At 38.2% G+C, this 72,089-nt stretch overlaps 1 protein-coding gene across 2 annotated transcripts; it reads right to left on the bottom strand.

Annotated features, from left to right (window-relative positions):
* Positions 1 to 13,325: 13,325 nt before the first annotated feature.
* LOC126091929 (terminal nucleotidyltransferase 4B-like) lies at positions 13,326 to 60,646 on the bottom strand. Of its 2 annotated transcripts, none has more exons than XM_049907251.1 (9): positions 59,804 to 60,646; positions 59,545 to 59,715; positions 41,744 to 41,864; positions 36,748 to 36,984; positions 34,346 to 34,492; positions 31,900 to 32,093; positions 31,091 to 31,338; positions 16,363 to 16,555; positions 13,326 to 16,151 (listed from the first exon to the last, which is right to left on the bottom strand). In XM_049907251.1, the coding sequence occupies exons 1-9, from the start codon at positions 60,151 to 60,153 to the stop codon at positions 15,830 to 15,832; spliced, it is 1,983 nt and encodes a 660-aa protein (XP_049763208.1). In that variant the 5' UTR covers positions 60,154 to 60,646; the 3' UTR covers positions 13,326 to 15,829. The 2 variants fall into 2 exon arrangements, with proteins under 2 accessions (XP_049763208.1, XP_049763209.1); XM_049907252.1 differs by having other exon boundaries at positions 13,329 to 16,151; positions 31,116 to 31,338; positions 59,804 to 60,640.
* Between the last annotated feature and the right edge of the window lie 11,443 nt (positions 60,647 to 72,089).

Here is a 72,089-nt window from a genome sequence, read left to right as displayed (position 1 = left end):
TGGGTCCAGTGGAACTCATGCAAGGCACCAAATAGCCAAGGATTATCGTATTATCGTACACTGCTTGCAGACCACATACACCCTTCATGATGGAAAGATTTTCCAACAGCAGTGGCATTTTTTCAACAGGATAATGTGCCATGTCACAAGGCCAGGAGTGCAATGGAGTGGTTCAAGGAACACAGTGGCGAGCTCCAACTGATGGGCTGGCCCCTCAACTCACCCGATCAAACACATCTGGGATGTGATTCAATGTGTTGGCAGAGCTTATCAGCCCCCTCCCTGGAATTTATGGGAATCAGATGACGTGTGTGCATATGTGGTGCCAACACCCTCCAGCAAGCGCTCACGGCTTCATTGCTTCCATGCCATGATGCGTCGCTGCTGTTATCTGTGCCAAAGGTGGCCATACGGGCTATTAGATAGGTGGTAGTTATGTGCAACAGTTATGTGCTCTGACGTTAGCGTTGTAATGCATTACAAAGAATATTGCAAAATATTGAAGCAAGTAATCCAGACATCTAAGCAGCTTTATTATGAAAAACGATAATTACATCAGGCAGCAAAATAAAAACTATATGGGACATAGTGAAGACAGACACAGGTGGAACCAAAAATGAAGAGGAACAGATGGCTCTAAAAATAAATGAGACAAGTGCATGTATTGCTGCAAACCTCTTAAACAAGTACTTCGTTTATTTTACTGAAAGCTTGGGATTTTCAGGTTCAGTAAACAGAGCAATGAAGTAGCAGAGACCAGTTTTTATAAATAACTCCAGTAAAATGGAAATGACACATCTCCCAAAGAAGTAGCATCCATCATAAAATCCTTAAAATCTAAGATTCTAGTGACTACGAAAATGTATCAACAAAGTTAATAAAAGAGTGCTCATGATAGTTGAGTTCTATCTTAAGTTATTTGAGTAATCAATCCCTTACCAGCAGAAAATTTCCAGACTGGCTAAAGCATGCTGAAGTTAAGCCTCTTTACAAGAAGAGGGATGAAGAGATACAGTTGAACTATTGACCAATTTCACTTTTGCTAGCTTTTTCAAAAATCTTTGAAAAAGTTATGTTCAAAAATCTCCTCAAGCGTTTACAGCAAATAATATATTGTCCAAGTCACAATATGTGTTTTTTAAGGGTTTTGATGTAGAGAAAGCTATTTACACACAGTGAGAATGTGCTTAATTAAATAGATAACAAATTAAAGACTACCGGCATTTCCAGTGGCCTGTCAGAAGCCTTTGACTTTGTGAGTCATAGCATTCTCTTAAGTAAGTTAGAATAATATGGTGTCACCGGTAGTGCTGCAAAATGGTTTGAATCTTATCTAACTAACAGGAAACAAAGGGTGTCATTGTGAAATACTTTTAAGCAAGCAGTTAGTCTTCCTCTGATTGGGAATTAATTACATGTGGTGTTCCTCAGGGTTCAATTGCTTTTTCTTGTGTACATTAATCATCTCTTATCTGTTACATTGCCAGATGCTAAGTTTGTTTTGTTTCCAAATGATACAAACATTACAATAAGTAGCAAGTCAAGTACAGATTTAGAAATGGCTGCTAATCAAATTTTCACTTACTTAATAAATGGTTTAAAGCTAAATCACTGTCATTAAACTTTGAAAAGACTCACTATATGCAGTTCAGAACCTGTAACAGATTTCCTTCAAACATGTGCATAACACGCGGATCGAAGAGGTTGACAGTGTTGAATTTCTGGGATTACAGCTCAATGATAAATTCAGTTGGGAAGGGCTTACCACAGAACTGCTGAAGTGCATAAGCTAGTCTGTATTTGCAGTGAGAATAAAGTCAGATGTAGGAGATATAAATATATACGAAAAGGCTTGCACCTTTGCTTACTCTCATTCTATTATGTCATTGGGATTATATTCTGGGGTAACTCGTCAAACCAAACGAAAGTTTTTAGGGTGCAAAAGTGTGTAATAAGACTCATTTGCAGTGTAAATTCAAGAACATCATGTATAAACCTATTCAAGGAACTCTGTATTCTAACCACTGCTTTCAGTATATCTATTCCTAAATGAAATCTGTTGCAAGTAGTATATCTCTATTTCCAACCAATAGCTCAATACATAGTATCAATACTAGGAATAAGAACAATTTACATAAAGACCTAAAGTCACTTACCTTGGCCCAGAAACGGGTGCAATAATCAGGGGAAAACATTTTCAATAAATTGCGAGAAACCATAAAAAGCCTGTTTTCAGGTAAAACTCAGTTTGAAAGATTTTTTGATAGGCAATTCCTTCTACTCCATAGATGAATATCTTAACAGGGACTGTTAGACCAACTTAAATAAAAAGTTTGTTAGATTTCAGTTTTGACAGCAGTTGGTCACAACAGTCAAGATTAGGTATTTTGTGTGTGATAAATTTATTAAAAGTGCATAACTGTATTTTATTCTGAGAGAGTATTAATTCTATAAATATTAGCGAGTCCAGTTTACTGTAATATATTCACTTATTTTGACAATCTCCTTACAAATGATCAGGTTAGTGAGTATTATATTAAAATGTTTTTGTGCATTTTGAGGTCTGCATATAGATTCATGGCAAATTCAGATCAAAAGTGATGGTCAAGGTATTGAATTAGATTTAAAACAAAAAAACTGCCTATTTTTGAAGCTATATAGAGTAAAAGGAAACTGCTAAGGCCAGTGTCAGCAAGCGTCTACAGGGGTGCCTAATTGGTTTTGTGCAGATTTAAACAAAGGAACTATATTCACTTCGTAACTATTGCTCTAACAATTTGGACCTACGTGATGAATAAAACTGAAATTCGTCTCATTGATGATACAGCCGATGTTCTTCAGGGACATTTATATAGTGAAGAAGCTATTGAGAAAGCAGACATCTATGACCACTAACACAGCTTACTGAGTCGAGCTTCTGAGAATACTTAAGTGTGTAAAGGTTTCCTTCAGACTTTGTGAAAGAATTAATTCTACCATTTTGGTGCTCCATTAGAAAAAAAAAAATAATAACCTAGAGTGCATAGGTCAGCACCACGATAGGACCTGAGAACTCATGCCGCCTGCGCATCATGAAACAGGTTTCGAACCACTGAGATAATGAGAAGCTGGTGGCAGGCAGCTGGTCTCTCTCATTGCAGTAGTAGTCACTAAGCCTCATAATGCAACATTCAAGATAAGAAAGGTAATGCCAAGTGAATTTAGCAGAACACTTCAGAACCCCACGTGGAAATAAGTGCACCGTCACAGGGTTGCCCAATATTTGCAACCCAACTGCCATGTCTTGGCTGCACTTAAGGCAGCTATGTAGCAAAATGCTTGCTATGTCTTATATGGGCTCTCAGAGGGAAGGTGCGAGCACTTTTCATTTTTATGCACATTTATCTCCTGATCCTTTTTGCCTAGCTATCTACATTTAAGGCATTAAACTACACTTAATCCACAATTTCTCATTTTTGAGGCTTTCCAATGCATAAGTTGTCTGTTAATGCTAGTGTTATATAATTTTAGCAACAAGGATACCAAAGCTAGCGATAGTATTTCCAGTTCTGCAAAAAAAAAAATTGGTGCTGAGCACTATGGGACTTAACATCTATGGTCATCAGTCCCAGAACTTAGAACTACTTAAACCTAACTAACCTAAGGACATCACACAACACCCAGTCATCACAACCAGTTATGCAGCATACAGCTTGTGATATACTGAGGTATACTATTTTCCATCACAATTACAATATCCCAACAATAGAAGTGAATAAAACACTTTCTTTGGTAGTTTGCAACAAAAACTTATTTCCATGGAATAAAAAGGAATTGGCAATCAACCTTCCCCCACACACCACGAAACAGATCTCTCACGCTAGATTGCATTTCCAGTTCTGATCATTCATGATTCCAGCTGCAAAAATGCATTCTTCTTGCCATTAGCATACCCAAGATAGTGTAACATTGTATACATTGTTTGGCAACTCTACTGTCATGACAGTGATTTGCGGGAGCGGGCCTGATTGATCCTCCTAAATTCACTTGACTTTTTCTTGTTGGCTCAATCAAATAGTCTGGGTAATTCACACTCAAGATATGACATCAGGTTAGTGAAGTATAACTTTTGATTCCAAAGTAATAGGAAAAGCCTAATAAAAAAAGATGAGAGACCCGTGATGCAGGCAGAACTCTGCAAAAATATCTGCTTATTTATTTGGCACACCTGTGACGGCATCGGTGCAGGCGTGCAACTCTCCAGTGCGGCCCGGCAATGTGCGACTGCAGGCTGGTAACGCTCGAATGCAGGCCAGTGACACACTGAAATGGCAGGTACCGCTAGGAGCCGACGCTCCTAAGCACACCTGAACTACAGGCTAACGTCAAGACCTTGCAAGATCTGTAGGATCATGTTCTATACTGACCTGATGATGACACCTTAGGTGCATTACTTCAAAGAATCTTCGACTGTATTGTGGTCATGTTTTAGCCTGTTTGCTATCTGACACCTGTAGGGGTCACAGGCGTCATTCAGATGTTTGTGATTTGTTGATATGTAACAAAAAATACAATTTGGATTCCAAAACGCATATTCTTAAGAATTAAAAAAAAGGAAACTGGATTCATTTGAAATTATATTTACTTTAAATGTGCATTTTTAAGATTGACTCTGATAGAGGTTGTCAGTTTAGTAGCATGTTTGCTCCTGCTGTGAGAGAATTAGCCATCTACATTTATCATACACGCCCAGATGTGTAGAAATTAGTAAGCAAAACACTTTTCCTGCTCCTTTTCACACTGGAAGGTCCATTAACCGCCATTACGAACAATATAAGTTCGATAACTGACCACACAAAACAAAAATTTACACGCTTTGATGCTAGCTTACACGCTGCAACTAGACTGAGTAATCTGACAGTGAGCGCAGACGCTTATAAGCATCAGCCGCACTGGCTCATGGCTTCTTGTGATGCTTATAAGCGTCAGCCGCAGCGAAAGTGTTAAGCATGCAGCCAGAACTGTTCTGCTACATTCACCTGACATTTTCTTTCATATCTTGAATGTTGCATTATGAGACTCGGTGACAAGTACTGTGATGGGAGATACCAGCTGCCACCAGCGTCTCATTATCACAGTGGTTGCAAACCGATTTTATGATGCACAGGCAGCATGAGTTCTCAGTTCTAACCATGCAGCAGACCAGTACACTTCTAAGTTCTTATTTTCCATTTTATTTAATAGAGCTCCAAAATAGTAGAATTAAATCTTTAACGAAATCTGAAGGAAAGCTTCACACATTAAGTCTTCTCAGGGCTCAACTCAGAGCTGTGTTAATGGTTATAGATGTCTGCTTTGTCAATAGCAAGCTTCTTCACTGTACAGATGTCTCTGAAGAACTTTGACTCTACTGTCAACAACATGAACTTTGGTTTTGTTCATCACACAGATCCCATATGTCGGAGGAAAAGTGAACATAGTTCCTCTGTGCTAAATCTGCACGAAAGCAGTTAGGTACCCCTGAAGAAATTTGCTGACACCAGCATTAGAAGTTTCCTTCCACTCTAGGTAGCTTAAAAAAATGAGCAATTTTTGGTGTTTTAAATCTAATTCAATACTTTAACCATCTCATTTGATTTGTGTTAAGTTCTCCAAGAATCCATATCTGATCCTCAGAATTTGCAGTGTGCCTGCACTGTTATTGAACGTGCACTCTAAAGTATTTACACAATTTGTTGCATACACTTACTGTAATAAATGAAACAACAGTAATACTCATTATACCAGAGTACTTCATCTGTTTATGTTGCTGTCGAGGCTGAAATGCAAGTCATAGACATTTTTTATGCAGAAACACTCCATAACAGCAAAGCATTTTATACTCTCCAAAGCGATGACAGTTGCTGATGCTTTCGACACAGGGCAATGGAGCACAGTGTTGCCACGGCAGCCACTACAGTGCGCCAGCATGAGTCCAGGAGAAGACTGACACATGTAGCGTTTAGAGACAGACACAATCCGCCAAGAAATCGTTTGCAAAAATATTATTCAACACAGTTGTTATTAAAGATGTTTACACTCAGGACTTCAACACTAAAATATTTATGCAACGAGCTTACAGACTGCGAATTATTGCATTCTGACGATGCACTGTTTACCACTAGACCACAGGTGCAGACAAAGCATAGTAACTAACAGATGAGAAGACTTCCTCCAGGAACTGCTGCAGCTTACAGTGTTGCCACATTGTGCAGACTGCCAAACACACACATGTATTATCAGTGTGGACAGTATATTTGTCCCATGTCACAATTGGTGCAGACTGAAGGCTCTGTGGCCTCCTGGAGCTTGTCACAAGTCATCATGGATGTTAAACAGATGATCAAGTTTTATTTCTTTGAAGAGTAATAGGTAACAACAGACCCAAGGACATATTTTTGTGCAAAAGGAAATAAATAGTTCCCTGTTGTATTAAATAACAGCAGACTGCAAATAAATTATATTGTTTTGATACGAATAGTACTGGTTGCCTTACCTCAAACAACAAATTCAGTACATTGTTGTATAGGCTTCTGGTATGATACGAGGCAAAAACCATGGTGATACCGCTGAACTGAATTTCATTTCAGCATATGACTGTCCAGAGGACAAAAAACTGTATTTCTTTTACTTTTATGTCTACTCTAAAGACATATTTTGTTTGTGGCTTCAATCAGCCCAATTAACTTGCCGAACAATACTTCATACTTCCCAAGGAAATATTTTAAGCAAGCAACTTGTAGCTCTTTAAAACAGCTAAGGGAGTGAACTACTTCTCTTGTAGCCACAAAAGGGGATAGGTGTGGGACAGGACGCACTAAATCAGTTAGTAGATGGTTGAAAATAATGACATGCAATCCAAATGAAAGTTATAACTTCTGTATGGGCAAAGGACAGTACGTAACACAGAAGTACTTCAACCCAAAGAGATGTTTGAAAAAACCGAGTGGTGGACACTAGTGCCCATCTGAAAATAGACACAGAAAAGAGGAGCACAACAGATTGTAGGAAACTGAGTAACATAGCAACACGCAAGTTTCAGTTTTGCTCAGGATGTGTGCACTACATTTCCTTTAGTTTACACTGATTACTTTATTATTATTTAGTTTGAACTGGGACAGATTGTTTAAGCACTGCCACAACTGTGTGGTGTGGTCTTGGGTAGCACCGAGTCTTCTGCTTGTCTGAACTATACTGTGCATGGAAAGTAACTAATCACTCATGTAATGTGATTAAATGTACATTTTTTCCATCTATATGTATCTGCTATTCTTTTAGACTTCAAAATAATAATTATACTAATTTGTTATTGTTTTCCAATTCAAAATTCGATGATTTGATTCTTTTTAAGTCCACTTACTGCCTTCACGCAAATTTATTAAATTTGTGTGTTTCTCTTCTCTAATTCTATCAATGAATATTTTCCTTCATTGCCACATAAATATTTTCATATATGCAGTCTGGAATGTGTACGAAATCTTTGATCACTGACATTGTGTTATCCCTAAGTAAACAGAAAACTTCTATTTGAAGTAAATCTATGGGAAAATGAATTTTTTTCATGGGAATAAAGTGCAGAGCAAATATCATCACCTACTTTAAAATTCAATACTATCAACCATGTGTTCAAATAGACATTTTCTGTGTTATACTGGACATCTCACTGAAACTAATTTTGCTGTCACAATGCATGTCAACATTATAGGTACACGAAGTTACATAAGATTTTATATCTGAAGAACTGCCGACTCATTTCACTACTAAACTTTTCCAAAATTTTTGAGGTCATGCACTCCAGAATCATATGTCAGCTGGGCAACAATAGTATTGGTAAACCACAATTTGGATTGCAGAAGAGTTGCTGAACTGAGAATTTACACAGGCATTCACCAAATTAACATGGGCTAAATAACAAAACAGCACTAGCTGGTATTTTCTGTGAGCTAATACATTTGACTTTATGAATCATAACACTTTTCTGGATAAAATCAGGTTTTATGGAACTGATGGTATAGCCAACTAATGGAATGTCATACCTAAACAACAGACAGCACAAAGTTATACTTAACAATTCAACCACCATAAGCAGGGAAGAGACTTCTGACTGGGGAGAAATCACCAGTTGGATTTCACATGGCTCAATCTTAGGTGTACTATTGTTTCCAATGTATGTAAACAATCTTCCATCCATGTATAAGAAGCAGAATTTATTCCTTTTGCAGATGACACTACTATTGTAATCAATCTGAACATAAACACAGCGTCAAAAGACATAGTAAATAATGTTCTTAAATGTATTATTGAATGGTATTCTCTGACTGGTGTCAATCCCAGTTTCAAAAAAATAACCTATCTGCACATCTTGAGGTGCCAACCAGTAGCAAGTTTAAAAATGATGACAAAGTAAGAACTATGTTGGAAACTTCAAAAATTTTGAGGTGCCCATACTGATGCAAATTTAAACTTTAAAGAAACATTTTGGAAATCCTAAAACAACATAGTTCAACCTTATTTCCACCTAAAATCATTGCAAATCTTTGAGAGCAGCCAATCAGAAAGTTGATACATTTTGTATATTTTCATTCGATGTCACAAGGGGTTATGTTCTGGGGTAACTCTTCTCTTTTTAGTGTTCATTGTTCAAAATGTGCTGTAAGAATATTACACAGAGCTCTCCTACATGACTATCTGGTAGATAGTGGCCATTTAGCATTCAACGTGCTGAACAGGTACACATTTTGAATACACCCGACCCGATCTCCCCCCCCTCCAAAGTATATTTACTCCCTCATGAAAATATTTTATTTTTAAAAAATTATCTACTTGCAAAACGTAAACTTTCATGGCTGGAAATGCCACAATAAAAAATGCTGGGCTACTATGCCACGTTTGAATATATTTCACATTTAAACCCACTGTTTCGTCCCCATCTGCAGAGCACATTTTTAAGGGGTACTGAAGCTTCGAGTGTCCGTTTCACACTCTGGTTTGCTACTGGCTGCAGCAAAATTCCATTTAGGCGTGCTCCTGCGAAGTGGCGTGACATCACATTGTTTTGAATACTCAAGAGCAACTGGTCACTGTCGACTGTCATTGTCCACTGTTGCTGTCACACCATGTTGAAAGACTGGTACGCATCCTCTTGACATGCTAATTTACAAGAAGAAAGCTAGCAGCTTAGGTCACACAACTTACCAAAAAATCCACACACACAGACCATTACTTTCACGGGTATTTGAACCACCACTCACAACAAAAGCAAGGCATCATAAAAATGTTGGTGGATAGAGCAAGCAACATCTGTGAACCAAGTGGAATTAAAATCTCTCTCCAATAAATTGCTCAAGAATGACTGATAATTTGTTGAGGTAAAAAAAGATCATTAAGACCACAGCACAATAATTGGAGTAATGCACAAGTGCCTGTGAAATCTAAAGGTTCCTGTCTTATTACTGACTGCACTGGGAAAGCTGTGGTTAATAAAAACACATTACGGTAACCTACAGACACACCGGATGATACACTATCACCTAAAACTAGTGAAGGATGACTACAAACAAATGGGAAAGCCAGGAATTTGTAGGATAAGAGCACAAAGGTAATTGTAGAAGAGGGAGGGGGGGGGGGGGGAGGTGGGGGAAGAGGAGAGATGGAGATGAGCCACTGCAGAACATGCTTTGCAGCCAGGAAACTACCATATTCAGTTTGACAGTCCTCAAGCACTGCCACCCACAAGCAGATACCATGAAAGGCTATATAAAGAGGCCATAGAGATTGTGAAACAACTCGGAAACATACCTGGAAGGAGGCGGGCATGAAATTGATTGGAATTTGGATCCTGGCACTGGAGAAAATGTGTACTAGTCTTCCACTATGGGGTGACAGCTATAGCAGATGACGAATAGACAATGGCCAATTGCACTCGAGTATTCAGAACATGTGACGTCACACCACTCTGCAGGAACACAGGTAAATGGAATTTTTCTGCAACCAGTAGCAAGCCGAGGTGTGAATCACACTCTCTAAGAAGCCACAAAGCCTGTTGAAAATATTCGCAGATGGGATCAAAACGCTGGGTTTAAATGTGACATCCATTCAACCATGGCATAACAGCCTGGAACATTTTGGTAATTTTGAAATAATCCACTGCATTTTAAAAGGAAGAATGAAGCACATAATTACAATACCAGAATAAGATTGTCTTTAGCACAAAAAGGGGTACACAATGCGGTCACCAAAATTTTAATGTTTTACCCAATGATGTACAATGTGTTATATACAGCAAAGTTAGATTTGGAGACAAACTCAAGGTGGTTCTCATTGACAACTACTACTACTCCACAGAAGAATTTTCAATTTTTGGGTCATTCTGTGTGAAATCAGACAATAAAAAAATAAATTTGAATGTTGTTGGTTTAGAATGCTTTTATTTTTTTTGTCACTTAATTCTGCTTATCAAAGTAAGGTAGAATCCAAAATTAGATATTTTGGACATTTCATTTTTGAGTTATTAATTTTAAAGTTCCCAAAATTGCGCTATTTGTGACATGTTTTGACACCTTCAAGTGTCAGTATCTCAAAAGCTGTGACTTAAAGAGGTCAAATTTGTACCATTTCATTTAATTCCTTACAAGGTTTAAATTACTTGCTGCTTGACCATATTTATAAAAAATGCTAAATTTTCGCAAACCAAACTTTAACTCTTAAAATTTCAAAGTTGGAATTTTTTATGTCGAAAAAATGCATTATGTTAATGTGTGTGCAAAGTTTAATAATTGTATTCCAAAGTGAACATACTGAATTAAATTTTGTACAATTTGCACTGACAACTGTAAAGATTCGCAGGATGGCTCACAGAACTATACTAGGTGAACAATAATAAAAATCAACGAACTACAGGGACAGATTCCTTACTGGAAATTGAGGAAAAAAGGTCCTACGAACATGTGTAAGAAAATGCATCTAGCCATGGTAGACGGCGCTGATGAATGAAAGTTGCTCTGACCATGTGTTCTTTCTGTATTGCAGGCTGTGTGATTGGCGCAGCATACTGTAAGCAGCACTAATGGTCTGGTATTCATGTCGGGAACAAGCTGAGATGGTGTCTGTGTATGGCCAAGCTAATATGAAATGGTCGAGAAGCAGCACAGCTATATTAATACACGTACCCTCACAGACACCAACAACATCGCACAATATTTCAAGTCCTTTTTGGACGTTTGTGTGATCATGGGTTATTTCAGACACACAAACATGCAGGGAGCCTGTGGATTGCGTGTTCACTGTATCTGAAGGACAGTGTTCTACAGGATACCGAGACGAACTTTGGTACAAGCACCAAGCCAAGTGGCCCGCCAACATGGCGTAGGCCAAAGTATGATTACGTTTTCCTGCATGACAACTGCTACTATCCCTACCACATGCAACAATCAGCAGCAGCACATTTCCCTCCATGGAAAGGATTTTATTGATGGTTTTTGCACCATACCATCACAATTATGGGATTTCTATCATCAGTCCTCTTTACTGATGAACTGTTCTGTTGCTTACAGTATGCTGCATCAATCTCACAGCCTACAACACACAAGGAACACATGGCATGTGGCCAGACGAACTGTCATTTGTCAGTGCCATCTACTTGGCAACGATACATTTCTGGACTCATGTTCACAGGACCTTCTTTGCTCCATTTCCAGTCAGGAATCTGTCCCTGCAGTTTGTTGGTTTTATTATGTTCATCCTGTGGTTAAATGAAACTGCTGAATACTAACTGAGGATGTTCCGGTTCTTCATTCTCAAAATGTACAAAATGATGCCATATAACAATGAACATAAATAATGTAATGCATTTTAAGCTACGTATTACCATTTTATTGAACTTAATTTAGTTGTTGCTCATTTTTACAGAGCAACAAAAATATGTGTAACCAATATATTAAAAAAACACTCACTTCTATTGACAATAACTCACTTCAATAGAGATTAGAAAAGCACTACGGTGGGAAATGGGGACATAACCTTAGGTATTAAGAAAGAATGAAAATCTGCACATTATATAAACTAAATTAGCTAAAGAAAGAAAATCTGAATGGCTAATAATTGAACACAAAGAATCTTCTGGGAAAATGCAATTGAGTTGTAGGTGGTCTGATGACCCACAAGTTTGTGGATATCTAAGAAGGCTTGCATTTGTTGAATGCCTGTAACTGACAGGGGAATCCACAGTAATAAAAATGAAATGTATCAGCTAAAATGAGGACGCCAAGTCTTACTCCGGGATGTAGTGCCGGTGGAGGAAGAAAAGAAGAAGAAGAAGAAGAAGAAGAAGAAGAAGAAGAAGAAGAAGAAGAAGAATCAGGTAAAAGAAATATTGCAAAGAAAATACCAAAAATGTTACACGCAAACTTAAAATTATCTTCCATCGAGAAATTAGTAAAACTAAAACATGTCTTTGATGATCCACAAGCCCAAGTTATTGTACAGTTTCAAGGCAAATTTAAAGTTTCTACTGCAATGAGAAAAATTTTGGTTGGCTTCCTACCCACAGTTGAATGTGTACATGTATCGAAAAACAAGTTTGGAGTAAGCAACTTCATTGCAAGGAAAAAAAAGTGGAAAAAAGGCACACACACTCTTGATCATATGCCTGGACAGTCCTTGTTTGCAAAACCGAGTCTGTAAGTGAAAGTTTTATTGTAATGATGATGATAGCACACAAATGCTTGGGAAAAAATGATTACATATCTTTGTGCAAGCCAGAAACTTTAAAAAAAGATTAATTTTGAGTAAACCTAAGGTTAAGTGTACAAACAAAGTAATATATTCAGAGTCGTTATTACACATGTTATGATGTATGCTGAAATATTTTCAGAGTAATATGGCAAAGCCAAACCTGAATTTCAATTTAAATTAACAATTTCTAATAATGTAATAAAATGATTGCTACCAAAGAAAACATAATAACGAATGACAGCCTTATATGGTTTTTTGCCATTTGAGGTTTCCATTACAACTTGGCAGTAGTCAAGAGTCTTACACACTACACACTGAATGCAACAATTACCAGTAAAATCATGTTAATACGTTCCCAGTGGTATACCATCATGGAATTTGGCACACACATTAATAGCGTAAGTCTAAAAAAAATTATTCAAAAAGAAACTAAAGTCTGATTTTGAAATTTTATTAATTAAAATTTTTTGTTTGAAAGACTACAGCATTTTTATTAATTTGGTCAAGCAGTAAATATTTTCAAAGCTTACAGGAAGTTAAATAAAGTGGTGTAAATTGTAGGTCTGTAAATCAAATAGCTTTTGAGACGGCCAGTTTTATGTTTCAAAACTTGACAAAAATTTCACAACTCTTGAAACTTTTAAAATTAATAACTCAAAAACAAAAGGTCCAAAAAAGTTTAAGAATGTTGACGCAAATAATTAATACTATCATTGTACAGGGAATTAAAAAAAATCTGAGATGTCAAGAGCCACCGACTGCTTTCACATGGAATAACCCTTTTGTAATGTGTAAAAGGTAGTGGGTACGAAGTAGTAACTCACAACGGTATTTAAGGAAGTAAATGGTCAGTACGTAGCCGTATTTACACATTACTATGTAATATGAATGTAAAATACCTTATTCCACATTATAATGAATCATACAAATGGTTCAAATGGCTCTGAGCACTATGGGACTTAACATCCGAGGTCATCAGTCACCTAGAACTTAGAACTACTTAAACCTAACTAACCTAAGGACACCACACACATCCATGCCCGAGGCAGGATTCGAACCTGCGACCGTTGCGGATGCGCGGTTCCAGACTGAAGCGCCTAGAACCACTCTGCCACAGTGGCCGGCAATCATACAAATGATCCATGGAATATTAAACTAGCTGTACTTCGAGTTGGTAATGCTAATTTAAAATGTGATCCTCTTCTATCTCACCTCCTTTCTGCAATTCCAGACATTTGAAGATATAAAACAGATGAACTTTTAACCGATTTTCAGCAGTATGACATACTTAGGAAATAAAGCACCACTTGAAAATAATATAAATTTGTACTGGGAAAAGCTTACTTTTCTTTAAGTGGATTTTTTTATTAGGGACAGCATCTTTCTGTTTTTCCTTTTGTTCCCTGTATAATCTTCACCAAACTTTTCAGTTCAATCTGATAAATTAATTATGTTTATAATAATCTTTTTATAATGCTCTATAATGTTGTAATCAAGTTTCTGTATGCATCCCTGCAAGTAATATTATAGTTCTCTGTCTTTCCATGTTATTGCCTCATATAGTTAATATGGCTTTGTGAATGCACAGGTTCTGAAATAAATCCAGCTGTGTAGATACTAAGTGTGGCACACATGAAGAAACTGTGTCACCCAAACAAATCAAATCTGTAGTTATGTTTAAGACATACATGATGCAAGCAAAATTTCTATCAGATGACTCTCACAACATTAACTTTTTAAACACATTTCTGATGATACTACTAAATTTATCTTATGCTGACCATAACAGTAGAATTTGTGGAAACTGCATATGAACGGGGGCTTTCTTGAACAAATTTTGCAAGACAAAGGTGGTTTCATGCTCACACTTGTTATTTGTCTGACTGTTTCACCTGCGAAGCACTGTAATAACATGTCAAAACACATCATTAAAAAGGACAACAAACATTCTATTCAAACGACTTCTTCATTTTATACCATTAATTTTTATAATTTATGTAAATGTCCAAGTAAACATTCAGTCCCTGATTATATGAGAAAATATACACAAAAATGATTAACTGGCTTGAACACAGAGTGTTCGAGGAGGAAATCTAAAAGGATTTAAATAAAATAGCTATGACAGTGAATTTAAAATAAGTTAAACAACTTTTATTGTGTGGTAATAAGCTGTAACAGCTATTAGTAAAAAGATTATAAACTGCTCTTGTTTGCACACATTCACTGCGACACAGCCATAACTATAATGATTTCTTGAGTGCTAAAAAATTGAAGTGTCTTTCATGTGAAAGCTAGTGTAAAGAAATAATACACTGTCCTGGTAAATAAAATCAGGGATTTTTTTGTGCCTTTGCATATACCGGGATAATCTATAAAATTAATGTTACATAAAAATATCAAACATATGTAACTTACTGGAAGCACATTTACAGAACTGCTTGCTCCAAAATTCAGCTGTTCACATTTAACTATGGTTTCATGAGAAGATCAGTTTATAACTTTGGTAAACAATTGTTGTGGTACAGAAAAAGAGGCAATTGGTGACATCACAAAGATGCCAGAGACAAGACAACCACATGTGCTGCTACAATAAATGCACTGAAGCCCTTAGGTCATGAAATTTAAAGTCTGTTGGTTTCTAGTGCAGACGCCTTGGAATACATACTCACAAAAAAAGAAAAAAGAAAAAGAAGAAAAGGAACATGACAAATTACAAGCTCATAAATACACAGATATAAATGTGTTTTCACGATACTACACTGAATTGTCTTCTTCAGTTACTGTCCACACAGAATACTCACCCATTCACACATTTCAAGCATGCGCTCACACAGACACGTACACGATGGCTCACATTTTTTTTCTCGAGTCATTTATAAATAAGACTTATTGAAGATTATCATGTTCAAAACAGTCTAATCACACAAGGGTACATGTGGCCCCACACGTAAGTGCATCTCAAAGTGTTGCAAGTAGATTTGCAACTTCAAGAGCTCAGTCAATGCACCTGCCAACAGCAAGAACTTTTAACTAGTTCCGCCCAACACTTGGCACATGGCTGCAAAGTGAGGAAGAGAGGTCAAGCGACACACGACGCCCGACTGCGGGCAAAAATTCGGACACGTCGGCCAGGTGTAGACCCACGAGGACGGGCGCCATCACTGGGCCTCACCGGGCGTACCGCTCGGTTGAGGTCGGGGGCGGAGGGGGGACGGCTCCGTTCCGTAGAGGAAGTCCGCTCTTGCGCCGCTTGCTGGCACGGCCTCGATGAATGTTGTTGGTTGTGGGAGGTGCAGTCTGTTGTTGCTGCTGTTGTTGTAGAGATGGCACTACTGTCTGGTGAACACCGGTGGGATGGTAGGTCATCTGTTGTGTTACTCGATGTTGTTGCTGTGTTGTCACTGGAAACAAAGAAAGTGTGAAAATTTTAAGAACTCAAACGAATTTTAGTTCTGAAAAATGAGATTATAATGTCAGATGAATTCAGTGAATGATGAAAATTATGTACAGACACATTTTCATCGGAGATTATGATTACATTATAGTTACTTAAGACTAGTTGCATAATAGTCACAAAAAATTGTGTTTTACATGAAAGTGTTAGGAACTTACCTGCAGACGGGGAGTAGTGTCTTGTGTGTCGGGGCCAGCCCCGTGTTGTCGTCATGCCCCTTGACAGGTGACGATATCTCCGACCGACTCCAACTATCTGTTCGAAGTCTAACCCTGTTGCGTGGTTTGGAAGATTTTCGTACTGAACACTGGTCACTTCCCGCCTCGACGAACTTCTGCTGCTTTCTGAATCCTACATGCACACCCAAAAAGATTTTAGGATAAATGCAAAAAAAAAAATTGCTTCACAAACATTAATATACAAATTTCATTTAACAACTTTTTGCTGTTCCAGCACATAAAATGATGACTACAGCTTTGTGCCACACATGCACAAAACTGAAAATGTCCTCAAATTGTTTTTAATTTCCACTGTCATTATAATACACCAAGAGTACTATTTGATATTATTGTGTAAAAGTAGACATAATGTAACAGTCATATGTTATTAACAAGGTTTTGGATCAAAAAGAAATTTCACAAGAAAAAACATTAAAAATACAAAGAAACAATAGGGCCGGCTAGTACTTACTTTCAGGATTTGGAATTCCATACAGCTGATAGATATAAAAGTGGAAACACTAATCCTAACTTCCGTAACTACTGTATTTGCACAAATACAAGCTGCACTTTTTGAATAAAATTTTGGCTTGAAAAATGATGGTGCAGCCTATAATCAAGGTTTTCCTCTCTGATCATAAATTTTCAATAAAAAATGATGTGTACATTTACCTTGCAAGTTTGAAATTAATATATCACAAGTTATTGCACTTACTTTTGTAAACCATCAAAAACTTATGGAAAAAAAGTGGAAAAGCTTTTATCTTGTTCACAAATACAGCAGCTGTTCTTGAAAAAGGAAACCACTGCATCACTGCTTTTTCAGCACCCAACATCATTTACTATAACACTGTCTGGCACATCAAAATAGACGGATGTTGGGTCTACATTACCTTTTTGGCAATGTAAATAAAAATTTTTCCTTCGAAGCTGCACCAGTAATGCTTTTGTTTCTTTGTATTTTTATTGTTTTTTCTTGTGAAATCTTTTCGTAAGCTTGAGGCAGTTTTTGTGCAATTTTAGTTCTATGCTGCAAAGATAGGTTATTTCATTGCACAGAGCACCGAACCTACCCATACAAAACTTTAAATTCCATTTGATAAATGACCTTTACGTGCTAAGCAGCCTTCAACTTGAATAATTTCAGTTGTAGGAAGTACAGAATCAATTAAGCCTTTTTCCACATCTTGATATTTGCTTTTCTGCCCTCAAAATGAACACTGACTTTTCAAACTGTTTTAAGTTAAAACTTTACCTGCAGCATACCACTGACAAGCATCGTTTTTTGTTTATCTTCATGAAATCTGTCTGTGCATATCTGATAACTTGAGGTTGTTCAATTATAATGTAGGGTTGCCAACATAATTTAGTGTCTGCATCATGTACATACTAGGGGTATTTCGAAATCCGAGGGAAATTTAGTAGTGCTGCCTACATCAAGATTTACTTTCTTTTATAATTTTTTGACAAAAGTTTAGTAGTGGCCTATATTCACACAAATACAGCATTAGTTCATTCCTACAAAAATAGTTTTAGAAGGTTAAAAAGGAGTGGCTGGTCACTCAGATTCCACTAGGGGGATCCACCTGTTCTGAGGTTTAGGAGAAACAAAACCGTTCCTAGGGACTGAGAGCAAGAACAGAAGTGAGGAAGACATCGAATTAGCTATCCATGTTTGGTACAATCAAATGTTTTTTGTTTGGCATGTTACATTTGATGGATAAAGACTGTCCTTAGTGGCTAAGTGCAGCTGATGTGAGACTCGAAGTTGACTATGCCCTTCCATTATGGAGTCACTTTGACTGTACCACTGAGTTGAAAGTTGGTTGTACATCAGTTAACATAAATAACTGAAAATCTTCTTTCACTTATGTTTCTTGTTAGAAGCAACCTACACAAAGAAAAAGAAGAAGAAGAACTGGGTCACTGTAAATGTGGGAGAAAATTGGCAGTAACATAAAAAAACTGGACTAGGGCCTGATGTGACAAGGGGGAAGCACATGTGACTCAGGAAATGTGAGATACTCGATCATCACTGTATTTACCTGTGTCCTGTGTACTAAGGATTGCTTACTTTGGGACATAGACAATGGACCTAACAATGTTCGAATAACAGCAATAGTATCTGGACACTAACAAACATGAGTTATAGAGACCATAAAATTTTTAAGAATGCACTTATAAGGGATCGATGTCTGCCATTTATCCTTAACTACAGATGAAAGGCCTATTTTACTTCTAAGTTTCTGTTTCCCTGAAAAATCACTCATCTTTGTCTTTTCCAAGTTGAAATGATAACTGTGAATGTTTCCAAATGAAGATAAAAGAACCAAAATCACAGTAAATGAACATATGGACTCAATTGTTGATGGAGATTGCACTTATGTGCATTTCTCGTGGCATAATGGTCAGGAGAGTGGAGTGATAATATGACGGTGCAGTGTTGAAACCTACATGTTTCCATTTTTTTTTATCATATATCTAAAAACAAAGATGATGAGACCTACCAAACAAAAGCGCTGGCAGGTCGATGGACACACAAACAAACACAAAAATACACACAAAATTCAAGCTTTCGCAACAAACAGTTGCTTTGTCAGGAAAGAGGGAAGGAGAGGGAAAGACGAAAGGATGTGGAGAGGGTAAGGAGTCATTCCAATCCCGGGAGCGGAAAGGAGGGGAAAAAAGGACAGGTATACACTAGCGCGCGTGCGCGCGCACGCACGCACGCACGCACGCACGCACACACACACACACACACACACACACACAGAAATATCCATCCGCACATACACAGGCAGAAGCAGACATTTGTAAAGGCAAAGAGTTTGGGTAGAGATGTCAGTTGAGGCGGAAGTACAGAGGCAAAGATGTTGTTGAAAGACAGGTAAGGTATGAGCGGCGGCAAATTGAAATTAGAAATTAGCGGAGATTGATGCCTGGCGGATAGCGAGAAGAGAGGATATGCTGAAGGGCAAGTTCCCATCTCCGGAGCTCTGACAGGTTGGTGTTAGTGGGAAGTATCCAGATAACCTGGACGGTGTAACACTGTGCCAAGATGTGCTGGCCGTGCACCAAGGCATGTTTAGCCACAGGGTGATCCTCATTACCAACAAACACTGTCTGCCTGTGTCCATTCATGCGAATGGACAGTTTGTTGCTGGTCTTCCCACATAGAAGGCTTCACAGTGTAGGCAGGTCAGTTGGTAAATCACGTGGGTGCTTTCACATGTGGCTCTGCCTTTGATCGTGTACGCCTTCCGGGTTGCAGGACTGGAGTAGGTGGTGGTGGGAGGGTGCATGGGACAGGTTTTACACCGGGGGCTGTTACAAGGGTAGGAGCCAGAGGGTAGGGAAGGTGGTTTGGGGATTTCATAGGGATGAACTAAGAGGTTACGAAGGTTAGGTGGACGGCAGAAAGACACTCTTGGTAGAGTGGGGGGGATTTCATGAAGGATGGATCTCATTTCAGGGCAGGATTTGAGGTCGGGAGGGTAGTTGCGAGATGCGAAAGCTGTTTTCAGGTTGTTAGTGTAATAAACTACCCTCCCGACCTGGTACAGAAGCAAATAACCAGAGCCACTTCCTCATCTCCTCAAACCCGGAACCTCCCACAGAAGAACCCCAAAAGTGCCCCACATGTGACAGGATACTTTCCGGGACTGGATCAGACTCTGAATGTGGCTCTCCAGCAGGGATACGACTTCCTCAAATCCTGCCCTGAAATGAGATCCATCCTTCATGAAATCCTCCCCACTCCACCAAGAGTGTCTTTCTGCCGTCCACCTAACCTTCGTAACCTCTTAGTTCATCCCTATGAAATCCCCAAACCACCTTCCCTACCCTCTGGCTCCTACCCTTGTAACCGCCCCCGGTGTAAAACCTGTCCCATGCACCCTCCCACCACCACCTACTCCAGTCCTGCAACCCGGAAGGCGTACACGATCAAAGGCAGAGCCCGCTATCCGCCAGGCCTCAATCTCCGCTAATTTCTAATTTCAATTTGCCGCCGCTCATACCTCACCTGTCTTTCAACAACATCTTTGCCTCTGTACTTCCGCCTTGACTGACATCTCTGCCCAAACTCTTTGCCTTTACAAATGTCTGCTTGTGTCTGTGTATGTGTATGTGTACGTGCGGATGGATGTGTGTGTGTGTGTGTGTGTGTGTGTGTGTGTGTGTGTGCGCGCGCGCCAGTGTATACCTGTCCTTTTTCCCCCCTAAGGTAAGTCTTTCCGCTCCCGGGATTGGAATGACTCCTTAGCCTCTCCCTTAAAACCCACATCCTTTCGTCTTTCCCTCTCCTTCCCTCTTTCCTGACGAAGCAACTGTTTGTTGCGAAAGCTTGAATTTTGTGTGTATGTTTGTGTGTCTATCAACCTGCCAGCGCTTTTGTTTGGTAAGTCTCATCATCTTTGTTTTTAGATATATTTTTCCCACGTGAAATGTTTCCCTCTATTATATTCATTTTTTTAATCATTTATACTAATTCACTGGAATGAAAAAGATGGCAAAAATTTGGGACAATTTTTACCAAAATTAGAAACTGAGTAACTGTGTATCACCTTTGCTACACTTCAAATGATGTTCTTCAAGCAGCAAAAGTTGTGAAAGGTATCATGCCTTATGTCAGAAAATATCCAACCACAAAAACAATTTTTCAAGAGATATTCTTCGAATATAGAACCAAACATTAAATCAATACTAGTTCAGAGTAAGAAACATTACAAACTCGTGCAGCTTCACCTAACAGTTATTCCTCATAACCATTTAGAAGCAATGACAACATTTTCCCAATAAATTAACAATAAAATACTTCGATTGACAGTGAACAAATAAGGTTGTTACGAGAAGTTGAGTGCCTACAAACATGCATTAAGCGTCTCCAAAGGGGTAGTTTCATTACATTAGCAACATGTTACTGGATTACCTACCTCTCACAAAATATTAACTGTAACATATGAAATGGACTTCTAGAAATAAATTACTCATAATTCAAAGCTTTACATAGGAGTGAACTCAGATGTCTGCATCTAGAGTGATGGGGTGAGTGCAGTTTATAGGCTTTTAGTTTGGTACAGTTCGTCAAATACAAACAAAACATCATAGTGAAACAATGAAAACAGTAGAAACTAATTCATTGTATCTTCCTGTCGCTGGTATACGTGACTAAAACATTGCATTACAATGCAGCATAATATATCTACAAATTTCATCCATCACATGTGCTGAATTAACATTTCATTCCATTCCCACATCTAAAATGCCTGCACAGGATCCAATGCAATGTCGATGATGTAAAATATCATTCCACAAACCTTTCTATGTCATTTTTTCATGGGGTTTGCTATATTAATCAGGTTCTCGTGATGTGCAGTTGATGTCTTGGATGCAAATTGTGGGACACTGTACATCATATGGATGCCCCTTTGATTATTAACAAACAAATCAACACCAGACTAATTGCCCATAAAGCAAAAATTAGTTGGCGATGACTAAGAAGAAGATGGTGAGACAAGCACGAACCATGTGGTGAACTATCATGGCAACAACAGCATGGGACACAGAGCAGTGTAAGAAACTGGGAGACATCTTTGAACAAATGCAGCACACGACTTGCTACTAACAAACATAACAAATAAACTTCCACAATCGAATGAAGACATTTTAGATGTAGTTACTCAGTCGTAGTTTAAGCTCCAACACTACATCTCCAGGTAACTGTATTACGGTGTCTTCGCTCACATGGCTTCCACAAACCGGAGCCACACTATCTTAAGAACAGATCTAAAGCGGCCAGAATTTTTGACTATGACTTCCTCGGCCCGACAACTATTCCTCCTCAGATATCAGTATAAGAATGGCAGGTTTTCAGCTGGAGATACTGGCAGGAGGCATACTGTGCCACCTGCTAATGCTAAGAGATGTCAGAGGGATTATGTTCAAAGAAGCACTATGAACAGAGTTCCTGTCTCATGCAGGAAGTGACCGAGAATGCACATGGAGGAAAGAGAGCTAGAACGTAAGAGCAAAGCAGCTGCAACAAGAGACCAACTCCTTCAGCTACAATGACAGTTTGCCGAAGGCCGAGAGAAACTGCACAGCACACTCAAAGATCTACTGTGAAACAGTAACTCTGAAAGGAAAATGTTTTATACCATCTGATGTTCATGGAGCTCCATCTGAATGCAGCGTAGGAAAACTTAATTTTCACCAACATAAGGTGTTTTCCATGAGCAACGATGGTCCATGAGTTATTTAAAGGCCGCGAGGGACAAGACATTGTGAAGAATATGCAGTGACTATAATGAGAAGTTGGTGGCTATTGGTTTCCTGCACGAGTTGGATTTCCGTGACAGAAGCAGGAGTACTTCACAGAACTGAAGGAACTACTGATTGCAGGCAGTACACCAATATAGTAAAGAATACTATGCTTCCACAGATAATGCCGTTGTTATATGCTGTTTCTGTCCACTATGGCATACGTGAAGGATCACTGAATTTTTAGCGTGATTCTGTAAATTCACTGTAGTTACACTGATTACTGTAGTATAAAACTCAACTGTCATACAGAAAGACTAAAGAAGTTTTGTACTGCTACAGCCACATTTCAGATTTCTGCTATATGAGTGCAGCAGAACTCAATTTGGTGATTGTATGTGCAATTTAAAGCTTCAGGATACATCTTCAATGGGAAAGCAACAGTTGGCCTGCAGTGACTGAAGAAACAGCTGATCGCCTATGGCTGAGTTTCGCACATAGCCCACAGAAGTCTAAGAAACTCAGCAAGCAAAGTCCTGAATATACGATAACTAACTGTTTGGAAGATCTTAAGGTAACAATTGAAGCTGAAGCCTTACTGCTTGCAACTGCTGCAAGCAAAGTAATCTGCTTTGAATTTTAAGCACAGTTGCAACAACTTATGGAAGAGGATGGGTTACGGGAGAAGTTCATTTTCAGTGAAAGCAACAATTTTTGTGAACAACATACTTAACAGGCACAGTGTGTGAATCCTGGTGACAGCAAACCCTCACACTATCGTGCAGGACATTCGAGACTCACCAAAAAGTTAATGCATTCTGTGCAGCCTTGCTGTTAGAAGTTTGTGGTCCCTTTTTCCTTCTGTGGAAAGGCCAAGGACATGTGTATTTAGATGAGATAGAAAACTGGCTTACGTCACAACTGGAGACTGACAGTGTGGACTTCACCTACCAACAGGATAGTGTTCCACCCCACTTCCATCATGATGTTTGTGATTCTCAAACACAAAGTTGGGAAACTGATTAATCGGTCATAGTGGGGGGTTGGTGATCAGCAATCCATGAAATGGCCTCCACACTCTTCTGACCTAACCACAATAACCACATGCATTTTTTTTGGTATGGGGTTAGATGGAAGGCAGGCACATGGTGTGCCAAATGTGGGAACAGTAACTTTATCATCATTTTCATATCTGTGCCCACATATGAGGCACTTGCAACATAAAACTGAGTCGTCTCTCTCTCTCTCTCTCTCTCTCTCTCTCTCTCTCTCTCTCTCTCTCTCTCTCTGTGTGTGTGTGTGTGTGTGTGTGTGTGTGTGTGTGTGTGTGTGTGTGTGTGTGTGTGTGTGTCAAATACTATAGCTACATCAAATCTGTGAAAATCACCTCAATCATTTATAATAACCTTGTACTGGCAAAGGAAATTCAAGTTACTGGAGCCATTATTTTTTAAATGTAGCATCAATTAGCATCTCAAACTGGCGTGTCAGCAGCATCTGCTCACAGGACTGTACTGACCTTATGAAAACAGTGATAGTGGACCGACAGATAAATTCAGACACTGTTGCTTGATGCCACAACTAACTTTGTTAGCTTTTCAGAGAACTAACAATGAATGAATAATGTCACGTTTATTCTAATCATGACAATGCAATATCCCAACCATTCTCAAGCGTGTACGAGAATATTATAATGCTTTTTCGATAACTAACCACCTCATTCTACAATGTGGTCTACATCAATACGTTTTTAGCTTTGGTAGGTATATACGATTAAGTCACACAAAAAACTTCCAATTCGCTTTACATTTAGCTTGTCACTATTTGGCTCGAGATTCGAAGAACTTAGGTAGCTGGAATTTGTTAAATGTTTGACATCACATTCAGAATGTTTCAGACTGGTCTTACCCAAGAGCGACATTATTTTGGATATCTGCTGTGATAAAGGTAATCTCAGTTTGTCACACTGTGTCTTAGTACACAACTGAACATGTGCACTTCCATCACTCGTGGAACACATTTTTTATCAACAATATATTTACAGTATAAACAAGAAATTAAGAGAGAGAGAACAGTATTTTGAGAAGGCGGTACAACAAAAGGACAAAGTTTTCATTTCCCTGTTCAATTTTACAAATTGAATGTTGTGATTTACAGTAATTCTATAATAAATACAGGCAATCTATGCAAATGTCAGCTTACAAAGTAAGCACCGCTAAATGCATATTCAGTGACTATATTATTTTCTGGTCTGTGTCTGTAATACGGAAAGGAGAGTTTTGAAGGATATTTGAAAAGAATCAGTGGGTTCACCATACCTTTCAAGCTCTTACAAGAACCAGGTTTTTCTTGAGCTACTTGTTAATACCTGCTTGCAATTTCTACTGTCTGTATGTCTGTTTTTATGATCAGTTGATATACATTTAAAACATGGCTATAGGTTCGGAACAAAAAGTTTCCTTTTCTAAATGTTACGAGCACTAGCAATAATTTCTTGGTAGTTTCAAGACACTGAAGTGTGGAAATATTTTTCTGACCATGAACCAGAACATGAAATTAATATTAATTTCAGGTTTTAACTCAAGCTTCAAAGAAGTTCCGCAACTACATATTTCTGAATAATGTACGCTTGATAGCACCAGCTCACAACTCAAGGGGCTGGAGGGAAAAGGTGCTACCCCTCAATTTAGTGGAGATTAGGCTGATCACAATATTTGTTGTGTTTTCAGCTATATCACATACATATCAGATACTATGAGATCTGTTCAAAAAATTCAGGAACTTTGACCAACAAAATTTTTCTATCCTTACTTGTGCATGGTCTCCTTCAAAATATGCTTCTTCACAATTGATACACCGTTCCCAAAGCTGTTTCCACTTCTGGAAGCAACCTTGGTATGCCTCTTGCTGGATTGCACGAAGCACTGTCGGTGAATGTTCTTTTATTGTTGCAAATCTTTGTCCTTTCAACAGGGTTTTCACCTTTGGACATAAAAAGAAGTCCCCAGGTGCCAGGTCTGGAGAGTATGGAGGATGAGGCAGCACAGTGATTTTGTTTTTTGCTTAATAGTCATGTACTAGCAGGGATGAATGTGCGGGTGTGTTACCGTGATGAAGAGCCGTGAATTGTCTTGCCACATTTCAGGCTGTTTCCATATAACATTTTCTTGCAGGCATCATAACACGTCCTGATAGTACTATAGACTAACAATTTGCCCCAGTGGCGCGAATTCGTGATGAACTACCTCTTCTAAGTCAAAGAAAACTACCAGCACGCCTTTGACATTTGAACTGACACGACAAGCTTTCTTTGGTCTTCAAGAACCTTTCCCAACCCATTGTGGAGACTGAACCTTGGACTCAATGTCACAGCCACAGACCCACATCTCATGACCTTATGATTCTCTTAATGGGAGTCACGGAACAGAAAAAAAATTTTTTTTTCACATTTTCGAATTTTTATCTCAATCATAAAATTTGCAATTTTCCAAATAAAATGATATGTGTATCTTTTATAAACTCACATGGGAAGTATTTTATTTTATTTTTTAAATATAATCTACACTGGTTGAAAATGTTAAAATTTTTATGTGGATTATTTCAAGATTTAATAAAATCGGTAATTTTTTAGGTAGAAAGCTGTAGACTGCTGTGTTATAAAGGTTAAATTATGTGTTTGTATTGGTAGCATTGTCAAAAACAGTATCATATCTTTTCATAGTACAAACACACTTTGTATGTCCAACTGCTAATGTTTTTCCGAGGAAAAGTGATGAATAGATTGGTAAATCTCTCAAAAAGTAAATTATGACACCAAAATGAAGTGTTTTTAAGAAACATGGGTTTCACGGCAATAGATTTTCAAATAAAGGGAAACACTATGTTCAACATGTGGCATGTGAAGTTACAGACAATGAAATACAGGCAAACTCATCATCAGTATCTACATAAACACCAGATTGAAATAAAATGTTGCGATACAAAGTTTTCTCAAAACGAATGTGATGTAAATGGTAGGTTAGATTATATTCTGATAGATTTACACATTTTAACAAGGGTGTTAGGTGAATGTGTATGTTGTACAATATGTAGAGGTACAGTTAGTTTACATGAAGACAGTGAGATATCAAATGGACTAGCCAGGAAACTTATTAATTGTGCCAGTTGCATATATACTCTTTCACTTTGGAATTCTGGTAAGTGTAAAGATAATTATTTTGAAGTAAATGTTATGTGGTTTTACAGATTGAAAGCTACTGGCAAAGGACACACTGCAGCAGAAACAATGTGTGCTGTGATGAATATGCCATGCCCACCTTGTAATATCGACAAGTATGCAAAATTCATTGGAGCTGCTGTGTAGTCTGTCACATGTGAGTCAATGAAGGGCACTGCACACAAAGCTGTTGAAATAAATGATGGTATGAATGACATACCAGGAGCTTTCGATGGCACTTGGCAGAATTGCGGCTACAGTTCTAAGAATTCTGTTGCTACGGTGACTAGTGTGGATACTGGAAAGGTAACAGATTTCCAGATTTTAACCAAACATTGTTGTAAGTGTAAAGTCAGGGAATGAAGAATGGCATATCTGTGACAGAAATTATGAAGGAACAAACGGTGGTATGGAGGCCTCTGCACTTAGTGAAATTTTTAGTTGATCTGTGAACGAAAGGGAAGTGTGTTACACTAAGTTCTTAGGTGATGGAGACTCAAAAGAAGTGCAGTAGCCTCTATGCCTTATGGTGAGAACATTATCACAAAACTGGAATGTGTTGGTCGTGTCCAGAAGAGGGTGGGCACCAGGTTGAGGAAGTTGAAACAAAGTTTGAGAGACAAGAAACTTTCTTATGGTAAAACCGTAAGACGCAGGCTGACAGACAAAATGATTGATGAACTATAGCAGTATTATGGGATGACCATTAGAAATAATACTGAGGATTTATCAAAAATTAAGTAGGTAGTACGCTAGACTGTCAACTGATGAAAAACCAGTACACCACCTTTGCCCTCCTGGACCTGGTTCATGGTGCAATTACCACAATGCCCAGTACTCTAACAATTCATACAGCCATAAACATTCCAGCTCAGCAGCAGTCATGGAAATCATAAAGCATATTTACAGAGACCTGGCAAATCCTGAATTACTGAAGAAGTGTCTGCATGGTCAGACACAAAACCTCAACGAGTCGTTCAATAATCTTATATGGACTCTAATACCTAAAAATGTTTTGGTTGGAATGAAGACAGTAAAGTGAGGGGTCAGTGATGCTGTTATTGCTTTTAATGATGGCAACATTGGAAGTGCTACAGCATATGGGAATTAATCCTGGAGAAAACTGCATTAGAGAACTTGAACGGATGGATAAAGTTCGCATTGATAAAGCGAAGTATGAAGTACAGTTGGCTACTAAGGAGTCCAGAAAGAAGAAAAAACTTGGAAAAATATCAATAGGATGATATACAGAGTGGTGCAGGGTGCTTCTGAGTGACTTAAAAAAAAACCTTTAGAAGCTGTTCCTGAAAATTTACATTTTCTGTTGCATTTTCCCCTAAATCTCAGAAACCACTTTGAGTAGGGTATTCAAATTTTCAGGGAGCAATACAGGGTTAAAGAAGGACAAGTAAAAAGAAATTCCCGGATCTCCCAGTTAAAAATACACTTTCTCCCGATGAAAATACACTTTCTGTATTAAGGGGCAGTATAATTTTCCTCCCAACTGTAAAACTTATCAATCCTTTAAATCATTATGGTTTTATACACCGGTGTAGACTTTCCTGGCATTTTTGGAACGAAATACGGAGGGGGGAGGGGGGGGGAGGGGGATATTTGCGACGAACATTGCGTGTTTTCGTATTGCGAAAGTATAGATTCGAATTTCACTAAACTCCGCATATTACTTTCCGAAGCATTGAAATAGAGATTGCGATGCGATTCTGTATGCCAGACATAGCTCAAGTCACATGATCTCGCCAGCTGATGACAGTGGATATTCAGAGCATAGGACACCTGATGTAGTCAGCCAATAGCAGCAACATCACTATTGTGTAGCACGAACACACAAACAGGAAACGTTAATGGTTTAAATTAATATACATAGCGTTGCTACAAGAAAAGCAAAGCTTTCACATATAATATTGGTCTCCGAGATTAACAAGCTGCAAGAGAAGCTGAGCTTTCACATATAATGTTAATCTTTTTTTGTGCATGTTACACTTTAAGATACATCATACAATTGTGCCAATAAAATTTTTAATAATGGCATAAATGTCTTATCATCTGGGCTCGAAATTCTTCTGAACGGTTGTCCTCAAAGAGTCGATTTTTATATGTGAGTCTAACGCTCTGCGATTTACGAAGTTCATCGTACATTCTCGCACATAGTTCATCTTGCGTGAAAGGAAATTTGCTTTGAAAGCAACACTCTTCAATCCACCATACGTAATATTTCCCCATGAACTGTGGAAATAGGTTCGTTTCAGCAGTTGCCTGAGAGGGCCAGACAACAGGTGTCACCGCACTTGCAGAGCTATGACGACACAGGAAGTCCTTATATTCGTACATGTAAGACATTAAAATAGCTTACATTATGTCATAAAAGAAACAAGGTATCGGAGGATACTTCAAGAGCATCATAATTTCGTGAACCATATTAAAATCCTTAACTTTCCTGGAGTACCAGTACTGTATTATCTCATGTTTGGTTCTTTATTATGGCATAATGCCATACGCGCTAGAAGATGTTAACGTGCGCTTCAAATGCAAAACACTTTCAAATAAATTGACTGCCTCAGCGTGAAAGATTAACAAAAGCCAAATTTCTTTAGCAAACCGACAGAAAGTACTTCCTTGTTCTGCAAGGCGATTAATGCTTGACTGTCAGAAAGGTTTAAATAAAATAAAATCTGTAACTAACAACATATTTTAGCCTTCTGTAATTATGTGAATGTATTTTAATTCACTTCATAGCTCCCACCATAGAAATTCATTTTGTTTTTATTTGACGTGAGAGAAATGAACGAAGAGGAAATAGCAAAATCACTACACGTAAACACAAGTCGCGTGGAGACTACCTACCTCCACATTACAACTCAGTCTGCTGTATGTATCAGTCCCATATCCATGATATTTCCAAACCGGGGAAATACTAGATGTGTCCCCCACCACCCCTTTCTATCTACCGTTTGAGGTAGGACGCCAAAAATTTAAAAAATTGACTTTCCAAAAATGTTCTTTTTGTAGCAAACATCTTTCTGAAGTGTCCAATACATAAAACACATGTGTTCAAAGAAATGTAAGACATGTTATTTGGTCTGAAGTGTGCCAAAGTACAGTGCCAAGCTTCTTCATGCAGCATTCTTCTATCACGTCACTGTATTTCGCTCTGTGGAATTCAAACGTGTATATTTTATAGTGGATGCATCAAACTATATGCAGGACAATGGAAGTAAAAATGTCCCGTGATGCCTCTCCTGCTCCTAGTCGGTCGGTTTGACAGATCCTGAGGCCAAAGTATAGAATTCTGGTATTGGCTTGTAAGCTGTGGGACGAATTTGGCAGCAATATGATTCATTCCAAGATGTGTCAGGATTTCATAACATGATCCAGCTAAAGTATTACATTCTTCTGTAATCTCTCAGACAGTCAAGTCTTCGACTGGCCTGCACAATTTCTTTAACCTCTCTGACATGAGTGTCATCGGTGGACATCAAAGGGTATCCTGAATGAGGGTCACCACTGACTTCCATCTGGCCATTTTTAAACCGTGTGAACCATTCGTAACAGCAAGTATGGCTTAAGCACTCATCAACGTAGGCTTCCTGCATCATTTGGTATGTTTTCTTGAGTTTCACGCAAAATTTAATACAGATGTGTTGCTCCTCTAACTCTGCCAGCCCAAAATTTTCGAACTGTGCAACACAATGTTCTACTCAATACAGCACTGAACAATAACCTACAGACATACAATAAAACTTCTGGCAGTTACGCACTACACACAGGCATGTGCAGGGATGCCAAGTGCTTTTCGCTCCAACACACCAGTGGTGCAAAATTATGAATATTCTGGAAGTTTTTGAACAGACCTCTTTAACAAGTAGTTCCATATGTACTGCTAGAAACCACTTTCCAAAATATATATTTGTCAATCTTATTGTATTTTATACCCTTTAATTAAACATAAAAACACAGAAACTGCATCAACTTGAAATACTTAGCTCTGTTTTGCTAGTCCCTTCAACTGACACACAATACCTTATAACTTGTTGTTCTTACATAATGACTGTTTACAGACATAAATGTGGGTGAAGAAGTGGAAATAACATTTAACGAGCTGGAACTTTTTACTACTACTACTACTACTACTACTACTACTATATGCAGAATGACGTGGCACACCACACCCACCAAACGGGAGCGGTAGCTGACCCACCGAATCGCTGGAGGAAGTTAAACTTGAATCTCCAGTATCCAGAGTTGACTGATCACTGCACGAGCTTAAGGATTCCTCTGCTTCTGCTTCAGGCTCGGCTTCAGGTTCAGCCTCAGGTTCATGCTCTCCTTCAGTCTCTGTAGATGATATGGGAAAATTTTCCCGGATCCATGCTCTATACTGGATCACTTCATCAGTCACCCTGATGATTCGGCCTAGAATACTGTGAAATAAAATTTACATTACAGACTGAAAATATACTGGTCTGAAGTCTCTCCAAGTATTCCTTTGAAACTACACTGCTAATAAAAAAAAAATTGTGTGTTTGAATACCTGTGGAAACTTAATAAAACGCTTTTTGAAGTTCCAATTGTGGAAGGAATCCAGCATTTGCCCTTAAAGCCATTTGGGGATATCTCAGGGAAGTTAAATTTGTTATGAGATGGGTGTTTGAATATGGTTCCTCCACAATACGAGTCCGTGTTTCTCAACTGTGTCACAGTGCTCATCTCAACCTAACATGTTTCTTTTAAGCTTTATAGGCCCATTGTGAAAGGTAAAAATAATGTCATATACATTACAATTTTTTATCTATTTTTGGCCCACATCTTTGTTTTTCATCTACACAATACTTCACACAAATGGGTATCAGTAACCCCACTCATTCTGTGACTTAACAGTAAGTGTCTAGAAGTGGTATGCAGAACAATTTAATATTAGACAGCTGCCACTTCTATGGTTCATCACATGTTTCACTTTATGTAAAAATACATTTTAAGCATACCTGGCCTTGTTAGCATCATAGATGAGGTGATTAAGTGGATTCACAGCTTGTGTAAGCACAATATAAGCATAACTGAAAGCCTGCTTTACTTGCAGTGCACCATATGAACTGCGTCCTATGTCATTCCCAGGTGTTAGTGGGTCTTCAATGTAAAGAAGTGAAGGGTGTTGTCCATCTGCCATATCACGCTGCACCTGCAAGAATAACAAGTTTGGTTGACTGTCTGGGCCCGAATTAATAATCAGTAATAATTAATAGTTTCCTGTTGATAATTCACTCATATAAAAAGTGGAATTGCCTGTCAACAGTTCTGTTTTAGTTTTTCTGAGAACAGCCTGGGTAACAGAAGTATCTAATTCTTGAAAACAGTTAAGAGACTGAAGAATATTTGGTTCACATGATCTATGCACTAGGTTGAAAGTTAATAAAATTTACACAAATATGTATGCAAGAACTGTTTTGTCTGATGTTAGCTGTTAAAGGAACTAATTGCAATATGCCTTTGGGGGGGGGGGGGGGGGGGGGTGGTAAAAAATAAAAAATAAAATCACCCCTGCACCCCTGTATGAACGAGAATTAGTCCAAGTAATTATCATCGATCTTTCCAAAGCTGTGCAATGTAATGGCGCAATTCGTTATCGTATACTCAATGCTTTCAAGGAACAGTTGCAAACAGTAAAAAAGACTAAACAACAATTAATTCAGGTATTTTTCTTAATTTGCTATCTATGTTTGTTATTAAATTTTTTATAAAGCCAACCAAGTCCAGAAATATAATGAAGTTGCCAATCAATTAAAAGCTCACCTAAAAGTTTTAAGGATAACAAAAGATAGTGAAGGAAATTTTAACCCTTCTGGATTACTGAAATTACTGTAGATAGATAATAGTGTACACTAAATGACTGCAAAATTTCCACCCAGGCCCTAGACGTGCGGAATCAGCTAACCTACTTCATTAAATTTAGTTGTTCTATTATGTCCATACAAAGTGTACCCAAAAAACACTGGGATACCATAGCCATAGTTGGAGCTTATGTAGTATGGATTTCTGCCACTAGGCAAGTACAGCGCAATGCACTGCCAGTTCAGTGCCGCCTGTGTCGTCGAGCTGGCTTGTTCTGTTCATCTGCAGTGACTGTTCTTGGTAATACTGTTTTGTTCTTATTTCATTTTTTATGATGATAGTTTTACATGACGATGTGCAGCTATAAATTTTGTTTCCTACTTTGTAAAAATGCTGCTGAAACTGTTTTAATGTTGGAAACAGCTTACGAAGATGATTCTATGGGAAAAACTCAAGAGTATGAGTTGTTTGCTCGATTTAAAAATGGTGACATGTCGATTGATAAACCTCATTCTGGACGTCCATCAACTACCTGAATCAATGAAAATACTGAATAAAAATTTGGGGTTTGTACTCACAGGCCACCAAAAGACAATTGATCAACTGTCAATAATTAGTGGGTTATCTTGGAGCTCGGTTCAGTGAATTTTCACAAAAGATTTGGAAGCGAAAAAGGTTGCTGACAATTGTTCCTCGGTTTTTGAGTGATCATCAAAAGGAATGGTAAGGTGAATAATGTCATGCTTTGAAACAACAACTTTAAACTGATCCAGAGTTTCTGTCAAAGATTATTACTGGTTGATGAGTCATGGTGCTATGGTAATGGCCCAGAAACAGAACAACAGTCAAGTCAATGGAAAACATCGTAGTTACCCCCTCCAAACAAATATCGCCAAGTCAAATCAAACGTCAAAACTATGCTGATCTGCTTCCTCGATGTCAAGGGCGCCGTTGATTCAGAGTTTGTTCCCCCATATCAGACTATCAATTAAACCTTTTATTTAAAAGTTTTAACAAGATTTTGCAACAGTTTTTGTCAAAGAAGACCCGAACTGTGACAGACAGAAGACGAGTTCTTTCACCATGACAATGGACCTGGACACACAGCCATCTCTGTTAATGAGTTTCTGGCTAAAAACGTCACTTGTGAAATAATTTACTACCTTCGTTAAAACAAAATTAAATAGGCAAATGCAACTACAAGAGATTCAAGTATCAGATGAATATGAAGACGTTATTTCCATTCTACCCTCCTCTCTGAACAGTGACTGATGTATTCATGGCCTGGATCATTGGTCTTCCTGGAGGTTAGGTGGGGTTACATCCCCCTCCCCCCCAACAACAACAACAACAACAACAACAACATAACAATAAATGAAGATTTAAATAGAAAATGATGTGCAGGTTGCATGGTTTTGTATAATGATGTTCCAGGAAACATGTACACACTTTTGTTGCACAATCAATGCTTATCATACAAATTTTCTGAAATGTAGTGATGAATGTTAAGAACAGAATTTAAATGCTCTAATTACTATGTAATCTTTTCTGCACTAGGCAACATTTCAAAGAATTACTTCTAGTTTTTTTTACATGACTCACCTCTTCCTTTGAGATGTAGGTGCCTCCATTCTTAACGCGAATGCCAGTCTTCATGTAATTGAATTTACGGCCATACAGCTCAAAAAATTCAATTAGCAGCACACCAAGATTAGCGTTTGGGCTATACGCATTCTGACGTGGATGCAACTGCAATGAATAGAAAAATAAAATCGTAATTCAAGCTAACGCTTGTAGCAGTTTCAGTTTGAGAAACATAGTTTATTAGGCTCTTACAGAGCAGGATACATATTGTGTGAAAATTCTGTACAGGAAATTGCACAGATAGTATATAGCAATATGTCTCTCTCAACAAAGATAGAAATCCAGATTCAAAATCATTTCATATGAAGTAAACACCCAAAAGAACACCTTTGGGATGAGAGACTGTCAACTGTTCTCCAGACTCCAGCTCTAACATCACCATCTTAGCAGGTTTCAGTTCCTTGGGAAGAATGTGCTGCCATTACTTCAAAGGCATTCAGACACTTCACTGTAAGTGTTCTCAGCAGAGTTCGAGTCATCAAAGGTGAAGTGTGGATATATCCCACGTTAATGTCTACTAATAATGTCTGGATACTTTTGATCAGAAAGTGTATTGTGACTGTACATTTAAAAAGTGTTAACTCCTAAAAGATGACGACAGGTGACCAACAGATAATATTCTTACAGCTCGCTTTTGGCCAATAAATAATTCATTCCCATGAGAACTGGCCCCAGAAAATTGTTCCATAAGGTATTATCGAGTACCAATAAGTCAAGTATGTTTGGAGTTTGATTTGTTTGTTTCAAAGACTAGCAACTATAAGAAGACTGGAAGTTGCTTAGCTTATTTGTTTGAGCAACTTACACTATGTGATCAAAAGTATCTGAACACCTGGCTGAAAATGACTTACAAATTCGTGGCGGCCCTCCCATCGGTCATATTGGAATTCAATAGGGTGTTGGCCCACCCTTAGCCTTGATGACAGCTTCCACTCTCGCAGGCATACTTTCAATCAGGTGCTGGAAGATTTCTTGGAGAATAGCAGTCCATTCTTCACAGAGCAATGCACTGAGGAGAGGTATGTCGGTTGGTGAGGCCTGGCACGAAGTCGGCATTCCAAAACATCCCAAAGGTATCCTACAGGATTCAGGTCAGGACTCTGAGCAGGCCAGTCCATTACAGGGATGTTTTTGTTGTGTAACCACTCTGCCACAGGCCATGCATTATGAACAGGTGCTCAATCGTGCTGAAAGATGCAATCGCCATCCCCGAATTGCTCTTCAACAGTGGGAAGCAAGAAGGTGCTTAAGACATCAATGTAGGCATGTGCTGTGACATTGCCATGCAAAACAACAATGGGTGAAAGCCTCCTCCATGAAAACCACGACCACACCGTAACACCACCACCTCTGAATTTTACTGTTGGCACAACACACGCTGGCAGACGATTTTCACCTGGCATTTGCCACACCCACACACGCACCATCGGATCGCCACATTGTGTACTGTGATTTGTCACTCAACACAACATTTTTCCACTGTTCAATCGTCCAATGTTTACGCTCCTTACACCAAGTGAGGCATCGTTGGTTATTTACCGGTGCAATGTCTGGTTTATGAGCAGCCACTCGACCATGAAATCCAAGTTTTCTCACCTCCCACCTAACTGTCATAGTACTTGTAGTGGATCCGGATGCAGTTTGTAATTCCTGTGTGATGGTCTGGATAGATGGCTGCCTATTACACATTACGACCCTCTTCAACTGTCAGCAGTCTCTGTCAGTCAACGGACGAGGTCGGCCTGTACGCTTTTATGCTTTACGTGTCCCTTCACGTTTCCACTTGACTATCACATCGGAAACAGAGGACCTAGGCATGTTTAGGAGTGTGGAAATCTCACGTACAGACGTATGACACAAGTGACCCAATCACCTGACCACGTTTGAAGTCCCTGAGTTACACGCAGCACCCCATTCTACTCTCTCACGATGTCTAATGACTACTCAGGTCGCTGATATGGAGTACCTGGCAGCAGGTAGCAGCACAATACGCCTAATATGAAAAACTTATGTTTTTAACAGTGTCCAGATACTTTTGATCACATAGTGTTTTCCATACAGAAAATATGCATACTGGCAGTTGTAACATGTGTGCCACTGTAAGATTAACCTTTATCAATAACCTTTACCAATAGTTATCTATTTACTTGAAATATGCAATACAGACGGTAATATTCACAAAAATGGAAACAACTCGAGCACAGATTGAGACTAATTCTAGCAAAACTACACCAATACCTAATAAAACAACTCCACAACACAACAAGAACACCAATACCTAAGAACATGACCACATTTCAAAAATCACAACAAGCTCGCTCTTTCCAGCCTCTCAAAATTAATTTGTACTGGTTACATACCTGCAAGAAGCTAATCGTCATTAGTATGAGACTGTAAGATGAGATACCACCAGTGAAAACCTCATTTAAATCTCTCTGTAAAAGGAACTGTTTTAGTACAAGGACTAGCTTTGGCAAAACTGGGAAGCGCTCTTTGAAGTCCTTTATGAGCTCTGCAGACTTCACACCATTGCTCATGTTAAAGCTGATGTCAACCTTTATGTCCGACTCCCGATCTTTCAGCTTTACTATTGGTACCTGTGAAATCATTAATAGAAAATGGTTTTTAAAGATGTTTTTCTCAATAAGAATGATACAGATTACAACAGAAAAAAATATGTCTAATTACTTATATTTAAAATAATGTGTGTGTGTGTGTGTGTGTGTGTGTGTGTGTGTGTGTGTGTTGGGGGAGGGGGGGGGGGGCACACATCAAATAATAAAGAAGCAATTTGTTAACAGAATATTAACATTAGTATATATACAAATATAGTATACACAAAAATCGAATTAGCACATTTACATGGTCTTGTTTTCCCATTACAGAAAACAGGAGCATTAACATACAACATTATGTTTGTTCAGAGAGATCTTCATTGTGGATTAAGGGTATTCACAATTTCTCAGCAGCTGCAACTGGAGCCCCCCCCCCCCCCCCCCCCCCCCCTCTATTTAAAATGCCTTACTATACGATGTTACTAACTTCATGCTACGATTCAATTTTCCAATAATGCCGTATTCTCAATGGTTACTTTATATTTCCACATCTTGGTTTATGTTACTTTTTCTTACACATGCAATGGTTGAAAAGAATACTATACAAAGGAAATGTTTAGCAACAAACAAGAACATATTCAAGATTGGTAATCAAGCTCAGCTACCCGTGTTCATCATTGACTCAGTTGTATGTGCGTCTTGGTGGAGAAAGTGATTTTAGAAGCTGAGTTATGCTCATGAACACTATGTTTATGTGCGTATCTATACTTACTCACTCACTCACTCACTCTCTCTCTCTCTCTCTCTCTCTCTCACACACACACACACACACACACACACACACACACACACACACACACACACACACAAAGAAATCCTTCAACAAGTATATCTACAAAAGAAAAATAAATGTTGAAATGATGCCAGCAGATCAAAGGTCTGAGCTACAAGGGCAAAGAATATGCGATTATTAACTAGTTAGCAAATTTCATTTCATAAATTAAGTATATATTTATCTTTATTTGATCAAAGTTGTGATTAATTTTTCTGAACTTCATACCCATACATGAGCTGCCCTCTCAAAAGGCATGAGAACCCCCATTTCCCTTTCACAATATTTGCACCTCTGGTGTTCCTTGGTACTCTCAAAATCTGCGGTATGGTCATTTCTAAAGGTGGGAATATGGCAGACTTTTATTCTCAAAATTCCATATTGATCATGTAACACCAAGTATGTCAATTGTATGTCCCTGTTTTTAGTTAATTTACAGAATTATACCAATTTATTTCTATTTTATCACTATCATTCCAATTACACACCACTTTAGAAACACGAATAAAATTGTACATAATTTACAAATTTACAGCCGTTATTTATATAGGGCTACTAGAAAGCATTTGTTTTCTAAGTTATATGTTTACTGAAGTATTAATTTTACAAATATGACTGCTGAATGAATAGAACCATAAACTCACTGAGTCTGCATTCTGCCCATCAGTTGGCATTACGAGTGCAGTTCCTTGACAAACCACTGACTTAAGTTTCTTTGTGTTCAAATATGTGACATGTTTATCTGCTGCGAGAGTGCAGCATGCCTTCACAAGGAATGATGGAAAAGAACTGCCATATAAACAGAGCACCGTCCGTTGGACTCTACAATTTAGGGACACTGGCTTTTTCTGTAAACAAGAAACTAACAGTCAACCAACTGTGCCACATTTTTGTATGAATTAAAAAAAAAAAAATTCATCGACCTGCGCAAACCACAGACTTCGAACACTGCAGAAAACTGTTTGGAAGATTTTGTGATGGTAGTTAAATTTCAAACCGTATTGTCTGCAGCTAGGGCAACAATTAAAACAGGTAAACTGTGGCTGGTGTAAGACATGGCATCCCCTCATTGGAGCATCAATGTTCATTACAAACTGAACAACAAAGTTCCACATTGCTCGATTAGACGTAGTGGTGAAGATGATGTGGCTCTGTTCCCTTGGCTCCCAAGTCACCTGACCTAAGGCCTTTTAATATTTTCCTTGGGAGGAGGGTTTGATACATTAAGGGCCATGTTTATGTACTCTCACTGCAAAGAACATTGCAACAGCCCCGAGAAAATATAACTGTCGGGATGACGACGGACGTAGGGGCAATCTTAGAAAATTAGTAGGGTGCAAAATGCAAACTTTGAGAGTTTATGATTCTTTCCATTAATCAGTCTATCTGTAAATAGGACACTTTAGAAAATACAGAGCTTTGAGAACAAATGGCTCATTTATAGTAACCGTGTATAATTTGTCAAATCTGCTATAGTGTCCAGGAAGTCCGAGGGATTTCCAGGGAATGGATTCTGAGGGCATTCTTTAACAATATGTCTGACAGTGTGTCTTGGGAGCCCACTGGTGCATTCCACTGCGGTAGTCTTTCCCTACCTGTATAGTATGTCACTGCATATCTCCTCGGTAGTCCGAATCATACTGAGTGTTTTGTCTTTTGGGTTAGATCAAATTTCCACGGATTGTTGTTGGCTCCGAGAAAGCTAAGGAACTCCTGTAGAGTATTATAATAGGTACCATTCTTTCTTCCAAGCTTCATGGAGTCTGCAAGGTGCTAGCTGTTCGGAGTGGTTTTCATTTGGAGTGGAGTCTGCTGATGTGGATAGCAGTTACGTCCTCATGAATTGGCAGCTGTTAACTGTTGCAAATTTTCTTATATTTCCTCCGAAAGATACTGTTTCCTCTCAGGCTAGGTGGTGAAATGCTGCTCAGGAATGCAACGAGAATACGGGAGTTGACTTTATAGATGTACATCAACTTAGTTGCATATCTACGGGCTTCAGGCGGCTGCTGTTTATCTAGTGCCACTGAGAAGTCAAAGCAGAGGACAGGTGATCTTTGAGACAACGCTGCAGAATCCCACTTTGTACTGTACAATTTTTGCAGAATATTATTTCTTGATCTCAATTTATCTACAGTCTTTGTTCGATTCTGTTTAAATGAAACGGTTCTATCACGTTTAAATCCAAGGTATTATGGGTAATTGCTATGGGTCAGGTGATTACTATCGAAAAATACATCAAGTTCACAGTTGGCTCAGATATTACTCAGATGAAAGCAAGTGAATTCAGTGTTGTTCACCTGTTGGTATATTTGTGAACAGATCCATTATACAGACATCTTTTGTTAATACAGTCACTACTTTTTATAGCAACATTGCTTTTAATGACATTGGCTGTAACAGCAAAATTTAATAGTCCCATCTAAATTCTATGTAAATGCTATACTTACAAAATCACTTCGTACAACATCAATTATTTTAACTTATATGAAACAATAATTTTTTATTACATTTTCAGACAAAAGCATCAGCTATGAAGTCCGAAGTTCATTTCTGTTTGTAACATATTTTGGGATTACTAACAACAATTTAATACTATTTTCAAATTCTTGTTTCCTGCAGATTGTTGGTTTCAAAACTCTGTGTTAAATGTAAAATGTGCATGCCCACCTTAAATGTAAAAAAGAAACAAATTAACCGATTATTTGAAGTAGGACAGTATAATGCAGTATGCATTACTCTATTGCATTTTAAAGTTAAAACAACTGGTTGAAAACCAAACAACACTGTATTTGCTGTAATTTTAGGATCCTACAAAATTAATTTCTGATATGTGTTATGTTTTCAAAGCACAGAAGTGGAACAATACCGTATTTGTTACTGATACTTTGTGGTTGTGTGTGTCAGAAATTTTCAACGAGTTAGGTATTGTAAATCACATTCGTACAACATTTTGCAGAGAATACAAAACAATGTGTAGGCTTTCATGTAATGTGTGTAGCGAACACTGTTCATTGTGGTACTGCTGATTACAGTAACTGAAATTAAGTTGCGTCATTCTCGACTATTGTACTATACAGCACTTGCAGTATGTTTTACACATGTTCAACATTTTATCTCGTTCTTTATCCAAGACCTTGTTCAATATTTAATTAATAATCTATGTTGTTGCTACTTCTTGTTTCACTTATTGCAGGTTTTATACATTTTGCTGACATTTTATTGCTGTATGTATTGCATAAACACAAGAAAAATTCCTCTTCATTCCCTATGGACAAATACAGCAGGTTTACTGTATTTCTGCCTATGCCAGCCTGTAATTTACCCAGAGTTACAGCTGAGCATGGGTGTTCACATTACCCCCACTAGTAGTATTGAGTTTGCTCAGCATAATTATAATACTCATTATCAATTTTGTCTTTATGAACTTCATTATCCAACTGATTGCTGCTATGGTATCCATTTTCTAAAAACTAGATACTGATCATTTTGTTCCTCTGACGCAATTTAAGACTGCAATATTGTCAAAATATGAACCACGACAATTTCAAATTTTACATGGGGAATACACAAGTGTATCAAGAATCCTGTTTCTATGGAATTAGTGGTGTAAAACACTGAACTGTGTCAATACCAAGGCTTCTGAAGCTGAGTGGGGGGAGGGGGGGGGGTATTTTCTCCTGTGCAGCTTTAAGTTTTTTTGCAGACAGAAATAGCCTAGGTCCAACACCCTGGGTACATCTCAATGACAGATTTACATTTCACTCCTGTGACAAAGCTATCAACATTGGAGAGTTGGGTATGGGAGGGAAAGGATAATAAATTGTCTGACAAGATAAATTACGATCATTAGGGCCAGCATTCAAACCATGCCCTCCCATACAACGGAGCACTACACAGACTACTTATTTCTATGACCAGAGCAATAAAAACAACTTAATATTTTTATACTGCAAGTGAATAACTTACCGAAGCCTTATCGAGAACTTTAATTGATGATGGTTCTGCAATGTTGTGTTCCAACAATGATTGTTCCAACGTCCGAAGTGGAAGGGTCTGCCATTTGCCAATCACAACCAGATCTATATCACTGAAATCAATACAAGTAGGTTTTTAGCATATTATGATGTTTAATAATAAAAATACTACTACTACTACTACTACTACTACTACTACTACTACTACTACTACTTATTACAGCATCATTATCATCATCTCCATATCAAGTCATCACAATTTCTATAAATTGTCCATTTCCGTTTTCATGCAAGCAACATGTATAATAAGAAAGATCAAAAAAATCTGACATCAAAGTACAGATTATTATGCTAAGAGATCTTCGTTTCAGAATGTTCTGTATAAACAATTATGCAAAACAGTATTCTATATATCATGTGGGAATGAACACATACACATATGTGTAAATTGCAAAAATGCTCTCCTTTGGGGGCAAGAAATTTTGTGGAATACTAATATTCATAGCCCATACCACCTTCACACAAATCTATGCTAAAAGATTTGTCACCTCTCTTGGACACTTTTTTTCTAATGAATGAGAACAATAAATTGTGTAAATAAAATGTTATGATTGCATGAGGACAGTGGTTTGAATTTAATCTTGTTGGCTGCAGGTACCAACAATCAGTCTCTCCTCATCATGTTGCCCAGAAAGTCTCCTGTGACTAGGTTTCTGAGTGACTTTTCTGTAACTCTCCCCATTTCCTAAAACTCACTTGTCCTTTTTTCCATGCCTCTTCCTTTCCCTTCAACCCTTCTGCCAGAAGACCGAGCCACTGACTAAGAACTCACACATTTCCATATCTTTAATATGTTTTTTCTCCTGCCGCTGCTTTGTGAGTAGTTCTTTTTATCCATCCAACTATACAGTATTTGCAGTTGGCTTCTCATATACTTGCTGCCTTTGCAATATTTCAATATCAATGAAACTGGATAACTTGCTCTCTCTTAGTATGATTGAATTATTAGGAAAAGTGTACAGTGCTACTAGCCTCGTCCGGGCTGAAAGCTTACGTGTGTAATAGCCTTTTAGTTGCGCCCATCTCTGACTCAACGGCTCTGCTATACTGTGATTAGCAATCTGCCCTTTTCACAATATTATCATTATTTCATCCTGGGTCTTCCATTGTATGATTGACTGAATTTATAGCAGCTAAACTGGTGAATGTTTGCTCAAATATAGTAGGGAACAAAAACACTGAAAAGCAGCTTCCCACCTGCAAAATAATTAAGTAATACATTGGACGACTTACATACGAGTTGCTACACCAGATAATAGGTGTATAATGTAACAAATCCATAACCAAAGAAATGAAGAGAGGTGTTGGCAATATCATTAATTCATTGTTGTCAGCATTACATTAAGGGTACGCATGACAAGACTAGACTTTCGCTGGTTTTTAAGACAACAATGAACTACTATAACATCGTTAAACTCATTCAAAACATCTATTCTTTAATAACAGACTTAATTGTTTTGAAAAGTAATACATTACGAAACTGTAAATACTCCCTCAATTAAACAACTGTCGTATCTCATTTATCTTTTATTATCCTCCAGTCTTCTAACTGGTTTGATGTCTTCCACCACGAATTCCTCTCCCACGACAACCTTTCCACCTCAGAGCAGCACTTGCAACCTACGTCCAAAATTATTTGCTGGATGAATCCCAACCTCTGTCTTCCTTCACAGTTTTAAACCCCTACAGCTCCCTCTAGTACCCTGGAAGCTGTTCCCTAATGTTTTAATTGATGCTCTATCATCCTGCCACTTCTCCTTGTCAGTGTTTGCCCCTTCTCTTTGTCAGTGTTTTCCATATATTCCTTTCATCGCGGAGAACCTCATCTTTCCTTACCTTACGAGTTCATTTAATTTTAATATTCTTCTAAAGCACCACTTCTCAAATTCTTCTGCTCTTTTCCGTTCTGGTTTTCCCACAATATATGTCTCACTACCATACAATGCTGTGCTGCAAACATACATTCACAGAAATCTCACCCTCAAATTAAGACCGATCTTTGAACTGGTAGACCTGCCTTGGCCAGGAATGCCCTTTTTGCCAGTGTTAGTCTGCTTTTTATGCCCTCCTTGCTCCATCTGTTACGGGTTATTTGGCTGCCTACGTAGCAAAATTCCTTAACTTCATCTACTTCGTGATCACCAGTTCTGATGCTAAGTCTCTTACTCGAACAGCAGGGGCGGAAGACTACATTCTTGTCTTACACCCTTTTCAATGCATACAATTCGTTCTTGGTTTCCCATTCTTACTGTTCCCTCTTGGTTCTTGTACATCTTGTATAACACCTACCTTTCCCTATCGCTTACCCCTATTTTTATCATGTTTTCAAACACCTTGCACCAGTTTTCACTGTCAAATGCTTTTTCTAGGTCAGCAAATTCTACGAACTTGCTGTGATTAATCTTCAGTCTTACTTCCATCACTAATCGCCACGTCACAATTCTCTCTCTGATAGGTTTATCTTTCCTAAAGATAAACTAATTGTCAACTAACAGATCCTCAGTTTTCTTTTCTATTCTTCTGTAAATTAGCCTTGTCAGCAACTTGCATGCATGAGCTGTTAAGCTAACTGTATGATAATTCTTGCACTTGTTGACTTTTGCAATCTTGGGAATTGTGTGGACTATTTTTTTCCAGAGGTCTGATGGTGTGTTGCCAGTCTCCTATATTTTACACCCATTTTGTTGCCACTTCCCCAATGATTTTAGAAATTCTGATGGAGTTTTATCCATCCCTTCTGCCTTATTTGATTTTAAGTCTTCCAAATTCTGATTCTAATACTGGACCCCTATCTCTTCCCTATCAAGGTTGTTTTGACTTTTCTATATGCCGAGTCGTCCCTTCTGACTATCACTTCTTTATCCATTTCTTCGCATTTATCATGTAGCCATTTTTCACCTTAGCTTCCCTGCACTTCCAATTTATTTCATTCCTAAGCGACTTGTATTTCTCACAATATTATGAAAAGGACAGTTGTTACCCACTATATAGTAGAGATCCAACTAACATACAGGCACAACAAAATGACTGTCAAACAAAGTTCTTGGCCCAACAGGCCTCCATCAGAATTAGACAATACAAATAAACAAGCGTGCGCGCATGCGCGCGCACGTACACACACACACACACACACACACACAGTATCTCACTCAAATACAACGGCGCACGCTGTGTGTTTGGTTGTACCTAACTGAACAGCCGAGTGAGCTGCTTATTACAATATCTATTGCCTCAAAGAACTTCTTGCATATCTTTTCTTTCATTAGTACTTCCGTATCCGACTTCTTGTCCAGTGTTTATTCCTGATTAGTATGAAAGTTCAGCCTACTCTTCAACTTTACCAAATTGTGTACATCTGCCCCTGGGTACACCTTACAATCCAACGTCTTCTTGTATCTCCAGACCTTTTCCAAGTTTACCTCCTTTTGCAATTCTTGAGCAGAGTATTTGCTATAGCCATCTGAAATTTATTCCAGGACTCAATTAGTGTTTCTTCTCTTTCATTACTACTACAAAGTCCATATTCTCCAATAACCGTTTTTTATGTCTTCCACTACAACCAAGTTATAATCCCCCATAACTCTTAAGATTTTCATCTTCTTTTAAGTACACATTACCTGTTCAATATCCTCATATTCTTTCTCTATCTCTTCATCTTCTGCTTGTGACGTTGCCATGTATACCTGAACTATTGTTGTTGGGCATTTGTTCGCTGTAGAGTGTAATGCAAACAACTCTCTTACTGAACTGTTCGCAGTAACTTAGTCTCTGCCCTACTTTTTCTGCTACTGTTGATATTACCCTATACTCATCTGACCAGATATGGTTGCCCTCTTTCCATTTCACTTCACTGTGTCTAGACTGAGCTTTAGTGTTTCCCTCATCAAATTTTCTAGCTTCACTACCACTTCTAAACTTTAGGCATTCTACACCCACAACTCTTCGGGGGTGGGGGGGTTATACTTTTGTTGGTTGTTCAATCTTTCTCATGGTCACCTCCCTCTTGGCAGAACCTAGTAGAGATCCAAAAGGGGGACCAATCCAGAATCTACTGCCATTGGAGAGATCATTATAACACTTTTTTAATTACAAGTCACATGTATGGGTCTTTACAGCAGTGATTTTCATTGCCTTCTGCATCCTCATGCCCTTGATCACTGCTGAGCCTTGTACTTTTTAGGGGCAGTTTCCCACCCCAAGGCTAAGACAGTGGCCTGAACCTCTGTCCGCTTCTCCGCCATCTTTGACAAGGCCACTGGCGGAGTGAGGGTAACTTCTTATTCCAGGAGTCTTTGGCCGCTATTGCTTATTTTTATTCAAAATTTAAGCAGTGGTGGGGTTCAAACCCAGAACCTAGGATATTTTTGATTACTAATCAAAGACACTAACCCTAGACCATGGGTATTTCTGCAATATTATTTTTATCGCAGGAACAGATACTAATTTTTCAGCATTACTTAAAAGCAACAATAAGCACTAATGACACTATTCTAATAATTTTTATGCATTATTCTATTACGCCTGTTGCTGCTGTAATTTTTCTAAGAAAACATGATTTTTGAGGCATTGGGACTATGAAATGTTCTCCCTAAACATAGCTCCTTTCCAAAGAAGAGGGAATAGAGAAAGATGGTACTGTTAATGCTGGAAAAGGAAGGAGAGAGAGAGAGAGAGAGAGAGAGAGAGAGAGAGAGAGAGAGAGAGAGAGAGGGGGGGGGGGGGGTAGGTAGGATGCCTTCTGCATCCTCATGCCCTTGATCACTGCTGAGCCTTGTACTTTTTAGGGGCAGTTTCCCACCTGAAGGCTAAGACAGTGGCCTGAACCTCTGTCCACTTCTCCACCTTCTTTGTGTGTAAATGCCACAATAACTCCATTGCTTCTGCAGCTGCAAACCCACATGGTGTGAACCAAGTAACTAACGTTAAAAGATATCCTCAGCCATCAAGTAAATATACAACTTCCTCAAACCTCCACCCTTAGAGAATACATGTGCATGGGGGGAAACTGATTGAGGGAATCAAAATGTGAATCAGTAAAAAACAAATATTTGCAACAGGTAACGGTTCTGGGCTCTTTTCAGTTGGTTTCTGGATGTCACTGTATGCAATGCCTGGATACTCTCCTGCAAAAATGAAAATACTATTGCTGATATAAGTCTTCGATGAGAAGGCGAGGAGATTTGCAACACCACCGAAAGGACTTTGATGAGCCCTCCACTGCTGTACTGTAGAAAATGAGCTCCAGTGTAATGGAACGAACCAACCAATTGTGAAAATATATGAACATGGAATACCATATCAAGTAACTCATTACATTTGTAATCTGCACGTGTGATAGATTCCTTTCTTTCAGTAGAAAGATGTGTAAACTATCCATATAAATGTATGCATCACTCAATAGTTCTTAGCATTATGTATATGTTAAATTATGGTATATTAAAACAAAAAAGGTAAAAACATTTCACTTTAAATGCTTGTTTTTCAATACAACTAACAAGGAAGAAGTAATAAATGTAAAAAAATTAACAAGAACAATTCAGGTACTACAGGGTTAATACTGGATTTTTAATTTGGAGGAGCAGGACTCAAATTACTGTCTAACCATTTAAGCTTTCTGTAGATTTCCTGAATCACTTCATGCAAATGCTGGAATTCCTAGTCACCCTCCAATGACGACCAAGTTTCTTATCTGGCAATAATCTATCCTTCTGTCAATCACTAGGTCAGGGATCAGAAACAGGGAAAAGTTTTCTATTTTTGACAAGTGTGGTACAAAACACTTGCAGATGTGGTGGCAGTGGCAAGGATGATGATGGTGGAGGGGAGATGATGCACAATACACAGTAGAAAGTGTCCAGCTGACCTTTATTCTGGCCAACATACAAGAAACCTTAGATGGAAGTGACGCCAAATCATAAATTGGCAGAGAAAGGTTTTTATGATTTTCAGACCAACATGGAGCTGGGCAGAAGAGAAATGTCCATATTAGGTCTGGATAGGGATTCACCTTATGTGAGCATCAACAAAAAGAATAAAATGCTGTGTATGCCCTCAAGCAGAGCTGGGCATAGAAAGGCACTGTAGGAATACTTGTCACAGGTTTAAACCAAGAACATTAAAACAAATGTGCATAGATGGACAGCCAAGCTAACGGGAAAGGCAAATTTGACTTTGAAGCAGACAGCAACCATCTAGATACATACAGTTTCTTTCCCTTTGTGATACAGGTGGGAGTATTGGGTGAAGATTACAAAACTGTCCTATAATGTGCTCTATTTCAATTGGTGGGTGTGGAAGGGAGGGGGGGGGGGTTATTCCACACTGATGTGATGTTTACATAATGAAGTAATTTTAATTTGGAAAATATATGCAGTTTTAAGTATGTACAGTGAACAAACACTCTCTAACAAAAAATGTTTGGTGGGTTCATTTAGAAGCAAAGGACATTTCAGAATTTGAACTTATCTACTCTTGAATGTAAGGCCTTCAGATTTTACAAATTAGATGCAAATTATTCTCCCACCGTTGTATGTACATGATGAACATATATACATGCTTGATAAACAAGTGAGCTGTGTCAAGTATTCCTTAAATTTCTAACTGATGGACAGTAACAATCCAAACTTTCTTCCATCGAATTTATCATGGGAATAAAATTTTATTTAAAGATACTCTAGGCATGACATTTTTTCACATGGGCTATACGTATGATCTGCAATAAACAAAAGTGCTTCATCAGGAGACGACATGTGGGCTGTGTAAATTACATGGGTTGGTTGTTTCGTTATTCCAACAGATATATGTTCACATACTGCAGCCATAGCCGAGATTACGAACACATGCCTGTGCAGTGGCACTTAACTATGTATTATCCATTTATCTCTGGTGGCAGAAGAAATGTTAAATGCTAGTATTTCTCCGGTGATGTGAGGGGAGTTGGTGACAAAGTTCCTGAGCACTAGATTTTGTGGCAGTGTCCTGGGTAAAATTCCAAATTGTTTGCACAATACACAGTAGAAAGTGTCCAGTCTCTTCTGGAGAATAGTCATGCGACACTGCTGGTGGCGACTTGATCATCAGATGAGGATTTTCAGGTAGGAGGTACCCTTGGTGCTATTCGAAAGGATTAGGCTTCTTGTTGGCACTGTGCTTCACTGTGACAGTTCTCTTCATCCATAAAACACATACGCAACACCACACTGTATGTTATACTAGCTCTCTTATTACTCATCCACACTACACAGACGTATTCAATACTTTCTAAAACGCCAGAGGAAGACAACGGTGAACTATCATCTCTACAATGCCAATGATGGATTCTCATGTCTGCCTCCAACACTCATTTCCTGAGTACAGTACTGATTTAGAGAGACTCCCGAGATCTTACCACCTCTGATATCTACATTATGAACCAATACGGGACTAGTTCTGGAACCTGCTTGGCACTTGGCTCTCTGCAATCTGAGGATACTATTACTCTGTACTGCACGACACTGAATGACACTCCAGAGAAGGGCAATGACCAATGTTCAATTTATTGCTTAATTATCACTATGAAAACAGTACTTTACCTCAATCCTGAATGGACCATTATGAGCCACTAAATCCCAGTAAATACTTACTGTCTAAAATTGAGTAGAGACATGCTTCAGTGTAACAATGTGAACAACGTTTCCAATTGGTGCTGAAAACTGCCTGGGGAAAATGAAGTAATGAACTGGTAAGATGACAGGCTGTTAGCACATAGATCTACTTAATCTACTGATGCTAAACTTGAGCAGTAAGTATTCTTCGCAACTGAGCTGGCAAAAAAGTGATGACAGGGATGTATTATTGTTTGCATATGCACATGACAGCAGGATACTGGGCACAGTCACAAAATGAAACCCACCAACACACAATGCACTCAGTCACAATAAAGTGGTACATGGATTAGTCTATCTGCACCAAATTCTCAAATACATAATGCAATTAAAAGACAATATGTAAGCACATACAAAATGCTGCCACAAACAACTTTAAACCAGCAAGCACTAGATGATTACACTTTATTACAAAACCATCTACTCAGTCAAACAGGATTCCTCCACACATAAAACTGCAAACATCAGCAGATTGTTAATCACTAAAATAAATACTAAATTTTTGTAACAGATGTCACCACATTTTAAAAATTCAAAAGTATTGAAGTAGTTAGCAAATTCAAAAAGAGAGTACATCGACAACTATGGTGAACTACTGCAGTTCTCTGTTGTTGACTTCTAAAATATTATTAGGCTGGTCTGTGAAATTTGAATACCTCACAGCTTCCCTCAAATTTTGGTTGTTTTTGTTGTGACTAACATTTGTAGTGCAGCATGACGTCTACGTTAGGTAGAAAGATTGTAATATGGTTGAGAGTATGCGAAGCCGATGACTGAATGCCAAATGAAGACTGTAGTAACTGACTGATATGTTGTCTAGCCTAATGTTAACATTTGTGTCATATTTAAATGTGCTTTACCCCCCCCCCCCCCCCCAACCTTACTACCAGGTTTCTTCTCTCTGTGTCGCGAAGGGGTCATATAGACCCAAAGCAATGTGCTGGATATACAGTCAGTATCTTAATGAACCAACATAAAAACATACATTACAGTTGTTCAATGTAACAGTGATGGTACCATTTCCATAAAGATTACGACCAATGAACAAAAAAAATTTAAATTGGGGACATACTGTCTCCAGGGGTACTCAGTGCTAAAACTAATGAATAAATTTTAATGTGTTGTAAATATAAAACATCACTAGGAACAACTGAATCAGGGAGAGAGTCATATTTTGGAGGTAAAAACAAAAAAAACAAAAAGCATAGTGAGATGATCTTCCAATGTGCTTGTGGGCATACTGACCCCAGTGGTACTACGAAGGTAACACACTTTTCGCTGTGAAAACGAAAACTGCAAGGTAAATGCAGAAAATGTACACACAATAATGGGAATGTATCCAAAGAGTATTTTGATGCTTGTTATGCATATACACTGTTAATAAAGTACGAAAAATACAAGGAGGGGGGGTACACTACATAATTTACATATATCTTCGTAACAGTGCTATCCCTTCATTGTAAAGATTATCGTGACAAATTTCCTCAAGTGTTCATAGGACACTCAAAATTCTCTCTTCCTCATCAAACATCTCTAAGCATTTTTCAAATCTCAGGCATATGCCAAGGCAGCTGATGTGCGGCTTTCCAGGTTCAATGTATTTATTTTGCACATGGATTCTTTTCAATATTATCTTTGGTTCTCAAATTGCTACACATAACTGCTTCACCACATTTTTCCCCCTGGTCTTACAAAGTTGTATGGAACATTTGGATCAGAATTTATTTCCATGTAAAGTCATGAAATTATTTCACCCACAAAAAACTAGTTTTTCATGTGGTGTCTGTGCTGCTTATATTTTGAGGAACTAATGTTCTTCCTCAGTAGGTTTTTATAGACAAGTATTTCCTTTCCAATCTGGTTCTTGGCTCTTGATCTCTTAATTTTCAATGAAACTTTCTAAGCAGAGTCCAAGGGGAGGGAGGGAGAGGAGAGGGGTGGAGAGAGAGAGAGAGAGAGAGAGAGAGAGAGAGAGAGAGAGAGAGGAGGGGGGTAGGTTCTGAATATACGTAAAATTCTTTGTTAAGTTATGCAATGGAATTTTCATTTAAAAAGTATTACATTATTATGGCCCAAAACCATGGGAAAATTATCATACGGGTCATTCCATGTCAAATCAACCAATTGTACTACACGATTTGAACCATGACCTCTCAGATTTGGATGAATTTTTTTTCAGGTAATGTACCCTCCAACACTAGTTGGAATTTGAGATTTCAAATTTTTCTGATCTTTGGTTTTTGAGTTTCAAGGGTTTAAAAACCAAAAAAACCTCCGTTTTTGATCAATTGATGATTGTTTTAAAATGTTGTAGCTCAAAAACTATAGAACCTAAAGAACTCAAACTTGCACCATTGTTTTCCTCTAAAAATTCCCTTCAATTTGATATGTAACATGACTATGCTACCTAAATCTGAAAATTTTAAACTATTCCCAAAAAACATTTTTTGAAATTTCCAAGATACGTACCCTCAGATTGCTTTATAAAAATTGTGTGTGTTGTCCAGTCTGACTGACTACATGTATGCAAAATTTCAAGATGGGATCTCAATGGTTTCTTGTATAAAATAATATTTTACTACCGCAATACACACTAGTGTGGTGAAAAGCAGACTATTTCTACACTATGAATACTAAGGTAGGCCTATGTAATTCTAACAAACTTAAATTATTATGTTAGCCTTTTTATGCAACATTATCCTCTTATTGTTTGTTAATTCATTAAATGATACAATGTTGCTTTAATTTAATGTTCATGATTCTTTTAACTATACATCAAAAGGAGGTGAACACATTTTAATTGGTAATATACATGCTAAAAGTTAAAATTTTGAATAAAGCCACTCACCTTCATCCTTAGTTGTAAATGGCAGAGATTAACTATTTTTTGGTTTTCCAGTATCATTTGTAATCATTTACAACAAGCTCCTTATATCATAAATTGGCATGTAAGTAATTTCACTTGGGAAAAAGATTAACTTGTTGATATCTGCATGGATAGAACTGTATATACCAATTGGTATTTACAAAGTTAATACACATGGTATTTATACAGCTTAGTGAGGGTAGGTGTAACAATTTAAACGTGTTTCTTTTAATGATCTTTTAAGATATTTTTCCAAAGCGAGAGAAGACAACTTCATTTCTTTGGCACTTAAAGTGTAGGTTCTTCCCGTAGCTGTTGTTGGATTCGCCGTTAGTAAAACGAGTATTTCCTGGGACATCTAATATATCTCTTGGTTGTGGATAGTAAAAATACTTGGCTAGACCCTTTGGGTGTAAAAAATTTATTTGGTACATGTCATTGTATTTTTCTTCAATGCATCCTAGCCACAAAGAGTCATCATATGCTACTGTCACAAAACCAGCAGTAATATTTTCCATATGTGACGGTGTTATTTGGTTCAGTGTTGTCACATATTCAGGAGACTCGTCCAGACTAAAATGATAAGGCTTGACAGTAATTTGATTCTGTGTGCAGTGTTTATATGAGTGAAACTTTTGTGTTCCCACAATCGCTTTTGAGTCACTAAAACGAGGAAGTAAGTATTCTTTGGTCAGTTCATAGTCCTCTGTTGTGCAATATTCAAAGTCAATGTTTTTTTTTATGTTTTCCATGGCAAATAAATAAAGTGATTTGGGTGTTAAGATTTGTTGGTCATATGGCCTTTGTAAGCTGGCTTTAGCAGCTAGCCGCTTCACAGTTCCGCCAAGGCCATCGCATGCGCTCTTGCCATGGGATGTCGCAAGGAACTCCCACTCTGCATCAACTTCAAAATAAGTTTTATGCAAACACAAATTAAGGAAGATTTTCTTATTTTATATTGTACAGTGCTGCCATCAGAAAAGTAAACAATTTTTTAAAGTGCAAAAGGCAAGTTTTGCTTTATGATTTCTAGCAGTTTTTTCTGGAATACATAGAAAGCGACTGCCTTATGTTTCAGGCAATCTGTTATGAAGACATACTGCAGATGCTTTAGTTTTCCCTCCCATTTATAATATATGATGAAAGGATGCAGTGTAGCTTCCCCATTACATCAAGGTGGCCATAAGTGGGGTCGTGGCCAAAACTAGAGCCTTGACCCTATATGAAAATCTCACGTTTTTTTATATTAAAAAGTGAATGTCGTACAAAAGTGTAAGATTAAGTTATTTTTTTTATATATTTTATTCTTGCATTAAAATATCATTTAATGAATTAACAAACAATAAGAGAGTAATGTTGCATAAAAAGGCTAACATAATATTTTAAGTTTGTTAGAATTACATAGGCCTACCTTGGTATTCATAGTGTAGAAATAGTCTGCTTTTCACCTCACTAGTGTGTATTGCAGTAGTAAAATATTATTTTATACAAGAACCCATTTAGAGATCCCATCTTGAAATTTTGCATACATGTAATCAGTCAGACTGGACAACACACACAATTTTTATACAGCAATCTGAGGGTACGTATCTTGGAAATTTCAAAAAATGTTTTTTGGGAATAGTTTAAAACTTTCAGATTTAGGTAGCACCGTCATGTTACATATCAAATTGAAGGGAATTTATAGTGGAAAACAACGGTGCAAGTTTGAGCTCTCTAGGTTGTATAGTTTTTGAGCTACAGCTTTTTAAAACAATCATTGATTGATCAAAAACGGAGTTTTTTTATTTTTAAACCCTTGAAACGCAAAAATCAAAGGTCAGAAAAATTTGAAATTTCAAATTTAAACTAGTGTTAGTAGGTTATTGTTGTTGTTGTGGTCTTCAGTCCTGAGACTGGTTTGATGCAGCTCTCCATGCTACTCTATCCTGTGCAAGCTTCTTCATCTCCCAGTACCTACTGCAACCTACATCCTTCTGAATCTGCTTAGTGTATTCATCTCTTGGTCTCCCCCTACGATTTTTACCCTCCACGCTGCCCTCCAATACTAAATTGGTAATCCCTTGATGCCTCAGAACATGTCCTACCAACTGATCCCTTCTTCTGGTCAAGTTGTGCCACAAACTTCTCTTCTCCCCAATCCAATTCAGTACCTCCTCATTAGTTACGTGATCTACCCATCTAATCTTCAGCATTCTTCTGTAGCACCACATTTCGAAAGCTTCTATTCTCTTCTTGTCCAAACTATTTACCGTCCATGTTTCACTTCCATACAAGGCTACACTCCATACAAATACTTTCATAAATGACTTCCTGACACTTAAATCTATACTTGATGTTAACAAATTTCTCTTCTTCAGAAACACTTTCCTTGCCATTGCCAGTCTACATTTTATATCCTCTCTACTTCGACCATCATCAGTTATTTTGCTCCCCAAATAGCAAAACTCCTTTACTACTTTAAGTGTCTCATTTCCTAATCTAATTCCCTCAGTATCACCCGACTTAATTCTACTACATTCCATTATCCTCGTTTTGCTTTTGTTGATGTTCATCTTATATCCTCCATTCAAGACACTGTCCATTCCATTCAACTGTTCTTCCAAGTCCTTTGCTGTCTGACAGAATTACAATGTCATCGGCGAACCTCAAAGTTTTTATTTCTTCTCCATGGATTTTAATACCTACTCCGAATTTTTCTTTTGTTTCCTTTACTGCTTGCTCAATATACAGATTGAATAGCATCGCGGAGAGGCTACAACCCTGTCTTACTCCCTTCCCAACCACTGCTTCCCTTTCATGCCCCTCGACTCTGCCATCTGGTTTCTGTACAAATTGTAAATAGCTTTTCGCTCCCTGTATTTTACCCCTGCCACCTTTAGAATTTGAGAGTATTCCAGTCAACATTGTCAAAAGCTTTCTCTAAGTCTACAAATGCTAGAAACGTAGGTTTGCCTTTCCTTAATCTTTCTTCTAAGATAAGTCGTAAGGTCAGTATTGCCTCACGTGTTCCAGTATTTCTACGGAATCCAAACTGATCTTCCCCGAGGTTGGCTTCTACTAGTTTTTCCATTTGTCTGTAAAGAATTCGTGTTAGTATTTTGCAGCTGTGGCTTATTAAACTGATAGTTCGGTAATTTTCACATCTGTCAACACCTGCTTTCTTTGGGATTGGAATTATTATATTCTTCTTGAAGTCTGAGGGTATTTCGCCTGTTTCATACATCTTGCTCACCAGATGGTAGAGTTTTGTCAGGACTGGCTCTCCCAAGGCTGTCAGTAGTTCCAATGGAATGTTGTCTACTCCGGGGGCCTTGTTTCGACTCAGGTCTTTCAGTGCTCTGTCAAACTCTTCACGCAGTATCGTATCTCCCATTTCATCTTCATCTACATCCTCTTCCATTTCCATAATATTGTCCTCAAGTACATCACCCTTGTATAGAACCTCTATATACTCCTTCCACCTTTCTGCTTTCCCTTCTTTGCTTAGAACTGGGTTTCCATCTGAGCTCTTGATGTTCATACAAGTGGTTCTCGTATCTCCAAAAGTCTCTGTAATTTTCCTGTAGCCAGCATCTATCTTACCCCTAGTGAGATAAGCCTCTACATCCTTGCATTTGTCCTCTAACCATCCCTGCTTAGCCATTTTGCACTTCCTGTCTATCTCATTTTTGAGACGTTTGTATTTCTTTTTGCCTGCTTCATTTACTGCATTTTTATATTTTCTCCTTTCATCAATTAAATTCAATATTTCTTCTGTTACCCAAGAATTTCTACTAGCCCTCGTCTTTTTACCTAATTGGTCCTCTGCTGCCTTCACTACTTCATCCCTCAAAGCTACCCATTCTTCTTCTACTGTATTTCTTTCCCCCCTTCCTGTCAATTGTTCCCTTATGCTCTCCCTGAAACTCTGTACTACCTCTGGTTCTTTCAGTTTATCCAGGTCCCATCTCCTTAAATTCCCACCTTTTTGCAGTTTCTTCAGTTTTAATCTACAGGTCATAACCAATAGATTGTGGTCAGAGTCCATATCTGCCCCTGGAAATGTCTTACAATTTAGAACCTGGTTCCTAAATCTCTGTCTTACCATTATATAATCTATCTGATACCTGTTAGTAGGTACATTACCTGAAAAATCATCCAAATCTGAGATATTAAGGTTCAGACTGTTAGTTGATTTGACATGGAATGACTCATACAGGAAATTCAAGTGAGTAGGCTTATAGTGATAAAAATTACCAAGACAGAAATGACTGCTTCGTCCTTACGGTGATAGCCTCAAGAGGGTTGGGTTGTTTTGGGGGAAGAGGTCAAACAGTGAGGCCATTGGTCTCATCGGGTTAGGGAAGGATGGGGAAGTAAGTCGGCTGTGCCCTTTCAGAGGAACCATCCCGGCATTTGCCTGGAGCAAGTTAGGGAAATCACAAAAAACCTAAATCAGGATGGCCAGACGCGCGATTGAGCCGCTGTCCTCCCAAATGCGAGTTCAGTGTGCTAACCACTGCACCACTCGCTCAGTTCAGCCTCAACAGGTGGGTCCTTCTTAGTTTAACAGTTAATGACCTGCTCCTTTCCCTACCTTCCCCTATCAACCTCTCCTTCCTCTCAATAGAAGAAAAACACAGTGCCAAAAGCAGAGATCACTATTCTCATTTTCAAATGTTTCTATGTGCAATTTCTGGAATGGCACTTTCCAAAAGTAAATCATGGCAACCCATTCAATGTTTTCTGTGAAAAGAATCTTGTCTTGCTACAAAATGAGAGAATTTGTCGTCATGAGACACAAAGGTGTTCATAAACAAGAAAAAAGCAAAACATCATTATAACTGACTGACTGACTGACTGTAGAGAGGATCACTTCCATATTTCACAGACTTTTGATTACCTCAAAAATCAAGGTGTGAACTTATTTTAGTAACAGCATGAAAAGAATGTTTCACTATTCAGAACAATGTACTGAACTAATTAAGTATAATGGTTAGATACTTTTTCCCAGTCACTGGGAGAGAACAAGTACAGATGATATTTCACATCAGTGATACTGAACAACAAGTCCGCCAATAAGTCCAGATAAGGTGTCTGGCACTAAGTGTACAGAACAAAAAGAACCTGAGGGGGCTTCTGGCCTAAGCTTCAGCAGTGTAAATGACCACCGATATATTTGGGAAACATTCAACCTAACAATACCACAGACCTGCACTGAATCGTCAGTGTTGCAACACAAACCACTCGTCAAAATCTGACATATGTAAAAGACCAGCCATAACAAGGTTTATTTTGTTGACTTCACCAATTATCAGCTAAACTGTCACTCTTCCAAACTTAACCACATCTTCGGCTATGCTACAATCACTAACTGTAATCACACTTCAAAAGGTTAAACAGAATCAAGCTACTGCCAATGTTCTGCTCAAGCTTTGTTGACATGCACATTGGCAGGACCAACCAAACCAATACTGAAAAAATTCTCCAACATTTACATCCCAGTGAACACCAATTATGTCACTAAAATAGACTAGTGTACCTAGGATACAAAAAAAGTGGTAGAAGTCTTGCTTTGCTTATGGCAAAATGAGATGGGCAAGCAGACTGAATAAACATCAGGAGAGTCCAACAGATTTTTTTTTTTTTTTTCCCTTCCTATGTTTCTTTCAGCACATGTAAGACAAAATTTTGCATTTCTTTTCATCTATTTCCAGCAAGTAATGAAAATTCCCTTTTGACACTGTTTTATCTGAAAATGCCTTCGCAAAAATTAATAGCTACACCATTGAATGCCTGCTCACGGTGTTGTGTGAAATACATCATGGTACAAAATGCTGATGGTAGCAATTTATACCAGAATTTTTACATAATCTCAATGCAATTGAGAAGCCCGACTCTTATCAAAATATTTTACTACGGAAATATTCCAAAGATGTGGGAGGTACCAGAAATCTTTAGATCAAATATGCAAATGCATCATGCTCATAGGCTCTCATGGTAAGTGTGCAACAGTCCGACAAATCTATGAATCACTTTAATTCAGTCCTGCTGAATGAAAAACATATAGTGGTGCTATGAGGCAGGAGACGGAGTAGGAAATGTGGGGTGGAGAGGTGTGACATACAGTAACAGATGAAGAATATTTGCTAGCAACTGATCCACGGTTTATTTCGTTCTACCTACTGGTTCTTCACTGTATACGAACAATTTTGAGATACAGCATGTCATCAACTTGTTTACAAGACATCAATATTATTGTCTGTGCAAACTAAGTTAGCACCGCACAATAACTGACAGGAACAACCATACACGAGTGTCAACTTAAGCTTTCACGGACAGTATAACTATAACAAGTATGTGCAAAATATATTGTGATGTCAAAATGTATACAGTGAGTACAAAACAAATAATTCTAACCGTGTGTGTACAATACAGAAAAAAAGGATACTTTCCACATGAACACTGTCACATTCACAAGGCAATTGCCTTCTTAGCTTAAAATTAGGATAGACACATGAGTAGTTGCATGCCTGGTGAATATGGAATTTTGCTGAACTATGATTCCTATGAGAAAAAAGATGATGCTATGACCGCAAAAAACATGAATTGGTTCCCAAACTCTTAAATAATTTCTCGATCTGTAGAATACTAATTTCTATGTTTTGTACTGAATGAAGTAATAAGTTTGTTCATTATCAACTAACTGCACAAACTGTAATAAACATGCTGCTGACATCTTTTCCACATGTGTAATATATTTTTGGAGTGTACCACATACTTGGAAAAGATCTACTTCAAAAAATACTCAATTCAATTGCCTTAACACTGAAATTTGACATCTTAGATAACTATTTTTGAGGTACACCCTGACTTGGTTTTTCGTACTTTTACGCATATAAAACTTGTAAACTTGGTTCAGCACATAAAATTTCCTACTGAATTGATAGAAAAGACAGTAAATATTATGATTTACTTAAAGCTTGCGAACATGCAGAAAATCTTAAGCCTACATAGACTGAACTGTTCCAGCGTTTTGTATTGGATTTTTACATTGTTTTTATTACAGGATAAAAATAAACAATCGGCTCCACATCCAAAATATTTCAACCACCGCATCACAACAATGTAATCGACAATTAATTCTATAATAACTGACACGTATTTTTATTAAATTAACACTCAAAAAGTACAACTATTTTATATTTTTTTAACTAAAAATGAAATATGCTACCCACTAACCTTGTTGGGAGATAAAGGCCTGTCCTGAAACTTCCAAATATTTCAACTGTCGAATCTGGCCACAAACTACGGATCACTTTTTTAATCTTTCGAACCACACTAAGGCGAAGCTCATGTTCTGCTTGCGTTGGACTCATGTACTCGTAAAAGTCCTCGATCTCTTCATGAAGACTGAAAATCGTATTCTTTCATTAGCTAAGAGGCATAAAATTTACGATACGAAACGTTCGAAAGTCGAACTGAATAAAAAACCACATACCCGATGACACCACGGCCGTAGGTTTTACTCGAATTTCTCCATGGGCAACCACCGTGCTCACCAACCAACGACGCCTGGTTAAAGTTCATGCCATAAGTACTTGCACGATTTTTCCTTTTCCTGCGTGTGCGCTTGTAGTAAGTATTATTATTTATCACACGATCATGAAAATCTTCATTGTTCGTTAAACTATCTAAATGAATGTAATCCTGTCCTTTCTGTCCTATTGCTGGACTAGTATCTATAATATTCATACTATCAAGCCCCTTTTGGGCTTCCCAAATGCGTGTCCACAGCACTTTCGATGGTCCGTCTTGCTCTGGCTGAAACCAACCTATACTGGGATCCATAAAACGCACCAGCCCTTTTGCAGGTGCTCAGACAACTTAGACACCACCACTATGCGCTTTTGAGGACTTTTATCACTATTCTACTACAAATATAACCACCAACAGCACGATCTGCACACACATCAACCGGCTGCAGTTCCATAAACTACCGCGAGATGACGGTAGCACACGAAAGCAGATATGATCCAATTTGGCTAAAATATTACGGTTATTTGATAAGAGGGCGTAACAAATAATACTGTCGTATAATATATAATTTTAAAGAACACCACATGCCGTGTGCAAATAAACCATAACCTGTGATGCAAGAGCATTGATTTGCAACGATGAAGACTAGCTTCAACGTTTACATTGCAGGTGACAAATCCGATCAGGGACAAACTATTTTCCTTCCAGTAAAAGTCTCGTGGCTATTAATAGACCAGTGGAACAGCGATGCTAAGGTATTTGAGATAGAAGGCGTCGAATATACACAACTCTGGAGCATTCATTTGTATTAAATGATGCAGAAATTTCTGGAATTTGCTAGGTCTATTGTAATTTCTGTGATTACCGACAGAGTTCACTGCGGTCACCATATTCATCTTTAGTATTTGTTAGGCTGTGTATCTCATAAGAAAAGGGGGGAAAAAATATTTGAACGATATCATACTCCGTTTTTCGGCAAAACACTGTTAATTCGAACAAAGCATTCATTGATATGATAAGATACACAAGAACAGAATAATAATAACAAAAATGCCTTCGTATGAAAGATGTTTTAGTTATGACTTTTTAAAAGCAATGCTGGTGCCAATTAATGGGTTGTCCGAGGGTTTAGTTACTAACTATTTCTGTAGTCTAGAATGAAAGTCTCTTCGTCGTACCATCTTTCTTCCTACTCGGACAACTAAATAATGTCAACCACAGCGATGGTACTTAATGCAACAAATTTCAATTAGATGCTAATTTGAAATGTACGTTCAAATGTATCATCTATGCAAAAGTCCATCACGTCGTTACTTGTTATGCCTATTTAAAAGTTTTAAAAGATGATAGACTCCAGAAGAAATGCGTGTGAAATCTGGCTTTTACGATTATGTACTGTCGATACTTCACAGTAACTTGTCTAGAATCATTCGTTTATTTTCTATTTGAGAAGTTCAATGTCATTTCCTATTATATTTTTTAAACAACATTTGTGAACATGTGTGGAAGACGAATGGTTACTGATACGCAAACCATCGTAAATGAGATTGGGGAGCGCTTTAGTGTAACTCAAAGCTCATTTAAAAGGAGGGAATAGTGACATTAACTACTGACATGAAGAACATACATTGTAAGGTGCTTCAGAAACTGAATAATAATATGATGCTCTAGTTAATATCATACTTCGAACCAGAAAATTATGATAAATACATTTAAAATATATACTATTTTAGTACAGCGTTCACATTTTCCGAATATGGAGCGTCCAGAAACTATATATATTGGCCACGACATCTTGGTAGATGATTGTTGCAGTGTCTGTGTGTTTATGGGTTGCATTTTTTCATATGACTTGTCAAACCAATGGCAGCACGGCATTTCTTGCCGCAATTGTCACAAGTGTATCTGGCTGCTGAGGCAGGAGCAGTGGTAGCATTGCGAAGCTTTTTCTGCCTTAATCTGTCCAACAAGCCTTCATCATGCTTCGACATTCCACATGATATATCATCACGCCATTCTGGTCTCATGCTAGCCCGTGACTCCCATCTGTTTGTGTCGATTCCAAAGCTCTCCATATCTCGTTTACAGGAGTCCTTGAACCTCAATACAGGACGTCCTACAGGTCCTTTGGCTATAGAGATCTCTCCAAGCATCACCTCACATGGTAATCTGTCAGGATCCATACGGTGGACGTGTCCCATCCGACGGAGTCGTCTCTGTTTCAAGATAGCTGAAATACTGTTGCAGTTAGTTTTAGATAGCACTGCTTCGTTGTTCACTCGGTCCTTCCACGTTACGCCGAGGATGGATCTCAGGCACCGCATGTGGAAAGCATTAAGGCGACGTTCTTGTTTGGCATAGGTAGTCCATGTTTCCGATGCATACAAAAGGATGCTGAGGACGCAAGCTTGATATACAAGAATTTTGGTGGTCAAAGAGAGTTTGTTGTTTTTCCAAACACGTGTATAGAGTTTGCCAAAAGTTGTCGCAACTCTTCCAATGCGAGCATAAATTTCCTTGTCAACAGACATGTTTGATTCTATAGTAGATCCAAGATAGCAGAAGTTATCTACGACTTGCAGAGTAATGCCATCTAGTGTGATATTCGGCTTTGTGTTAGCACCCTGAACCATAATTACGGTCTTACTGCTGTTTTCACTCATCGAGAATAGGTGGTATGCGTGACTAAATCTTGATACTAACTCTTGCAGCTCTTCTGCGGAGTTCGCAACAATTGCATCATCATCAGCATACAGGAGTTCACGAGCGACTATCTCGTAGCGCTTTGTCTTACTCTTCAGAAGACTGAAATTGAAAAGCCTCCCATCTTTCCTAGTACGCAGATGTACTGCAACACTGCAATTCTCGAAAGCCACTTGGAGCAGTCCTGAGAGGAAAATTCCAAAAAGTGTTGGTGCCAACACACAGCCTTGCCTTACGCCACAGTTGATACTGAATGGTTTAGATGTACTGCCATCGAAGATTACAGAGCCACACATATTGTCGTGAAAAGATCTTATTAAAGACAGCAAAGATGGGGGACATCCAATTTTTTACAATACGCTGTAGAGTCCCTCCATACTGACGGTGTCAAAGACTTTGTTGAAGTCAACAAAAGCGACATATAATGGCACTTTGTGTTAGCGGCACTTCTCTTGTAGTTGGCGCAAGGTGAATATCATGTCACTTGTGGATCTGCCAGTTCCACACTGTGACTCAGGGTAGATCCGAGCAGCCAAGGTTTCCAGTCTCTTCTGGATTATCCTTGCATACCCCTTTCCAGCAAATGCTCAATAGAGATATTCCTCTATAGTTGTTACAATTACCTTTGTCGCCTTTTCCTTTATAGATTGTTACTATATTTGCATCTCGCATGTCTTGAGGTATTGTGCCTTCTTCCCAGCACTGCAGTAGGATTTGATACAATATCGGCAAAACGCAGTCAAGTTTGATGATTTCTGATGGTAAATTATTGCGGCCTGTACTCTTGCCTAGCTTTAGACTTTTAAGTGCGAGTTTTAATTCGTCAACAGTGGGAGGATCATCAAGCTCAGACATAACTGGGTAAGTTGGTAAAGTGCCCAAAGCTTCTGAAGAAATGTTGACCTCTTCTGAGCATAGTTCAGCATAGTGCTGTACCCATCTATCTAGCTGCTGGTTTTTATTGTTGATTGGGTCTCCATTTAGATCTTTTATTGCAGCACACTTCCTGCTTGTTTGTCCAGTGGCCTTTTTGATGCCTTGATACATGCCACTATAATGTCCTTTGTCTCGGCAGATCTGAATAGTTTTACAAAGGTTGGTCCAATATCTATTTGCGCAATGGCGAGAAACTCGTTGCAGATCTGCTTTGCAGGCCTTGTATTCAGCTATTGCTCGTTGGTCTTTAGGATTAATCATAACCTGTATACGAGCATTACGTTTCTTATCTATATATGGCCGCAACTCACTTTCACATTCAGTAAACTAGTCACTTTGAGTCATACTCTGCTTCCCAAATGTTCCGATAACTGTCTGCATAATATTTTCTTTAGCTAGATGTCACATATTTTCGGCGCTCTGTGCAGTTATAGCCCGCATCTCGTGATCGTGCGGTAGCGTTCTCGCTTCCCACGCCCGGGTTCCCGGGTTCGATTCCTGGCGGGGTCAGGGATTTTCTCTGCCTCGTGATGGCTGGGTGTTGTGTGCTGTCCTTAGGCTAGTTAGGTTTAAGTAGTTCTAAGTTCTAGGGGACTGATGACCATAGATGTTAAGTCCCATAGTGCTCAGAGCCATTTGAACCATTTTGTGCAGTTATAAATTGCTCAGGATTCAGTTTCCTCTCAATTTCTTCACTGAACTTTTTGTATAGCACATGATCTTGAATGGCTTTGGTGTTGATCTTCACTCTTCGAGAAACGCTCTCAGCTGAGTGAATCTTCTTTGCTGTGAACTGTGATTTGGTCATAACTAAAGAGTGATCAGTATCACAGTCAGCACTGTAATATGTGTGGGAATTAAGGACATGACATAGGTCGCTTCTTCTGGTTATGATGAAGTCGAGCTGATGCCAATGGCCTGAACGTGGGTGTTTCCATGTTACTTTGTGCACGTCTCTGTTCAGGAAGTAAGTGTAAGTGATGCAGAGAGAAAGAGAGGTGCAAAGTTCCAGCAGTCACTGACTGTTCTCATTCATATTTTCAATGCCATATGGGCCAATGCATTTGGTCCAGTTGTTCCGTTTATTCCCAACCCTAGCATTAAAGTTTCCCAGTAACACGAGTTTATCTGATCCATGAACATTCTCCAGGCATTTCTGCAGGTCTTCATAGAACATGTCTTTGACTACATCTTCAATATTTATTTATTTATGCATCCTTTGATCTCTCTTTAGAGCAGTACTGGATACAGTGATGTTGGATACGTCAGTATACATTTACAATCACAACTATAGAGGAGATTACAATTTGAGCACATTTATTATTAATTTGTAATAGACACATACATATTAATAACTAATGAAAACATGGGCATAAGAAAGGCTTTTAATATTAACCTAATTTATTACACACAGGAAACCGAGTTCAGGTTCTGTTTAAATGAATGAAACATAAAAAAATCAGGTTTACTTTTCATTGACACAATGTATTGCTTTTGTATACACAATTCTTACTAATTCTTGCCGACAGGTCTCAAAATATTCCTTAACACTTTACAAACATGCTGTTCATAGGCATTCCTTTAGTTTTGTCCTGAAAATATATTCATATTTTATATATTTATATTGTTTAAACTCCTTAATGATAATTTTGTATAATGGACACCTCGTTTCAGTGGGGTCTTTGTTGGCCAGTTGTAGTCAGCTAATATTGACGTAATAGTTATCTTTTACTCCTGTACTGTAATTGTGTAATTCTCTGTTCAGCATTATCGTACAATTTGAGATTCATCTTAGTTTGAAATATACACAAATAGGGTTAGCCATAATTTTATGTTCTTTTGTTTTGATTTTACAGGACACTCTTCTCTATAGCCTCCACTACATCTATTTGCTTTGTTTTGCAGTTTCAGCTGTCTGTTCTTATGCACATTGATGTCCTTCCCCATATTATTATACAGTACGATAAATGTGGATGAATTAGTCCATAGCACTTCTTTAACAGTGCATCTGCTTCAACTCTGTGGCACATTTTCTTCATTAAAAATACATATGCTTGTTTTTGAGCGGATCTTTTCTATATGATTTTCTCAAGTCATAAATCTGTCTGTTATTAATCCTAGAAAGTTGCAACTGTCAACTTCTGTTACCTACATGGTCCTAAGTCTTATATACACTTTATCCTCATTTGTTGTTCTCTTTCTAAGTGTGTCTATGTAGGTTGTTTTATTTTCATTTACAAATACATTGTCGTCACTTAAATATGTCCCTGATAATTCTTGCTTTTAAATAATTTATTGAGCTACTGCTTACGATGAGGGATGTATCATCTGCATATATGATTACATTTTCTTTTACTGATGCTGCCTTGACAGTGGCATACAATTTAAACATTAGTGGACCAAGTATTGAGCCTTTTGCTGCCCCATACTTAACTACTTGAAACACAGAGTAAAAGGTTTCCATGTTATTTTTTATATTTGTTGTGTTTGGCTAATGAACATGATGTTCATGATGTGTAATGACTGTCAACATTACCAATTCACATACACAATATTTATTTATACACATTATACAGACAGATACAGCTTAAACACTTGGTGTCTCAGAACACACTGCCCAAGGTCCAGAGATACTGTTTTTGCAGCGATATTCTTGGGGATGGAAGTCCATAGAGCTTGTGTACTCACATATTATACGTGAATTCTACATTTTATTTTCTGTTTTCTATAAATGATTTTATTAGAGTGGCTGCATTTTCTGTAATATTATATCTGTGAAATTTATCTAACAGAGAAGTATGGCATACACAGTAAAGATCAAGAATATGTTATGGACTTTCTTTTGTTCTTCTAGAACTGTTTCTATGTGTCCTGATACTTGACACAGCTGGTTCTGTAGTCTTCCGTTTCCTAAATCCATGATGTGCTTCATCCAGGGTATTTTGTTTTTTCTATGAACTTCGTAACTCTTTTTTAATAGCTATTACTACAATTTTTGATAAGGTGGGTATAATTGTTATAGCTCTGTAGTTTCCAGGATACTTGTTGTTGTCATTTTTTTCAGACATGTGGGGAACTGTCTATTCCCCATTACTTAATATGAATGTCAGAGGCTTAACTAGCTACTGTGTTTGATTATTTTTGCAGATGTTCCATTTATGCTTTCTGTGTCTTTGTTTTTCAGTGATTTGATTATATTTGTAACTTCTGTTTTATCTGTATCTATTTCACACAAATATTGGCCATTCTCTGGAAAAACTTTATCATAATGTAATGTTATTCATTTGGTTCCTCTACCAATTATTATATTGATCCTGTTTTTAGATTTTTTCATTTCTGGATGCAACAGAATTATGGGATAATGAGCCTACATTCTGTTTGGTGCTTAATAGTCCAATGTTAGTGTTTGTCATTCACAGTCTTAACATACTTTTTCCCTTCAGTACTCGCAAAAGTTTTTGTTTCATTGTAAAAATGTACATTTCCTCTTGTTTTCCTGTGTTCTTCTTGGAAATGTGCCTCTGCTTTTTTGCAGAGGTCTTGTCTGTGGTATGTGGCAGACTTAAATGGATGATGGATATGGAGTGAGTGCAAGCATTGATTCATCAGTTAGCTGTGATATAAAAATGAGATTTATCTTTTTATTGATTTGTTTTGATATTCTATGGTGCACACTGAACCATTATTCTAGTAGAGTGAGTAAACACAGTAAAGTGTTGATTACTATCATAATCACATTTATAACAATTGGAAGTAGAATTCCCCTAAAGTGATGACCTTGTACTGAACCATATGGAGTATTCTACTCAATCAGGTGTACAACAAAATAAGTTGCAATACAATCACTACTGTGAAGAGAGAGGGTCAGATCCACCGTCCACCAGAAACACTACACCACAAACAACTGCTCCATGTATCAGCTCAGGCTCAAGCTATTGCAACGAGACCTACAGCCCAAAAATTCCGCCTTTCTGGCCTGCCAAGGCGCAACTATGGTTAACACAGGTGGGGGCTATTTTTTCGATTACATGAACTCGTATCTGACACAAAACAGTTTACATTAATTATGTCACAGTTGGAGTTAATATGATCAAACAATTGGACCAAGTTTTAAACTGACAATATTATGCTGTGTTTAAAGAAGCTGTGCATTTTGTACTACCACAAGAATCAAGGTTACAAAAAATTGATGACAGTGAAACATGTTCTAATGACTTCCCATTTCAAGTGATTCGCTTACTGTTTGTAATATTGGGTAACAAACTGCTATCAGAACAGTCTTTAAAAAATTTCTGGCTTTGAAGACTGCCACAAAACATGAGGGCCATTCTGTGTGCTTTTACGAAGCTCTCCTTGGACGAACTGGCACACAAAGCAGATACAGTTACGATCGCATGATTGGATAATACAGTCTGTGGTGCTGTGAATGAGGTCATGGTGGGAGGCCCTGGACCATCATTGTGACTGCAGCTATGTGCACTGCAGCATCACAGACAAAAGGTCCATAAGCAGAGCGACATCTATGGGACAGTAGATGAACCAACTAACCGGACTAAATACTAGACTTAAGAGGCATCCCAACGATGACTGGATTCAAGGCAAGAACGACCAGCAATGCGGAAAATGGTGTTGGTACCACAGTAGTTTTGCTGACACAGCGAGATACTGCACAAGTCGCTGCACATTTCCAAACGGGAGCGACAGTTGCCAGTAGGCACATGTACTCATTAGGATTTTTCACAGGACCTAAATTGCACGAAGAATCCTGTGGTATCAGCTGTTACTGACTCTACTCGATTATTTATCAACAACAGAAGTCTGAGGAACTTTCCTGGTAGACACTAATTCATAAATGAGCTTATATCCAAAAATGCCGAATGAATGTTGCAAAAATGAAGGTGATATTTTTCCTATGGCTGCCAACATTTCTACAACCAGAGCATATGGGAAGAAAACACTAACTCTGGAATTGGATGATGACTTCCGCCGTACATGGACACTTGTTATTGCCAAAGTGAATGGGCCAATCTTATAAGCTAATTTTCTCTGACATTTTTCGATTGTACTAGATTTAGTGCAACAATGCTTAATGCAAATACCTCTCTCCCAAACCGACTTCCACATCAGAGTTCGTACTGCCCAAAACTCTGTCCTACTTTAAGTTGCGCGAAGATTTCCAGGGTAACTGCATTTTCCATGTAGGTTGTATAGCAGTGGAGATCGCTACAGTCTCAGTGTGGAGTACACATGTGTGCACTATGCGAGAAGATGACAGACATTTGCATGAAACAGTCGAGCGGAGAGAGACCTGCGAAGTACCATTAGCGCATATTTCTCAGATACGAGGACCATGTTCTTCAGAAAGGTCGACCGCTCATGAATTACAATATGAATACGCTAAATTGTGAAGGAAAATTTCTTTGCCAAAAAGAGTTGGACTACATACGTGAATACTTACGGCACCTATGCTGCACTGTTATGTGTCAGGTGGTGGCTGAACTTCGTCCCCCACTTCTTCTTGAAAGCTGCCTGTGGATCAGGCAATGGCCCCTGCCAACAGCTGTTGTGTAAGTTTCCTGCACTGATGGATCCAGTGTTGATCAAGAGCAACAGAAGCCATTACACTCAATTTTATGTGACGACAACACTGGGTCATCCTGTGGCTTTCAGACCTCAGCGCTTGCCTGAATTATCCACATGAAAACTGGAATTTGCTAACGTGATTGCTGAAGGAATAATATCAAGATCACATAGCTTTTGGGCAGCTCCATTGCAAATGGAGAATCTGTGGAGACTGCAGGGGCTGAAATGCATTCACTGTTCCAGACTGGTACCCAGTACCCCACATAGCAGACTTTAATGGTAACCTAAAGGGTGCTTGTTATTTAAGTCTCGTTGATAGCACTAAGGAGTTATTGTAAGTACCTATGGCTCCAAATAATAATAAAAAGACAGCTGTGACTACACCCTTTGGCTTTTTTGAGCATAATGCTATGCCTCTTGGTCTGCAGAACGCTGCACAGACGTGGCAGCGTTTCATACTTGAGATTCTGCATGAGCTTCCATTCATATACCGTTATATGGATGACATGTTAGTGTTTTTGAAAACCAAGGAGGAGGTCATCAAGCATCTCTAAACTTTGTTCAGTAGACTGCAGAGTTACAATGTTATGATTAATATGGACAAGTGTATTGTTTCAAAAGAAGAGATAAAGTTTTTTAGCTGCCAGTATACTGAATCATGCCATGATATCTCACCATTTCCCAAAAAAGTGACAGATATCGCAAATGTGCCCCTACCTTCTACATTTAAACGCCTTAGACGTTTCCTGGGGATCTTAAGTTATTACAGAAGACACTTGCTGCTTAACAAGTTGCTTATTGATAAGAATACATCCGGTAGCAGTAAGATTCCATGGACTCCTGAAGCTACATTCATGTACTGCGACCTAAAAAAGGCTTTAGCGAAAGCTACATTATTGACAAATCCTTTTCAGAACTCGCAAATTGCCTTGTGGATTGATGCATGTCAGATGACACTGGGCGCAATGTTACAACAGTACAATCATAAACCTAGGATTTCATGTTCCAACATGCTACTGACCTCACCTCACCACATCAAATTCGCCAAACAGAGTTGATTGCCCAATTTTCCACAGACCTGCAACATGTCACAAGGCAGGATAATGTCATGGGGTTATGTCATGAGTACCTACCATTATACAACATAAGGCAAAAGATCTGCTGCAACATTTCAGGAAACAAGATACATCCACATTGTCCTAGAAAGTGTCGATGCTGAGTGTTTGACAGTTTTCACAACCTAGCACATCTGGATAAGAGATTCTGCTAAGATAGTATGAGGTAGGTTTGCTTGAACAGGAATAGAGAAAAGCTGCCATCAATGATCTCGCTGTCACATGAGACATAAAGGTTGTAAAATATCTCATTACAACTTTGCTCCACTTGAAACACGTATGTATTCAGTGTATTCATTGACAGCGATGGCGAGGCATGACAGAATCTCTGACCAGAGAGTTATTTATCGTGGCTAGTCTGCGCTTGACCGCGCGAGAGTTCTGTTGCATGTAGCGAGTCGGGAGGAACAGTAGTTGTGAGTGAAGAGTCGGCGGCCTTCGACATGGGTCTCTGGTCACGGTTCTGTACGAGGTATATTGTTATTGAAGGTAATGAAGCAGCATTGCGTTCAGCTAACAACATATGTTAATTGTAATTAATTTGTTCAAGAATTGCCCCAATAATAATTTTCTTTTGAAGTAACTGTTTTAAACAAAAGATTCATTTCAAGTCAAGTAATACTTCCTATGCATTCCCCCCAAGAATTAAAATTAAACATGGGCCAGCATTGCACAGAGCTGTGCCGAAAAACAAGAGCAGATATTGATGGAGTTTACTGATGTAAGAAAATTTTTTTTTTTTGTTCAGGTTTAACTATTGCACAGGGCCGAGGGTCAGCGCAGCTGCCCTTATAAAATTTATCAGGTTCATTTTAGCGTTAATTTTGTGGGGACTTAACATTTTTGCACATTTTTATTATCATTGACTTTTATTACTGTGGGGAGTTTACATTTGGGCCATTATTATTCTTTAATTTTGCAACAGGGTTACGCTTGGCTCATTTTTATTATTCACTTTTGTGGGAAGACACAATATGGCACACGTTTACATTATCCATTTGCATTTAACATTTTCTGTGGGGAGGTTACACTTGGCGACATCCGAACCAGGATCGTATTTCTTTGTGAATCTTTTGAGAAGTAGTCAGATATCTGCTCTTAGTTGCTAAATATAATTAGCATTTTTTGCGCAACGCTTTTACTAATTTTGTGATTTTCTCTCACAGGTCATCGGCAATTTGTTGCTCTTTGTTGTATTTGTGTTTGTTGCATTTTGTATTGTCTTTGTTTCATTATTGAATAATTGTGATTAGTGTAAAAATGCTGCGAAAAACTATTAATAGTGCATCGTGAGGTATAATGAGTGAAATAACCGATTTAAATAACTTCACCGATAGTACTTGTGACACACAGTGTATTGATGACAATCCTCCGTTTACTGACAATCAGTACGTACTGACCACTAATAATGATTTTGATCTTAGTGATGAACAGACGAATTCAATTGTGTCCTCTGTTAATTTGACGACAATTGATGACGTGGGGCGATCTGTTGCAATGAGCGCTGCCCAGCTTAACACAAACAGACAAATTTTTTTAATGAAAACGAACAGTGTAATCAGAACGCGTCAGATTTATTTAATTCCGAGGTAGTGTTTAACAGTACACGTCCGATAAGCAAACCTTTTGGTGAATCACAGAATGACCAAATGGTCACACAAATCGTGACAATTGCGGGTACGTCATCAAACAGTACAGAGAATCGAGCCGGTAATATCGGCTTGGAACAAATTATGGCAAGGTTGCTACAACAACAATTTAGTGAAAATTTCAAACAATTTAAAGAAGATAACAAACAAGTTAAAGAAAGTTTGAAACAACTTAATAAAATTAATGAAAAACTAGACAACAATGATGAAAATTTCAAACAACTTAAAGAAAGTCTCAAACAACAACTTAATGAAAATTTCA

The sequence above is a fragment of the Schistocerca cancellata genome, chromosome 7 (assembly GCF_023864275.1).
Source record: "Schistocerca cancellata isolate TAMUIC-IGC-003103 chromosome 7, iqSchCanc2.1, whole genome shotgun sequence".
NCBI classification, from domain to species: Eukaryota; Metazoa; Arthropoda; class Insecta; order Orthoptera; family Acrididae; genus Schistocerca; species Schistocerca cancellata.
The sequence above is the reverse complement of the archived record's forward strand: the minus strand, read 5'-3'. Positions and strand labels throughout refer to the sequence as shown.

What these genes read in the sequence shown, in the direction of transcription:
- LOC126091929 (XM_049907251.1), bottom strand. Translation starts at nt 60,153, where the DNA reads ATGGATCCCAGTATAGGTTGGTTTCAGCCAGAGCAAGACGGACCATCG. An exon ending in GGCCTTTATCTCCCAACAAG is followed by an intron (nt 41,865 to 59,544) that starts GTTAGTGGGTAG and finishes TATTGATTTCAG; the next exon opens with TGATATAGATCTGGTTGTGA. An exon ending in TGACGATTAGCTTCTTGCAG is followed by an intron (nt 34,493 to 36,747) that starts GTATGTAACCAG and finishes TATTCATTGCAG; the next exon opens with TTGCATCCACGTCAGAATGC.